Genomic DNA, 70,979 nt, shown 5'->3' with positions numbered 1-70,979 from the left:
TTCAGCCTCATGAGACTTCATTTTCTCTTGTACTATTCTGCCTTGCAACTGTCATGTTCAAGTTAGAAACTTCTTAACTGAAGGATCTGGTGGCAGTGCTGTTTTGCGCTTATGTTATTTGTTTGGACTGGATATTTCCAAGCAGAGTAGGAACTGTTAGCTCCATCATTATATCCTTTTTGTCTATTCCTAAGTATGAAAAGAAACAATAAACAGTGAATTAATTCACAGTTTAATAAAAAAGAATGTTTTACTGTAAATTGCTTTCTAAACTGCTTAATAATTTCACCGTGAAGATAAAATGAAAAGCCCTTGGAAGAAAGCTGAGCACACTATGAGTGCTCTGGCTAATGTATGTGAAGTAAAAATGGAAGCAGAAAAATGAAGTAAACAGTGGGTATGGATGTGAACTATGTCAGAGTTTTGACAACAGATTTCTTCTCCAAAGATAACTTTTGAATTATTGGATTTCAGTCATCAGAGAATATATTACTATTCCTTTGAATACTTTTTTTGAAAAGGAAGTAGAAATTAAAGGAAAATTATCAGATTTACTTTCCAGTTAAACTCCAATAATGAAACACATAAATAGAAAAGGAATTATTTTTCTGTGCATGTCAGGACTAGTCAAAAATTTAACACTATTTCTTTTCTTAGTAAAAATACCTATGCCAAATTAATTATATTTATTCTATAAGGAAATTACAGATTGGGCTGACTTGAATTGAAACAGCTTGAAATGTTTTGATTTCATATATCAAATTAGTCTCAGTCACAAACTCTTCCTCTCTTTAAGTTGACACTACTGCACTATGGCAAATGTGAAAAGCAGCGTCTCTGGGAAGCTCAGCCCATTGAGAAGAATGGGAATACCAGTTACAGGTGAAGCACTAAAGGATAAGTTAATTTCAGACCAAGACAAAATGATGTATTTTTGCATTTCCAAAAAGAAATTTTCTACTTGAAAATATGAATGAATGAATGAATCAATAGTTTTCTTTTTGACTATTCAAGATGAATTTTTAAACAGTATAATTCCCAGGAAGTACAGATTCTGATACTTAATAAATACTACTATAAACTAATGTATTTAGTGAACCTCTTAAACATCCTTTACACGACTAAGAACATCCTCTTATTTGAAAACTTCTGTTCTTCAGGTCACATGGGACATGAGTAATAGTTTTCCAAACTGCTCAGTGTTTGTTTAAGAAGAATTATTTCATATTTCTGAATCTGGGTCTCTGACAAACAGGATGTTATATGAATACTATGGCAATGCAGTGGAAATAGGGCTGGTTTAAGAACTTAGACTGATAAAAGATGCCAGATCACTACTGTGTAAAGCAACAGACTAACATTTTGGTGGTGTGGATTCCAGTTTGGTCTCCCTAGTTTGGCCTACTTGCTGGATTCCTAATCCTTAATTTTATTTGTATGAAGTTAAACTTCATATCCAAGACAGTGAGAGTCAACATGCCTTGTTTGTTGGAATAAGCTATCCATATTCCACGTATAGCTGTTGCCTGACAGTGTTGTGAGTGATGCACTTCACCCATAAGAGAGAAGTCGTAATATGTTTTATTGATGAAAGACAGTGATTTAACGTAGTTCAGTGGCAAGTAAGACGCTGGTTTAAAAAGATTCAATGGCAATGTACACTCAAGGTCCCCTGCATAGAGGGAAGGGGCAGATGAAATTGTCAAGGAGACCCTCCCATTGGTTCACAAGATTCAGAACGGGTGCCCTTGTTTTCCAGACACCCTCTCAGAGCAGCCTGGATGTGGATAGATTCAATCTTAGTTCCATACTTGATCAGTGGTTTATGTCTAAGGGATTATGTGCACAACCAGAGATTCATTATAGGAAAGTTGGCCAAGTTTCAGCATGCCTACCAACATTGCCTGGTCACCTACCAAGCATCTGTTGCTGCCAAGGGATTTCTCAAACTCAAGGAATAAACCTTGTTCACAGACTACTGCTGTGCAAAAGAGCTCAACAGGCTCTGGGCTGTACCCTATTACTGGAATAAGTTGATGGACTCATAGTCATATTTGTGTATTAGCCAAGATTTTCTTGGCACATGCTCTGTTAGCCCTGTGCTATTGTACTGTCTCTCCAGAGTCCAATTCAAGCAGGATGCAGCCAGCAGGACTGTTCTGGGTGGTTATTGCCTGAGTGGGGTTGAGATCCCCAGAGAGATGAGGGATGTAGCCATGGCGTCACGCCTGTCACGGGTGGTTTTCACTCCTGTAGGGCTACAGGCGGAAGGCCTGGTTGGAGGGGAGCTGGAGTAGGAGCACGCTGTCACAGATACGCAAGGAGGCTTTCTCACTACTATAAGCGAATGAATCCTTTCAAAATCATTTTTCTGTTCAGAATATTTTTCATGATAATCCAACCTCTATAGCTTTCTTCATTTTCTCCCGGTTTGACTTCCAGTTTCTGTGGTTTTATGTGCTAATGTAGTCAGAATTCTGTTGCCCTAGAGCATTTCCATTTTGGATTATATATAATGCATTCTTTTGATTGTAGAGAACCAGAATATGGCATGCTATACAAAATAACAAAAGCTTTAACGGATGTGGTTACATTGCTATACCGAAGAATTCTGACTCTAAGGTGTGTCCTTTTCTACAATGAATCACAGTACAAGGTCATACTCAGAGCTGTTGCTGTTAGAGAACACTGGCTGAACTCTTGTTAGTTTATTTTTTTGGTTGTTTGCAGTCAGCATATGAATTCGGGCTCTCTTTTCTAAACATTATCACAGTAATTTTTAAGAATCATCACCTTCCCATCACTGTTTTTCACACAGCCTCCACAAGGTCAAAATCTTGCCTAATGCTAATCAACATTTCTTCTACTGTTTCAGAGAGGATTTTACCAAATTATTTTCCTTTTTGGCCATCAGATGTTGACTTCCTTTCTTTTTGGATTGTGTGTGTTTTTAATAGGACTGCAAGAGTGAAGAGAGATTGACACTTGTCTAGGTTACAAGGAGAAATAAAAGGATAACTGGGGGAGACCAGCCTAGAGGCTGGCTGTGCTACATCTCAGGAAGGTCTTATGGCAGCAAAGTTCTACAGCTTTCCCCAAGTTAGAGGATGGATGAAGAGGCACAGTCTGTTGAAGAAGCAAATGAGAAAGGGCTTAGAGTAGGAGAAACATGTTAAGGCGCTAGGGAAAAAAGAGCAAGGTAGAAGAGGAAAAAAAGAGCACAAAGGAAGAAGAAAAGAAGAGACAAATCTGTGAAGGCAGAGAAAGTGAAACTTTAAGTAGCAGCGGTAATCTCATCTGCAAGCACCTCGGAATAAGAAAATTACTTGGGTTGAAAGTCGAGAGAGAGCAAAGAAACTGGAAGACTGGAGAGGTCACAGAGAAATATCAAGGAGCAACAAGGAACATCAGGAGATGTCATGGAAGGGTAGAGTTGGTGAGAAGGTTGAAGAAGATGGATAAAAATGAGTATAAGTTAGAGTTAGGTAGGCATTGAAGAGGCTGAGAGAAAAGGATTATTCAGGTAAGGATATAAATACTTTCCTTTTAGTGTTCTTCAGAGATCTTAAAACTTTGGGATCATTTTATGAGCAATGAGGCTTGAGATATATCTATCAATATAGAAATTAGCACACACTTCAGTGTGTTGTAGGGAAAAATATTGGTTGATTGGTTTATTTTTATTTTTTATCTTCTCCTTTTTATGTTTGCTAGACTCCAACAGGAAATGCATCCAGGCGTTTTGGGCTTTGTCACATAACCACTTAAAACTTAGTACTGTTTTAGTAGGGCATAATTTGCTATTGTCAGCTTATTCTCTTCAAAAAGCCCACAAAATAAATTCACTCTCTGTGCTCACATACCCCCATACCCATGCTCACATTCACACCTGTAAATGGTTTCATGAATTTAAACAGAACTTCTTAAGAAAAAGAGATAACATAGCACAGGAGGACAAACTCTGTATTTTGGACCTTTCTGAAATTAGTTTTAGTTAGTCACAGGCCTGAGATCCATGTAAAGGGATTTTATTTCACCGAATACCTTAACTAATCCTTTGTTTCTGTTTACATTAATGTACATACATCTTGAACTGGGGACATTTAGCACTGTTGTGACACAGAGAGAAAACAAACAGGTCTCTGGGTTCCTTGGGGAAAAGGCAGAGGAACATTTAGGAGAAGCACAACCTCTCTCCAAGTTTCTGCTGATTTATACATCCAGATTATTTTTGCTGGTGCACATGCTTTGATTTTTTTGCATAGTAGATCTCAAAATACAATTTCTAAGCACTCCGGTCTTCTTCACTTGTGTCCTCTTCATTTTTACCTACTCAGCATTTGAAAATCCTTATAATAGCATGTAAATTTTATGAATTTATGTGTTTCTCTAACCAGTGAAGATTTTCAAGATTAGTTTTAATGTGTTTCAATATGATTACAAAATATTTCTCCTAGAATTTAATGACTAATGGTAAAATTAATGATAAATGACAGTTTAAGTAATGATCAACGGCAGTCATAGAACTGGATAATGAGAGGAGCCTTTGAGTCTTTCTGTTCACATATAATCTTTTTAATCACTGTTCTTTAGAATTTTGGATTTTTTCCTTCAAGCCCTTGAAGGTTGTTTTCCTTGTTCCAGACTCATTAAGGAAGAACAAAGTGAACAGCTACAGTGACAACTACAGGACAGTAACATCAGACAGCAACCTCTTAATCTGGATCATCATCCACTACGAAAACCTGTCTGCTTGTGCCTGATGATGCAGCTTTTTCTCAGCTTTTTTTACCACTGACAGTCTGTAATAATTTGAATTGTTCACACACACACACTTGTTGCCAAAAAAATGCTTGTAATTTACATTGTGTGGTCAGATCGTGTGGTCAATTCTATGAGATCTAAGAGAACAGGAAAAGATGCAAATTTGTATCCTGAAGTCCAGATTCTGGCACAAATTTGAGTAGTCTGAAGGAGTAACATCTATCATATATGGAAAAAAAAAAAAAAAAGGGCTTGTGTCACAGCTGTATAGTTTAGCTGTACTCCTACCTATTCTCTCTACTGCTCTGCATTATACTGTTGCAGTTGCCCTGATGTCAGTAAAGCTCTCTAAATGGCAAATTCTACATGACTTTAAAAAGCTTTCTCCAATTTTAGAGGTAAAGTCCCTCATAAGAACCTCCTATAAATCCCTCAGGAGCTAGTGCTGTTTTTTCCTGAAAATAGAGGTAAGAATGGAATTTAATTTTTTTCATGGCATAAAACAACTTCTACTGCGGATTTTGGCAACCTGCCACAAGGTGTATATAGCAACTGTGGCAATGGCAGAGAGCTGGAGCTGAGAGACCAACAGCTGCAGAATTATTCATTGTCTTTTTTTTTTTTTTCCCCTCAGTATTTGAGAAGAATCTTTCATGATGAAAGCCCACTTCTGAGTGTGGGGTGTGGGATGAGCATTGCCCTTAGGACTCCAGAAGAAGGAAGGAAGAAGACTCCCTGATTTTCTTTTGTGCTGCTAGGAGAGTGGTTCCACAGAGTTGAGGGAGAACAACAGTGACTTTTCTATGTAAAATATGTGCAAGAGACAGTAGTTACACTTGTGGAAGATGCAGGCTGAGTAGTGTTGTGGAAGACCGCCCACTATATTGGAGAAATGACATCCAAGTGCCACTATCCCCATCCTGTGTCTGAAAATGTATGCACTTCTGTGAGATTCTAAAAGAAAGCAGCTAACTCCTTACCTCCACTAACAAATTCTCATCCTTACCCCCCAAGTAAAATGATTTTGTATTTCACATTTGATGGGAATTTTGGGATAAACACAGAATAACAGAAAATGATACTTCTTTTCCTAGGCTTTGTCTTAAAAAAAAAATTAAAAAATCATTTGCACAGGCTGAACTCCACGCTGAAACAGATTGTAGTCACCAGTTTGATCACCTGGTGTTGCTTGGTACAATTCATGCCAGTAATATTTAACAGTTTTCAGATCCTTCTGACAAGCAAATGTTTTTTTTTTAAAAAGATACACTTGAAATTTATAGCTAGTGTTCATCCACGGTGAAAAAAACTGCTCTGGTAGTTGGGTGTACTGACACTTGTAGTCACACCAGTGATACATTGTATCTACAATGTGGACGCACTGTAGTTACAGCAGCCTTCTGAGTTGAGTGCATCAGAATTTGCTCAATTCTTCGACATTTTCCTTAAAACCTACCTCTAGCTGCCTAAGACTAGGCTCACTCAAGATGTATCGACATTAATGATTTAGTTCAGATTTAGTTCAGAAATGTGCTTTTGAAGTCATTCTCCTGATTTTTCCCACTTACTGTGCCATTGTTTCGCAGGGTGTTCTCAGAGTGTATGAACTAGATTCCTTTTGTAGGACACTAAACCAGACAAAGTACTTCAGGAGTGAGTGCTCCCGGTCCTAAATGTTCTTTACTGCTACTGGACATTTAGCCCAGGGGACGAGGCCAGAGCTGAAGCATATCTAATGCCAATGGTGGATCATCACCACCAACTGTTTTCCATCCGGGGATTCATTCTGACCACACCACACAATTTCCTAACGTAGACATAGCCTCAGACACTCAGCAGGCAGAGAATGGGAGAGCCATTTGTTTTCGGAGATCATAGAAAAATGTCTTTAGGGCAATGAAGTTCTATGTTTGGAGATCAAGGATCTAATAATCATGTTCCCTGCGTTTTGAATAATAAATTTTGAAACAAAAGTTTATTATTATTATTAATTATTATTATTATTTGTTCTTTGTTCTTTGATGTTTTGAATAGAGAGGACAGTGTTATTTGCTATAGTTTTGAGTTAGCCGAAGAAAACCAGGTTGTTTGACTTTAATGAAGCTGGATCTAAATTCTGATGTCTGCAGGCCTAAGTTTTCAGACTGGATTTCAAGAACTAATTAAAGAGCTGTAAATCTGAGATTTGATTAAATAAATGGGTCTCACCAGCTGCAGGGAGCGTCTGAACTTCTCCATGTCACCGGGGGTAGCAGAGATAGCACCTGGACTAGGGGGTGAGCAGGTGGATGGACTGCTTAGCCTGGTGACAGCCTAAGGGCCATCAGAGAGCGTGAGAAGGAGGCAGATCGGTGGAGTCACATCGGGACATGCGCCTGGGGACATGGCTCAAGGGCCGTGGTGTTGAGGAGCTTATGGTGGGATCTCAGAGGTCCTTCCCAACCACAACGACTCTATGGGTCAATACGCTAATGAGTCATTAGTAGTGCCTGCCTGTTAATGTGGACAGATGACCCCTGCTTAGTCACTTTTTGTCCAAATAGAAGTCTGTTCTGATAACAAAAGTGATATAACCAGGAACACAAAACCAGAACAATTTCTTCACCCTTGCCGCAAATGTGGCTTAGATTGCCCTGTGTTGATGCAGTAATCCTCACTACATATGTATATATATAAATGTAGGTAAGTATACATATTAATTTAACTACACTTAGTGCCTAAGATTACATAACAGAATTTTTATTCCCTTTTTTTTTCATTTAAATGACTAGGAATAAAAGGTCAACACTACTGTTAGTAATGTAGCTTTACTAAACTGTTATTTTTCACCTTAACATTGATACAAGGTCATTTAAAGACCTTCACAGTTACAAAGGAGAATTGGCTATTGGCTTTTCAACAAGTATTTGGCAGCAGCTACAGATTAAATATTAAGCCATTTTAAGTAGTAAATTGGAACTGCCTTCAAAGCCACTTGAAAATTCATCTTGGAATTGGTGCAAGGAAAGACTGACTTTACTTAGCACAAAGGAACTGTAGAAACTTTGAGCCAGATTACTTTCTTGCACCTGCATACAACTTTGCAAAAGTAAACAGAGTTCTGCCTACTATATATTGTGGTCCGAGAAACTTGGCATAATTTTTTCCCAAGAAGTATTAGTGCTGGCTTGCATTACATTTGCATTCACTTTTCTGGTGGTTTACTTCTCGGCCACTTGGGGCCACTGGGATGAAAGCAAGAACAGAGGGCACCAGTGACAGAAGGAAGGGGGAACAGAGGGAGAAGGGACGCTCGTCTTAGCAGCTTCGAGTTGCCTGGCATCCCATTTGAGGTGACATTCCACAGGAGCAGAGTCTCTGTAGTTCAAACATTTGGACCCCGCCTCCCACCTCGTTTTTTGATTTAAAAAATGAGACTCCTGGTATATTCTTGGATTTGTAACTCCCTGATGATTTAATTGCTTTTCAAGGACTTTGCCAATAGTTAGGATCTATATCTTATTGTGTTTTTGTCTGTGGAATTATGATTATGATTATGATCTTGAAAATGCCTTGAAACAGGTTTAAGTTAATGTAATCAAGTTTAACCTGTGTCCATTTGCTAACAGCCTTAAATAATACTTAAGACTGGGGAGGGCAGGAAAGGGGCAGATGGAAAAGAGGTGCAGGAGAAGAAGTAAAAAATCCTACTCATTTCACACATGAGTTGTGTCCTTCTAGAGTGGTCATTTAGGCATTTTTTTCCCAAGATGATACTGAATTTTGTACCCTAAATTTTGTACCCTAAAATGCCTCATTTTGTTGCACTTTGACACCAGTCGGTTCCCAACCTTTTGCGCAGACAGGACCTGCCTACAGCTCTGTTTTCCTTGCTCAGTTTCCTGTCACGGCTTTCAGCTCTGCCTGATTTATTGTACGTGATGCCTGCGCTGCTACACAGCTAAACCTGTGCCTGAGTGGTGCCCTAATTTACTATCCAGCCCTGGATTTACTCTCCAGCCCTGGACTGAAGTATGCTCTAGGTTAGCTTTCAAGATGAGGAGCTGGGTAAGAGACACGGGCAGCATTTCTGCAGGTGGCCGTGGGTGAGCTCTGTGCGCTCTGCGGACGGAACGAGAAACCCATACCTGAGGGTAAGAGGCAGAAACTGGCAGCCGTGAAGAAATGAGCAAACCTTTTGGAATTCATTGAACATGCGAGCACTCCTAAATCACACCAGTACAAAGTCAAACACAAACTTATTTCAGTGTTAAAGGCATCTTTTCTCTTTTCTTTATTTACAGATGCCAGGAGCCAGAAGCAGTCAGATTTCTAAGTCTTTAAAGTTTTATTGCTAGAACTAATGTGTCTCTTGGCTGGAAGAACAAGCAGGGACCCCGAGGAGGTTTTTGTTACAACCCCTAACTGATTGTAAGTTGTTACATATTCAATATAACCAACCAAATCTATCTAGGACTCTTAGTTCTACCAATCCCTTTGCCATTTTACAGTGCAAGATAAATCTGTGCCGCCGTTATATGATCTATCTTATAATTTTTCATTAGCTGATTTTACACCTGTTGTGGTGCTACCTTTGAACAATGTTTTGTACTGGTGGCCGGATTAAGCTGTCTGCTTTGCAGATCTTCAGTTTTGTATGAAAAGCAGGACTAGGCAAGATGCCATGACCTTGCCTTTTCCGTCTTTTTTTAACACGGTTGCGTTTAACTTTGTCTTGAAAAGTACTGTGAAGCTCTAACAGCCTAGAATGGCCATGGGACCATTCAAGAGGTGAAATAGTGAATGAAAAGAGATGGCTGAGTAAAGATATTGAGTCGAGATTTTCCCGACTGTATCTCAAATGTTAGTTCCTCCTGCCTGCCTGCGTGGTACCTGATTTGGTCAGAACAGCGATGAGTCAGGAAGGACACCAGGCACCATCTATTAAAGCACTGTGATGCAGACATGTTCTAACGTTGCTGCGGACACCATGCAGTGGAGAAATTACTAAGTCACTAATGTAACGTTTTATAAATACTATCTACTATAGCTTGCTCTTGTTCATAGGCACTTGCCTATTAATACAAAATTCCTTTTGAGGTCTTCCTTACACTGCATTTTATATACCTCAGTGCAAGTCTATAATTGCGTCCAATGGAGGAGGATGCATCTCATTTTAAGCAGCAAGAGGTGTCCTCTAACACCAGCCTGCTCCATTAGCCTGGGCTTTGTGTCATGACCACAGCTACACAATTTCTTTCTCTTAAGTAATACTCTAATTTATTTAATAATGCAAATGTAGTCCCAGCTACTAATATCTAACATATGACTAATATCTGTCACAGCAGGAGAATGAGAATGAGTTTCCTCGGGAAACTGTGAGTCTTCTTAATGAATTACTATCCCTAATAACATCTTTTTAATCACGAGTCTTTGTCAGATCAATTCATTTAAATGAGTTTGCACTTTGCAAACATAAGGTTCCAGATCCCTGGCTTGGATAAAACACCACATCTATTTGGAAGTCAGCGCTCAACTACGTGAGTTGACATCCTACTCCTAAGAGTTAACTTCTGTGCATTTGTGTGACAAGAAAACTAATGTAGCTCTATAATGTCCCCAGTACGTACCTAGAATCAGTGATCATCAGTGGTCTCAGTGAGCATGAGGTGGGTTCTTTTTAGGTGGCACTGAACTGCGAGATTATGTCCAGGGATGTCCTTAATGCACTTCAATCACATATGATTATGCAGTCCTTTGGACAATACAAGGGGTGACAAAATATCCCTGAGATGCAGACAGCCCTGATGGTGACTATTCTTGAGGCCCAGCCCTATTAAACTGCACAGCTAACACGGATGGAGCCTGTTAGTGCCCAAGGCAAAGCCTCTTTGGCATAATACAGTCTATTGGGGGTGTTGTGGGAGAGCCACAGCTTAAGGAAAGCTTCAACCAGAGCTCATGCCTTATTGGACACCACGAAGTCTATTCTTCTATCAGAGTCTCTTTTGACTGTTAAACAAAATCAGATACTATTGTGGTTCAAATCGCTATATTAAAGAGACCGAAACCACCTTCTTACGTTCTTCATGTTTTCACTACACATTTTAATGAAATAAGAAAGAGCCCCCTCTTTTTTTACACCAAAGATGCAAGACAGATAAGCAAAATCTGTTAATAACTTCTACCTACTTCTAATATCATTTGTATATTGCACCTCTAGAGTTTTACACCAAAGAGATTCTGTAAACATCTAAGGTTATGAATCTTGTCTCTTCAGTTTTTCCTACACCCTATGTGTATGAGGGAAAACCCACTGCCCACACTTGAGCATTGCCACCGATCGTGCATCTGTGCAGTGTTTGCACAGCTGCTATTGGCCCCGCTTTGGAATGGAAACACTGCAGTGTCGGCATGGAAATCAAGCACAACAAACCTGTATCTTCGGTTGAAAGCAGGCTCTTGTCTTTACAGTCTGGCTAGGCTATCGAGATTCACTTACCTAGTTAACATCGCTGCAGTTATTACAATGGCATGTCTGGATTCTCTGCCTCTGAAATTTCACAGAGAAAGTCATTACTTGGATGGGAAACACAGCATGGTGTGTTAAAGAGTTAATAAAAAGATACTTTAATCTGACAGCACCAAAGTTTTATGAGAAATGTAAAGGGAAATGATGGACTGCCTTCTGGGTTCATTTTTCTACTCCTTGATGGCAAACATAAACCTGAGGACTGTTTAGAAGACAACTTTTCTTTTTTTTTGTTTTTTTTCTTTCCTGAAGTTTTGCCCAAGGCAAACTAGTTTTGCCCAAGTAGTTCCAGAAACCAGTTTTCTTTCCAGTCATGTTATGTGAGATGGTAGAAGAGAAAGAGAGTGGTGTGTCATATGGTATAACATGGTACCAGTGAGTGGCAAGGAGGGTCCACCATAGGGAAATGTAACTCATGAACAGGGTTTTAATTTTTCTATCCAAGTACAACACTATCCATGTAAAAAGGAGAGAAAGAGGGGGAGAAAGACAGAGAGAAATGGAAATTTCCAGTCATCTACTGAAGCTTTCCACCAGACTTGTCTGAGAAATGTTCCAGGAAAAAAAAAGGACTTAAAATTAGTATTTTGTGAAATTAATAATTGACTAGTCAGTCTTAATTTAACAGTCATTCTCAGAAGCTATCTAAATACAATCTGAAAATGTAATAGGATGTTAAGGATATTTCTGACAAAGAGAATACAAGAATTTTTGACACTAAATTATTTGGGATGATACGTAGAATCAGTGTCTAATGTTGTCATTATTTTTATCTTAATGAAGAGAAGGTGTCTCAAACCCCTTCAGGACGCAAAAGAATCAGAATTCCTCAGCTCTGTTGCTCTTTCTGGACACTGCTGACACTGCTTACCGCTATGACCAGCTGATCCCCCCATGGAAGCATATGGAAAGTTGACTTCTCCACTGCTGAAATAGTCTCAGTTTCTTGGCTACTTCACTTTGTTCAAGCATCATCAGAAACGTGAAGGTGACTAGTTAGAACATAAGTGTTCTGGGGAATCACAGGCAATTCTTCCATAGGAGACCCGAAACCCCAGACTTTGCAGGGAAACCTACCATTTGCAATCTGCTAAGTAAAAAACATTTGGGACAAGTATTCATTTGGCAGATATAAATCCAGCTTTGGAAAGCAAAGGGAGCTATTCTGTCCCCTTTGAAGATAACCTAAGTACAGTAGTACTTTTGTTTATAATACAGCAAGTCAAAAAAAAAAAAAAAGACATCTAAAAGCTGTAGAAGGAATTTTGTGTTAGTTTTACTCCATTTACAAGAAAGAATTTATTTGTAGAGGAATTTCAGTAGTAATAACATTGGGTTAAGCTGACATGACCCAAAAGGTACATTTACCATATTTTGTTATTTTACTTTCAATTTCTACTCTTTCGTTTCATTATTTTTCAGATATCTTCGTTTTCTTTACTTGTGCTGTTTCAAGTAATCCTAGATAAAGCAAAAGCAAAAGCAAAAAGAAAGAAAGAAAAAAAAAGTTAGGGAACGAGGACCGGCACTTGCCGGGAAGGCTCACAGAACAAAAACAACCTAAATGTCTAAACTCATTCTGCAACAACCACACAAAGCACCAGAAGCTGATCTCAGCCAGTACTTTGCTCACCGCTGGCAGCAGGATTCTGAGATCTGCTTTTGGGCAACTTGGTTGCTGTCCACCTGGGAGCTCTGCTGTTGCTGTGCTTTCTCCTTTGGGCTAATTCATGGCAGGGCCTAAGTTTTGATAAAGCTTCTTGCCGCTCTCTGAAATAACATGAAAACTATCAGCAAAAAACTGCTTTCTTTAGAAAACAGCACAAGCATGGTCGTTTTGCGTACTGTTTTATAAAATGAAAAGAGACACCTGCTTCATTAGGTCTCTCTAAATATTCTAAATTAGGTTCTCAAAATGCCAAAGACATATAACATGGTAGTTCCATTTTACCGTTTGACTGCTGCTACCTGAACACCTTTTATTACGTGCTTCTTTCCTATGGACACGGCAATGGGAACATTTTAAAACTGCTATTCTCAACAAAATGAACACACTCAATTCTTCACTGTCACCAGATCACAGAAGCGAATGTTCGCTATATGCACTATAGTTCGTGTTTTACATTAAGTGTACCAGTTATGTGGCAGACCTCATAACAACGGGCAATGGCTTTAAACAGGAAATGGTTCTTCCCTTTGAAATATTCCACACCTCGTCCAGCTTTTTCAAATTCTTTTGTAAAAGCAAATAAACACTAGCACTTTAAAATAGCTTTATCACTTTATTGCTGTAGCTCATTCTCATTGTTCCTCTTTACCGGAAATGAATTATGTTCTTCAAATACAAAGCCTTGCTGCTCAGGAAAGGAAACAATTCCCAAATACATATTTTTCACATGACAAATATTAGGGTGACAAGTGATATATGTAAATTGCCTAATCATTTCCACAAACCACACACACAACAACAACAAAGGCTGAGCATTTCCAAAGATTCCCTCCAGTAACTTGTTTATAAACTAAGGAATGCTAATACTTAACTGTAACTCAGGCTGGGTTAACAATAAGGGATAATGATAAGCTTGAATACATGGTAAATGTGCTCTTAGTTTCCAGTTCTCCCCCTGTTGCAGAGGACTGAATGCTCACACTGAAAGTCGTCTTGTCTCTCCTCACAGCTGCACTCAAAATATTCTGCAAAGTTTGGGTTGCTTAGCACTTTGAAAATTCAGTTTATTTTCTATTTTGTGGGCAGTGATTGTGCTACAGGGTTATTAGTTTGCTTTCATCTGCTCCCAAAGCTGTATGTAAGAAGCAGCAGTATTTGATGACAGCACCTGATAAATAATATTACAGGAAAACTGGGAAAGACTTCTGGGTCTCTACAGAATCTCTTAAGCTGCTTTATTTGTCATCTGAGAAAGATTTGATTTTGTTTCATACAAAGACGTAAAAACACAAGTCTAACAAAAGTAACGGGAAATCTATTTCAGATAATATTAAAAAAGGAATAAAAGTATGGGATTTGAAGCTCCTCTGATTTTCCCATATTGACAGTAGCAGATGGTGGAAATCAATTTGCCATTAATTTACTTTCATGTCAAACACTTAATATAATTAAACAAAGTGTCATATAAACACTGATTACTTGCTTTCAAATTAAAATTATGGATAAAGCAGCCTCCTAATTAACATGCTAATATAGTGAAATCTGTTTTCAGTTTCTAAGCTTTGCAGGCTTTTTAGTATCAGACTTCAAAGCTTCCAGACAGGGATTATGGGCAGCAAGGCTAGAATTTAAAGCTAGATTTGTTTAATATTACTCTTTCAGACTTCCAAAGACAGATCGCTTTGGGAGTCTCATCTAAGACTGCATAGTTTTGGTAACGTTTTTGGTTCCTTCTGCAGCCCCATCGAGAGCAGTACGCCATGACTGATGGACAACACTTAACTATCACACAAGAACTATTCCAGTTAGAATGGTCTGTAGAAAAGACGACAACCATCTGCTGAGGAAAATTTCTCCTATTTCCCCTGAAAGTTTATTCAACCAGGTTGTTTCGGTATCTTTTTTAGGATTTCAGGTCTGTTGGGCCACTTTTTGAATGTGACTTACCTGCTTATTAAGATCCTCAGCGACATTAGGAATGTGAATACAGGAGTGATCTGAATTTAACTTCAGACACCCACAGACTCCAGGCTCTTTAGCTAATAAAAGATCTAGAGTGAGGCGGTTTTGAAGCATCCTGGTGTTTGCTTGGACCTGCTTATTCAGTTGTGAAAATCCTTTCTCTGTTGCCTTCGCTAATGTTTCTACCTGCCATGAAAATTATCAAGTAAAAGTTTATTTTTACTTGAACAAGTTTGAGCCTGAACAGGAGGAGGTTTCCGTTGGATTTTAGGATTATTCCTGGTGCAGATTTCATGACACTGTGCAACACTTTTAGCAATGCCACTGATCCCCGGTGCGTAGCTCTTCACTGCTTCAGTCAGAGCCTCTGTTCCCACGGGCACGTTTCACCAGCCCCCTCGCTATGTGTGGAGTCACGACGCCCCGTCCGACCGGGCTTACCCACCATCCACCCGTGGCCTTTTCGCATGTCCATAATCCAGCCAACCTCTTCTCTTTTTCAGGATGCTCGGGGCCTCCATTTTTAAGGTTCTTTCTGGAGCCAGGGCAGCTATGGTTATTGGCACCGCGCCTCTTTTGGGAACTGTTGGCAACGCTCTCCTATTTCCTCTGATCCCATTGGTTTCTCCAGGTTGCTGTGCCTTGCAGTGTGCCTCTGCTGTCTCTCTGCTGACAGCTGCCAGCAGCAGCATAATCTCCCTACAGCACTTTATGTGGAGGTAACCATCCCCTTTCCTTCCGAATTGCCCCAAGTGCAGCCCCAGTCTGGGTTTGACAAGGGACTCTCTCTCAGGTCTGAACGATTGGGGTACACCAGTGCAATAGTTTGCCACGTACACTCCAACAAGGTAATATTAGGCTTCTTACCTTGCCACTGCTCCACTTCTTTTGCCAATACATTACCAAAGAGCAGGGCTATTCTTAAGCCCCAGAGGGAGCACGGTCCAGCACAGCTGCATTTTGCTTCCTGCTGTGGGGCTTTCCCACTGAAAAGCAAACAGCTTCTGACTTTGTTCTTCCCACAGGATACAAAATAAAGTGTCATTTAAACCCAATATTGCAAAGAGATGTTTTACTCAATTAGTGTCGTTAATAGGGGCTAGGTACCACCGGCTATACATCAACTACTATTTCATTGATAGCTCTCAGGTCTCCTACTAAGTGATATTCCTGTAACTGACATTCTCCAATAGCCTACACTTTGTCTCTGATAATTCCTGCAACATATGTATCCGTGCTACCCAAGCATTATTTAGTGGTATATGTGCTTGACCCTTGTTTTGATCAAAAGTTATTTGTGCTCCAAATTTATTTCTCAAGTCCCCTTTATATATGCATTCTGGCATATATAAAAATTCCAGTGTGAAAATCTTATTCCCAGCTTCGCATTTTATTTCTTAAAAAAAGGGCTCTCGCTTTCCTGTGGCATCAATTACTGACATAGAGAATTTAGTCATTGGTCCTTTACAACTATTTAATACCAAATATGTTGCCCCAGTATCTACTAAAAATTTAATTACTTAATTCCCCAGCCTTCTCGATCCACTTTCTGAAGTATTTCCTTATATCTGGTGCTGACTGTCCCCCAAATAATGCAGTAAAAGTTATCTTGTTCGTTTCATCTTCAGGATCCAAGTCTGTTCAATCCTCCTTTTCCCAAGGGACCAACATTTGCACATCCTCATCATCCACTCACAAACAGATTTTCAAACATTTTTCTCAGTACTGCAGGCCAAACAAAACCAAGACACCTCCTTTTTGTTCTCCATCATCATTAACACATTCAAATCAGATACCAAAAATCACATTTCCTTCTAACATCTCTGAATCGGATATGAACAGTTAAGATTTCTTTCTTGTTTCATGATAATTTCTCAAAGGAAAAAAAAAATCTACATAAGGGATTTCATCCCACTGATCCTGCCTCCTGCAAAATAACATGTAACAAAATTGTGTTATATCTCAAAGTTCCACTCTCTGGCCTCTTTTCTTGGTCTTCCAGAGCGTACAGTGGCCGCAAATGACTACAATACACCACAAGTTGTTTCCAAGTAAGGGGATCTCCCCCTACCTTTCCCCAATGTTTTAGATGCCAGAGATCCCTCTTTCTGAGGAAAAAGCATCACCCGTCCTGCTGATATGTTGTGCCTTGCAACAATTACTGAACACAAAGCTCAGACGAGAGTACCCGATACGATACGAGAACACCCGATGCCGTCCCGAGTTTCCACACCACGGTTACCCAGCGGCACTGCTCTGACCTTAACCTTAACCCTCTGGTGGGACTCTAACCCATGGGATCCTGGCCTTAACCTTACCCCTTTTGCCGCTGCTACCCCGAACCCCCTCCCTGTGGATCCCTCGCCTCGCCTGCTGTCGGCACCCTTGGCATGGGGATCTAACCCATCCCCTTAGGTTTGGACCTCAAGCCCAGCCCTGCAAAGCTTTCGCCTCAACCTACGGGCAGGCCTTTTTTTAAGGGTCCTCTTATTAACAAAGGAATGCCTTCACCTAACCAGGGGTCTTGCTCAGGGCCCGCTGGTCTGGAGATAAGCTGGAGGTTTTGCGATCCCACGGATCCGCCGAGATTCAGAAGCAGCACCCATGTGGGGTGCCAGAACCTGCCATCGAGAACCAGGAATGAACCTCTTAACACCGACACAGTGTTGGGAAGCAGGCACTCTCATTTGTACGGTGCTGGGTGCGCAGGGATAGCTCCTCTGAACGTGCATGCCGTAGGTCGCTTTAACCAAAGCTTCGATTTCCCTACTCTCTACATATGCATTAAATCTTCCTGTATGATCATACATATTCATTCCATTTCCTAGAGCTAATTATGACATACCCCACCCCCAGGTGCCCTCCGTCCCTTCCATGGTCCCTGGGGGTCCTTCGAGACCCCTGTGGTCGTCTCTCCGTGTCCTTTGGATGAACCCTGGTACTCACTTCCATACACGGTCCCATTTTGGCTCGGGGAGCCCTGTTTTGTCCCTGTCGCCCAATCCCAGCCAGTTCCTTTGCGATACAGTGGTCCTTATCTTCATGTTCAGGCGATGTTTGCTGTCTTGTCCCTACTCCCTCATGAGGTACCAGCAACAGCAGCGAAAATCAATGTCCTTGGCTGCGTTCTTATCTGGGGCTTCTCGTAACAACTAGGGAAAACATTATGTCATTACCATGCCGTGTGCTCTGCAATTGTGCATATACCTAACTACCCTCCCATAGATGTGAGACATCAGAGGCGACTCGGAAGTTGTTTTCCTCATTACCTGCTTCACTACATTTTTCCGCTACAAGAAAACACCCAAACTCAGTTTCAGTTTTTCAAGCTACTCATTATCCTTTCCTCTCCCTACCCCAACTTGGGGAAAATTCTGTTTAATCTTTTAAAGATTGACCAAGTTTCTTACTAGAACATTTTTCCTGATACTCGCTCAGATTTCTCTTTTCTGTGTGTCATGCAATCCCTCCTATGACTGGTATCGGACTTCAAAGTATGACCTTGGAAAATCAAATGTGGTCCAGATGCTGTAAGCTGGATGTGGGACCGGTCATCAGCAGATACTTGCTCCCACTCGATAAAATGCAAAGTGGAGAAGAAAACTTTTCCTGAGTAATATTTCAAAATAAATAATGTCCCTGCTATCTTCAAAAATAAGGTTACTTCAAATAATAAGAGAAGATGGTAACAAACACCGAGTGGGAGGGAGGGTGACTAATACAAACATTCTTTGTAATCATTTTTTTTTGAAATGGTTTCAAAATACTTTCCTCAACTGAAGAATCGGGAAGAAAATCAGGGAACCAGGGAAAGCCAACAAAGCTATCATACTTCATTAACAGAGACCATACACAGTCCTGCGCTTCGAGAGCAGACTTTGGCCTCCTAAGGGATCTGCTTGGAAGAATCCCATGCAGTATGGTCCTGGAGAGAAGAGGGAACTGAATGGAAGGCCAGATGATTGGGAGAGGTTCCCAAGCAGCAGGAGAAAGCAAATGCCACTCCTGCCTTCAAGAAGGGCAAGAAGGAGGGTGCTTGGAACTACAAGCGGATTGGCCTCGCCATGATCCCTGGGAAGGTGGTGGAGCAAATCCTCCTGGGAAACATTTCCAAACAAATGAAGGACAAAAAGGAGATTGGAAGTCGTCTGCTTGATTTCACCACGGGGAAATCCCACTCCATCAAGAGAGATTCAGTAGATTTCTAAAACCTTTCAACCTAAAGCAGTTAACTAGAATCTCCAATTCATGCATGAACATACAGAACAAAAGAATTAAAATGTTTTCTTTAAATGGGCATTTAGACCGAAATTAAGAAAGTTTCTTCACTTTTTTTTTAGGGGGAAAGGAAGTTATACATAACAGAATGATAGTTTATATACTGTGGACTCGACACAGAGAACTAATACAGTTCTACAATGCATTTCTACATCCTCCTAACTGAAGTCTGTGAAAGCTTCAGATCTGATGACTAAACTGCTGTGTGCAAGGCAGTGACAAAGAGTAAGGAACTGCAGTATTATCATACAGATAAAAAAAAGGCTGTCAGTATTTAATGGATGGCAACCCTGATTCAAAGCCTGTTCACATATCAGGATCCACTGACTACTGAAGGCTTTGGATCCAGCTCATTATGGTCCCTGATTTGTTTGGGCTTTACTGCGTATCATATAACCTGTGCAAAAATCCTACATGATCAAACTCAATATGTACAGAGTGGGTGTGGCTGTATATATGGATGTACAAATAAAATCTCCTATTGATATTAAAATCAACATGATTTTTGAAAAGAGCATGAGGAGATGTCTTAGAAAAAAATAAATTTGAGAATTTATTTTAGTTTACGAAGATGCAGTTCTATAGAGTGCAAGAATATTCTACCCAGTTTGCATAAGAACTGCTGCTAATATAGAATTTGAGTGTAAAACACCGTTTTTACTATTCAAGACTGGATTTCTGAACATCCTGGGGCTTTCTGAATGCATCCTCTGGAATGCATATTTATTATTGTGTCTCACTTTAAAGCTTCTGCTTCAAAAATATAATGCATAATCAGTTTGATTATGTGACAAGCTGTTCAATCCCTTCCTGCAAAAGCAATTTTCTGGGCCACTTTTGCATGAGACTTCCCTTTTTAACAACAACAACAAAACAGATAATTTCTTCACAGATAATTTCTGGGGGAATTCTTTCAGGAAGCAATTATACTCATTGTTTCTTGAAAGCTAATTATGATGTGATATTTCTAAATAATTAGTTTCTTTCTTTTTTTTTTCTTTAGAAAAGCAGAAATCTACTTAGGCACTGGCAATGGAAGCCATTCATAGAATATTTAAAATACAGCCCTTTGGAAAAGAAAATGGAAATAGCTATAATTTTGTCTAGCTGAACCTCTTTCAGAAGTACCATTCAGTTTTCAGTCCTCAATGAGAAGAATGAAGGGACAAAATTGCATCTGCAAATTTATTCTAAACATTTTAACATTCATTCAAGTGATAACATCTTTATTTTTATCTTGTAATGTGTTTGAAAAGGATGCCACAGACTTATATTACATGCTTTACTGTAACAATCTTAATTTTTACTGAAGGTGCAACCAACGATTCCAGAAAACAACAGTGTTTTCCAATTAATGCCAATAAAAAGCTAGTCCCATGAAAATTACATCGGATAATAAATGTAAATGTATCCAGTCATTATCTTTAGGAATGACATTTGCCCTTGATGATCCCCCTTCCTGCTGTAAATCTGGTAGGTTTAGGCTCAAGGGAAAAAAAGTCCCTGTAACAAGCAAAGTAAGTAATCCCAAGAGTTTGTACTTCTTATGCCTAGAAATTCCTACAGGAGCAGACCGTGAACTTGGCAAAAAAATGAAAGACTAGATTTGTACTCGAGACAACTGAATATGACCTAACAGAAAGGAGTTGTCCCTGGCTGTTGCAAAAGTGCCCCCTGTAAAGCTGACACTTCTTTTAAACTCCTCTTTTTGGGGCAGATCACTACTACATATTATTTATTTTCCCAGTGCTACTGCTCTGAGCCCTCAGGTGAAGCCATGGCCTTCTGGCACCTGTCAGAACAGTCCCACACGTGGAATCTGATTTCTAAAAACACTGAGCAGGGACAGGCAAAGTCAACAGCTACTGGGGGTGCTTAGAAACTCTTCTGAGCATCTCTCCATGCCTCTCACAGTAGGTACCTCATCGCCAAAGCACTTAAAACTTGTGAACTCTCTTTCTAGGAAGAAATTATCACTGGAAAAGCAATATGACAATACCCATTTGCCTAGCAGTGATATTATATAGAACAACAGTATTCATATTCCTGAGACACTTGAGCACTGTGACAACGAAAGCCACACAGACAAGCAAAATAAAAAACAGGTACGAGGAAAAGAAATACTTCTGTGCTGCCTAAAAATAACATACAGTAAGTTAGGTCTGGGGCTGCAACAGGACTAACGGGAGAAGCAGAAATACTGAGCAGTTGCCTCATCCGCTAGGCACTGCTCATCAGGTTGCTGTTGGAGGTGAGCACCCCACGGTAAAAACAGCAGGTGACAGTTGTGAGTACAAGGCAACGTCCCTAACGACTGCTTTATGAGGCATCTACACGGGGGAGACAACTGCAGGGAGGTCCAACAGCCACAACAAGGTTGTACAAAAAGGTTGAACAAGGTTCCTAACTGTGGGGCTCTGCTAGTTTAACAATTTTCTACCAGCTCTTTTAAATAGAAGTACATTGTATACAACTAAACTTCAAACCTGAACATATTATATGATTACTACTTTTTTTAAGGCATCATGCAGAATGATCTGTGTTTTTATTAATATGTACTCCTTTACACCAAGCACATTGCACCACACCTGATACAGAACTTTAATGTATCAAACATCAGATTTCTTCTCAATACACATTCAATCAGCAATACAGCTAGTATATGCCCAACTTTCTATTTTCCTTAGAAAATAAGATGAACTACATATGCTGTGTAACAGGTACTGCAACACTGCTATATTTTCACATCACTATTCAGATAAAATTATATAAATACTTATATATATACTATTAAATATAAATACTATAAAATATAAATATAAAATATAAAATATAAATATAAATATAAATATAAATATAAATATAAATACTTATATATAACTATTTCTCAGTTTTGCACTGATATTTCCTTGATCTATTTAAAAACTTCCTGGCATAACTCTGTGAGCACCAAGATATCTATGCCTTGAAAAAGCCTGACTTGTACATGGACTTTACCACTGAAAGTGCTATTTTGCTAGTAAGAACTTACCCCAGCATCTTACTGATGAATAGTTCTAAGAGAAATCTGCTTCCAGAATACGTAGTATCTCCTTCGAGGGAATTTACCAAAACGGCTCCTCCATTGCCAGATCTAAACTTGGACATAACAAAAATGTAAACAAGGCTGTAAAGTAACCTCTTCTGTTTAAGCACCACTCTAACTTTTCCTGATGCTCAATGGCTTGAGTTCTTGTGCTTAAAAAACTACACTGAAGATGGAAGGATTAATTTAACATGTAGTTTTGAAAAGTGAGGCAGTCATTTCCTGGGATGGAAAATGAAACCAGGAAAGACAGATTTTGGAGATACTAGATGTGAAGATGGACAGTTGGTGAGCTATCCCTCACGTCTGGGTGTTAAACGGTCTCTGTCGGTCCCATTTGAGAATTACTGAATATTTTTTCCACTCTCATAACATCACTGACAACAGAACTACTCCTTCAGGATCCATGTGCTCCTAAAAGGTTTATCTGTCCTGCTATAATTTTCTCTTACAGAGATAATACTTGTCTAGGCTTATGTGTCCTAATGCTCTAATATGTTGTGTAGTACCTTCATGTTCGTTGTGTAGTATCTTCAACAACACTTTCAAGTCCATATTCCCCATTTAATTAAGCCATTTAGCTGGCCTCTGCTCTAGGGCATTGCATGTATGCGAAGCAGAGCAGACGGAGGCAGGATGGATGCTTGAAAAGTCCTGTGGCACAAGCTGCACGAGCCGCTGCTACAGAGCTTGTGGAGGAGCAGGTCTTGGTGGCAGCTCTTTGCAGTGACTGGGTTTTTGAGTCTGTGGAACCAAAGAGCTAAAGCAATCTACGGTATAGGCCTAATATGTCCATGTATTGTAATACCCCAGTTATATCATTTTTAGGTACATTACTATGCAAATAAAATTAAAACACCATTGCAGTCTCTTTTTTTTCACCTGTGAAACATAGCTTTGTTTCAATTCCTTGGGGCAGGGGAGGTCAATAAATGTATTAATCAAGAAAGGTACACAATTCTCCAACTTGCTATGATCTCACCTTTTATATTTAAAACCAGATATGCTCAAGCATACTCAGATCAGTCCAAATGTGCCCTTGGCTATTGCTCAGTTGGAAAATCAGCGACTTCTTGAGCTGTTTTTAATGTTCACAGCTGTGCAATGGCTTTTGCTTGCTTAAATACACAGATTAAAACTCCACCTAATAAGCAAAAAAACCCTTTCACTTTTTATATTTTGTGTCTCCCATCTTCAGCTCATTTATGCTTTTGCAGCCCCGATTTCCTGACTCTGAACTCATACAGTTAGTTCCTGTGACCCATGAGCATCACAATCATGACATATTGTTAAGTCCGGTTTTCGAATCGACAGAAAGAGGCAAACACCATCGATATTTTGTGCTTTTAATAATAGGAGAAAGATAATAAGTATTACCAGCTAGCTGGGGTCCAGGCTTTCCCATGCAGGGGTCACACTGCAGACCCCGACTACTTCGGTTGTCCCTTTTATACCATTTTTACCCCAAAAATGTTCCCCCTCCTGTTCTCCTGTTCTGCTTTCATGTCAATGTTATCTATATTTTATTGCCAACTGGGACACCTCTGGATAAGCAACCCCTCCATGCAGACCATCCCGTCTTGCCATATATCAGGAGTCCTTGCAGATAGGCAACCCCTCCATGCAGAGCCACCTGTCCTGCCATTTATCAAGAATTCTTGCACTCTGAGACTAAGTACCGACTAGCTTATTAGTACACGCTACATTAACTATTTAACCCCTACATTCCCTACACTCTACATTAACTATTTAATCCCTACAATATCAAACACCCAGGACGGACGGACCAAACGGAGCCTGATTCTCTACTTAACTACGCAGGCAGAAGAAGCCTTTTCCTGTACAACCCACTGGCGATTCTGATAGGAGGGCACGTTGCTTTTATTAAAAACGAATAAATTTATAAGTTAATAAAAAATACGTATGGGGTTTGTGAGGGGCTGCAATAGCAGCCACTCGCCTGTATTTCGCAATGGCGCCGCACGCGCTTCCCCTCGCGCGGTCGCTTTAATGGCGGCCCCTCCTGTCCCAGTCTCTGCCCGCCTGTCCGCTCCCTTCCCCGCAGCCCTCCAGCTCCTACAGGACGCCCCTAGCACCGCCTTTTCCGGCCTGGGTTTTTATTTTTTTAATTTATTTAATTATTATTTTTTCCTCCTTTTCCTCACGTTTCCTACGTGCGGCGCGCGAGCGCGGTTGCTACGGGGCTTTGCGTGAGGCCTCCGGCCGAAGCTCACGTGGCCGCGGGAAATGGCGGCGCCCGTGGAGGTTTGCCACGCCGCCTGCTGCGCCAACCGGGCGGGTGGCGGGCTCGTGGCGTGGGGCCGGGCGGGCGTCCTCGCCTTCGGCAGCTGCCGCGACGTCCTCCTCTACGAGCCGGCGGTGAGTGGCGGCGGCGGGCGCCGCGGCCGGGGCTGGACGCGGCGCGGGTCTCACGCGTGTCCCTCTCTCGTGCCCGCGCAGGTGCGGCGGGTGCTGGGCGCCCTCCGCGGCCACACGGACCGGGTGAACTGCGTGCGCTGGGCCCGCCGGCGGAGCGGCGGTAAGTGCCGCCGCGGGGAGCCCCGGGCCCGAGCGGGGCGGCGGGCGGTGGTGGCGACGCGCGGGCTCCTCGAGGTGTTGCTGGTCTGAGTCTTGGCCTCGGTTTCCTGGTGGGAATTTTAGTAAACAGCTTCGCGGGAATATAGCCCGTTAAATTTAGCAGAAAAGCGTAACGCATCCTTTAAGTTGGCTGCTCCGGTGGGGCTGGCTGCGCTGGCGCTGAGTAATTTTCATGTTATCCGTCCTTGGTGATGGTGGTGCCTGTGGCTGCAGCGGGCCTGAGGAGCTGCCCTCAGAAGCAGGACTTTATTCAGTGGTCCTCGGGTTGCCTCGTGAGTGCTACCTCATCCAGGCTCCTTGGGACACTTGGGAGCTTTGAGTGTTTCCATCCCGAGGGTGGATGTGTAATTCCTCGTTAATGCCTTCTGGCTTATTAAGCTTGTGAGCTGCGCAAGGGTCATATGCAGGAAGAAATGAGCAAATAATCAAACAAAAAACCTCTGAGATAAAAATGTGAAAAATTGAAAGCCCGATGAAGCTTTTGCCTGATGACAGTTACAACTTTTAAGGTAGCTGGGTGCAGTCCTTTCAAAAGCACTTGTTCTTGCCTTAGGCTTTTAGTGCAGCTCTCTGCTAAAGAAAAACAAAGTATTTATTGGAAAGTTAGTGTAATGTGCTTGTGCCTTGTAATTTTTCTCTGTGTGTGTTTTTCTTCCTCCCCCTTCCCCCCCCCCCCCGCCACCCCTAACTTCGGGGGGGGAGGTGGGGAACTGTAGGAGAAGAGCCCTCCTTAATGACAACTTTCAAATGGTTGCACTAAAATGTTTTCTTCCCTTTCCAACTTTTTTTTTGGTCTTAAAAGATAGTAGAAATTGTTTTCTGGAAACTTGGGAGTTAAATTATTCATGTGAGGTTTAGAACTCTGTTGGATTAGATATATTTCTCTCCATTTTTTTGTTTATTCTTCATATCCTGTAAAAAGACTGCACAAAAGAATAAAGTATTGAATTATCTTCTCAGCTATGTGAAAATCTGTTTGAAAAGGCATATTCTTTATCGTGTTCATATGAAACTCTGAGCTTTCTTGTGATTTTTTTTTTTCCTCATGGTGTTGTCTTAAATTATATTGTTTTCATGTTAAATGATGAAGTAAATGATATAATTTTCATACTATCTCTACTTTGGTGGATACTTTAAAGTTTTTTTTTTTGTTTGTTTGTTTGTTTGTTTTAAGCTGCTGAAACAGAGCTAATTTCTGGTGGATCAGATAAGCAGCTTATTCTTTGGGAGTGGAATGGAATGGGAACATGGAATAATCAGGTAGGCCGAAATAATATCACTTCAGACCTGCTTCTTATTTTTATCTAGTTTCTCAAGTTCCATGAGTAACATCATTTAAGTTGTCAGATTACTTGTTTTATCAGTATTATTTCTTTATTGTTCCTTGACTATTGAACCCCAAAAGTATCTTCTCCAAACGGTGTGTTTTTTAATTCCTGTGCAAACAGAATGTTGATACAGTGTGTGATGATAGTTATTCCTGTTTCTCTTCTACAGCTTTTTCAAATCGGCTTTTCATTAAGAAATTAGCTAACCCTACATCACGTGCATTTGCCTCAAAGATCTTGTATCTCTGTTCTAGTCTTCAGATTTTTTTTTTCATATAATACCTTTTGGTTTTTTACTGCATTGTTCTTTATACTGTGATTTTTTTTCTTTTGAAACTTCTTATGCACTTTTTCATTGTTACTGTATGTCCATTTCTAATGATTTCTGGTCAGTCCATGTAACAATGTTGTTTACACTTCTGATCAGAGTATCTGTGTACTGGTACAAGTTGGAGTATCTCTATTAAGAAAAAAAAAAAGGGGGGGTATGCAATAGTTGAATTTTGTGAAGAGATATAAGGAGATTTTACTAATTTATTATTGATGGTGTAAATATGTAATGGCAGAGATGAAGTATGGCATAATACAAGCCTTCAGAATAAACCAAACCTCGGAAGAAAATTTACTTTAAGAGGAAAAGCAAGCTACTTGGTACTTTGTCTAATTTGCTGTATAACTTCTTAAATCTAACTAGCCGCTGATTTGTGAATAGGAGTATGGTATAGGAAAACCATTTCACAGCCTATCTCAAGGTAGATCAGGCTTCCTGAAAGTTTTTTAAATGTGCACGACTAGTAATGCGCTAGGGGGAAGTGCACCTAGGCTAAAGAATCTTGGGCTTGTTTGACTGGGGAACACACACACGCACACACACGTGAGCCACCTTCCTGGCTGACTTCCACCTGCTGTGAATATTTAAAACAATAAATCAAAATTTATTATTTAAATCTGTCTTTAACCTGTTTTTCCACTAATGTGCTGCCCAGCCTAATGACGATCTTTGGAAAAGAATGAGTAATGTGTACATTTTAACAATGATTCTAAACCAGTGTAAAAGTAAAGTTCTGTTGGTTCAAAGTGATCTGCCAGCTCTTCTTTGAAAGAGATATCAAGAGTATTTGTGCCAAAGCTTGGATAAATGCTAGATTTATTTTTATTTTTTATATTTTTTTACTGCTGTATCCCTCTCCTCTGTTTTTCTTGGAATATGCTGTAGCTTAAGCACATGCTTGGCAGAAGGTCTGCAATCAGAACGTACAATTTATTTTCACTATTTTCACTATTAAATTATTTAAAAACAAGGAAGTTTCTTAAAAATATTCTTGGGTAAGCTATTGGAACTGAATTTTGTTAACTTTGTGTAATTCTTTCTGCCGTACTCAGCTTGTGAGAAGCGTTCCTCTCGAAGGCCACACCGAAGCTGTTTGTGCAGTGGATGCTGTCTACCAGTCAGATGAACCTGACTCACATCTGTTAGTAGCTTCGGCAGCTTCTGACTCTACCGTGAGAATCTGGGCTCGGCGAGGAGGTTCAGAAGGTAAAACTTGTTAATATTAGGGCCAGTATACTACTGGCTTAACATCTAAGTGTAGAAGTGGAGAATGCATATGCACTGGAGCACTTCTGTCTGGCTGAAAACTGACATCTTCTAAAGTGAGGCACTGATTTCTCTTCAGACTTTGGTCCCTCAAGCAGCTGTATGACTGTCTGGAAGCTCTTAAGGTTGTACTAGTTTAATAACTCTGGGTCTAATTAAATTTAATTTTTGATCAATGATTATGTTGTCTGAACTTACTGATGATAGGTTCTTTTAATGTGTTTTCAAAATCCAATAATTTGGACCCTAATTTGCCGCTGGAATATGGGTGCAAAGCTACTCCTCTGTGTGTCTGAAGTGAAATGAATTCATTAAATGATAATGCTGTCCTTAGAAAAATGAGGTTAAATTGGTCATCTGTTTCCTAATGCTGACTTGAGTCCAGTGAAACATGAGATAGTCTTGATCTTCTGTTGAACTGTGCTATTCATGCAGGTGAGTAGCTCTTTGGAATACATAAATAATAACTCGATAATTTAGATCTAGATGCAAAGCGTTAACTTGAGAATTGTTGCCAGCGCAATTCAACTAAAACTAGTTTCCCCATTAGCTGCTGTACGTGAGGATTGTCCCTTGTCCTGCCTACTTTGAAGGAACAGGCTGGACTTGCTGGCCTTCTACAGAATGTTCCCCCGTGCTCTGAAAGGACACCCTCAAGTCCTGGCTTTTCCCTTCTGTCTTGCTGTTGTGTGATAGGACATTTTTAATTCTTCCTCTGTAGGAAGTATATTTTGCTTTCCTGTCTGTTAATCTGATCTTAATGTTTCACCAGTTTAACCACTTATAGAGTCTTAGGGGCATTTGGAGGAAGGGTGACTTTCAGTAGTTCGACATACTAATTGCTTAAAATGAGTTGTACAGTTTCTTTAGTAGCCTTAATACTAGGTTGACAAATAGTGATTTCTAAATCAGCTGGTTTTGAATGGATTTCCATAGGTAGACAAAATGTAACTTTATTATTTTAGGATTATTTTTTCCCTCTAAAAAAACAATATCTCTAAAATAAAATTGAATGGGAGATAAATGCTGTTTGTTCTCATTTTTCAGTTAAATGCATTCAGATATTGCAGTTTGGAAATGGATTTATTATGGATGTTTCCTTATCTTTCTTGCCTGGCAGCAATGGTGAGTATAGCTGCAAACCTTGAATATCAACTTCGGAAAAATAAAACCTACAAAACTCCCAAATCCCCCAAATGTTTTATAAACATTGTAATAGGATTTTCTGTTGACCAACTCCAAAACTTTGGCCTTATGGCCTTTACTTGCTTTTTTTTTCCTCCTGTTTTTAATTCCTAGGGAATCATTGTAAACTACTGCTAATATTTAAATATTTCTGTTGATTGTGTAGCAATTGGAATAATTGCTGATTATAGCAAATGGAGTTTCTCTGTAAGATAGAGGGAATAATAAAAAGAATAATGGAGCTGGAAGTGAATGGGATAGAATGAGGCTACTTGTTTCATGTGCTCAGCTGTGGTACAATTGTTTCGTTCATTTGGATTGAATGGCAATATGACGAGAAAGAATTTGCATGCCTGCATCAAAATTGCAGGCAGAAAAGCAGTGTTCACCTGCTCTTCAATCCTAAATAAATACAAAAAAGTTTGACTGGTGAACAATTTTAGCCTGTATGTTCAGTATGGTTGATATAGTTGTGTATTAATGTCTGTGTTGAGCGTTTTTCCATAGTGAAGCTGCTTTTGAAGCCTGCTACAGATATTTTTCTGTTACAAATATCTAGAAGCTCTTTTTCTTCCTCAACTTAATGTTGTCCTTTCCTATAACCATACTAGCCAGATGCATGCATTTTGTTTGGTTTGTGTTTAAATATTGTTAGTCTTCCATCTATATGAAGGAGTACTGAGCTTGCAATGGAAAAAGTACAGAGGATTCTTGCTGTATTTGGAATTATTCTGTGCACACATTCACTTAAGAACTGTGAAGGGATATGTTCTTTAAGTGTGTGCCTCCAATACAATTATACAGAAGCTTAGTTTCTGTGACTTGTTATAGTTTTTCTATCTCATAAGAACTGTACCAAGGGAACAAAATGCATTGTTTAGAAATAGTAACATCTGCTTTCTGAACATGTGTGGTATCAAAAGTGGTGTTACTTATCAGCAAATACCTTAAACCCTCTCTCTATTCTTCATATACTGGTAGATGGTTGTTGAGATGATGTAGGCAAACTTCTGTTTGAAGTGATATACCTATGCTGCCAGTACAAAAATCAGTATAAAATTCATACTTTGAAGCAGTAGTTTATTTCTTCACTTATGACACTGTACAGAAGAGTTTCTCACTTCAAAACTCCAGAGCACTGCTTCAATTTAACATTGAAATCATGTTGTATGAGAAGTGAATACTCACTTTTTTGCAAATTATCATACTAACCTATAATGCAGATTTTTAAAAACTTCTTAAGACTAGTTGCTTCCAAAACAAACACCTTGAGAAACAACACCCCTTGTTCTGAATACTCAAAACCTCGTGTTGCTTAAACTTGTATTTAAAGCAGTTAATCCTTTGCTTTCCCTTGTTAACTAAAATTATTTATCCAAAATAACACAATGCTCATAGAACTCCAAGAAGAGGTACGTTTGTTTATTTTTTTAGACTAGAATTATTTCAAACCTGATCTAAGAGAAAATGTTTTTATTATACTATTCACTTAGGTTTTGAATACTTATTCCAATATGAGTGACTTGTGCTGTCAGATTGGTAAGAAACAGTTTAGGTTTCAAACCATAACAAACAAACATATATATATATGTGTGTGTGTGTATGTACATAGACACACACACACACATATATATAAAACTTGTATTCTTGAAATACATGTTTATTTTGCATAGTATTAGATGTCTTAAAAGATACAGTATCATGCCATCCAATATATTTGTATCACTATATTTTGTCTCATTTCTGTCATTGTTTGTCACAAATATTAGTTTTTTTTCTTACTTGTTGACATGACCAGGAAGACTCTTTGACTCTATTTTTTTTTCTTTCTTTTTCTTTTTTTTCCCTCCCCCCCTCCTTTCCAGTACCAGTCTTGGCTTGTGGTGGTGATGACTGCAAGATAAATTTGTTTATACAGCAGGATGGTCAGGTAATTAGAGCTTTTGTCTTTTGTTTAGAACAGTGCAAATTTTTTTCTGCTTCCTTTGTGTATTTTTTTTCTTTTTTTATGTGCTACTGATGACGTTTTGAGATTTTTTTCAGTAACTGTTATCTGTCTCTCTAGATAGACATAACTTGAAGAGCATTTGAATTGCTCTTGTTCAAATATTCCACTTGTTTCCTAGATGATGATGATCCTAGTTCATATTGGAGCTGTAAATATAGAAGACTTGCAACTCCAAAGCTAGTTGTCCAAGGCTGTATGTGCTTGGTAATCAAGTATGTTTCTGTGATATAACAGGAACTTTTGTTCAGTTTCAGAGAACATTAACACTCCCTGGCCACGAAGACTGGATAAGAAGTGTTGAGTGGGCAGTGTGTGGTCAGTATGAAAGATCGATAAGGTGGAATAGTGGTTTTAATGACAGTAATGTTTTACTGCTCAAAGGGATTGTTTTGGTGCTCTGTAGCTTCTAAGCAGTTTTGACTGGATTTTTTTATGAGATGGTGATGCAAAGACTATGGTAGTTTCAGTTGAGTAAAGACAAGGTAGTTCCAATTGAAGATGTGCGATTTATTAAAAATAAAGGTGGAACTTTGTGTCTCCTCTTCAAAATATAAGTTATTGAACCTATATGATAATTTTTAGTTCTAGGAATTATGGCTATTTTGAGACTGATGCAAAATACTGTATCTTGTGTTGGCCTACCCCATTTGGTTTTGCCTGGATAAAAACAAGCAGGAAGTTTAGCAGCTTTTTCTTGTGCTGGTGTCTGCAGCCGAATGAAAGACCTGGCTGCTTTAATGAAGCCAGTGGCAGTAGTCTTCTCCCTGATTTTTTAATAAGAATAGTTAACAGATGCTAACTAATGAAATACTGCTTTCAATGGTAAAAAGAAAATTAGAGGAAGGAACCATGGTGATGATACTTAAGAACTCCTTTCCTCTCTTTCTCTCAAGTAACTCATTGTCGATGTCAGAATATGGAGAGTGAGAGCCATAAGTAATAGGGAAGCAAATACAGACATCCTTAATGTTAATATCATGTAAGTGCCTCAAGGGAGGCAGTGAGGAGGATGGCGCTGGCCTCTTTTCACTGATGGCCACTGACAGAACTAGAAGAAACGGCCAGAAACTGAAGCATCAAAAGTTCCACAGGAACTTAAGGAAATATTTCTTATCAGTGAGGGTGCCAGAGCACTGGAACAGGCTGCCCAGAGAGGCTGTGGAGTCTCCTTCTCTGGAGATCTTCAAAACCCGCTTGGACGCAGTCCTGTGCCACGTGCTCTAGGTGACCCTGTGTGTGCAGGGGGGTTGGACTAGATGACCTCTAGAGGTCCCTTCCAACCTTAAGTATTCTGTGATTCCATGATTCTATGATGTGGAAAATCAGGATAGTGTTATAGACAAAAGTTAGAAAGGTGGTAGATTAAACATGGCAATGGGTGACAATGAGGAAAACATGCAAAAGTATGTGTTTCTAACTACTTTTTTTTTTTTTTTTTTTAACCAAACAGGTGAGGAGCTCTTGTTAGTAAGCTGTGCTCAGGATTGTTTGATAAGAATTTGGAAAGTGTGTACAAAATCGAAGCAATTTCCAGAAGATGAAAATTACTCCATAAGACTGAAGGAGAATGTTTTTACCGTTAAAGGTAAGTGGCAGCTGTGAAATACTCTTGTGCAGCTTTTCTAGTGTATTTGTTAATTGTATGAAGACAGTGTGGTTACCATCTAGCTTCTTTTGTTTTTATTGTATTAGAGGAAGCTAAGACCAGCGTGGGTGTATTATTTTTGTGCAGCCATTAAAAAATAGCATCTTTAAAGCAATGCCTATGTGCAGCTAAATGTGAGCTATGAAAAACAGTAAAGCAGAGAGCTTAACATTAATAACAGCATGCATTATTATCCGTATTCCAACTGCAGGTACGCTGTTTGAGGTAAATTTGTCTGTGGGAAGTAAGCTCTTAAACAGTTTTTCTGCAGTTTAACATACCTTGACTTTTCCTTCAAGTTCACTGCTTTAAGAAGTACTAGTAGTGCTTAACCCTTAAAAAGGTGAGAGCATGGATGAGTGTGTGCAGCCTTACTGGGTCAGTTAGCCTCCTGCTTGGGCACTGCAACACCAGAGGCTTGTAGTGTTGGCATAAGGTTAAGTTACTAGGGAGCTTGTGTGGTAAAACATCACACAACTCTTTTTTTTGAATGTGTAAAAAGAGCTCATGGTGATGCTGCAAATCCAGGTTCATTGTTCAAAATATCTTAATGCTTATGGTTACAGTCATTTGGAGGCATAAGTTTGCTTAAGAGTGAGTAGAGGCAATTTGCATGTGTATTTTGAGATTCTTTGAGAAATCTCTAGGAATTCTGTAGTATTTCTCTGAGGCAATAATCTGACATATTACTGCCAATATGGTATGTGAGGCCAGCATCCAAGTAGGTTTTCAGAGCTATACAGTGTTAGCAGGATATTGGTAGGTTATGAAAGCAGCTGATTATATTTTTGAAATATCAGAAATGATCTGTTTTTTTTTTTTTTTCTTTAAGATCAGAATTTTAGAAACAAATGTGTTTTCTCTGTTTTGCGATAGACCCCCTTAAAACATATGCAGTTACCTTGGAGTCTGTGTTGGCTGGTCATGAAAACTGGGTTTATGCAGTTCACTGGCAACCTTCCTTTTTCAAAGGTAAAAAGATACTAAATACCTTAACAGTTGGGGATTGCGTGCATAAAGATTTTGTATCGTGTAGGCATTGTTCACTTGTCCCTGTGGACTATGAAAGGGTTAGAATTCAGCAAATGATGTTTTCTGAGTAAACTGATGTTTTGGCCACATGTACCACAATAGCATGTATTGCTAGCACAGATTCTCTGTGGCTGTGTGATGCTATGTAGTATTCTTGTTTTGTTTTGTGAATGAAAAACTGAGCTACACTGACTTTATTATAACCAATGTGGTGGGATAAAATTCAATTTTGTTCAGTATGTAGTAATAACTCTACTGTTTTGTCTTCATAAATTTGTTTAAAATGTCAGTTCTTTAGAAGGTATGTTTTAACTCAAAAGCCTTGTTTTGCACTAGAAAGGAGCAACATTCAGAAGTTTCATCTTCATTCTTCGATATATTAATTTTATTTTCAATATATTAATTCCTTGAGTATAAGTTTTGGCTAGCTAACGAGTAGTCTTAAAGCACTGATTCAGACTTTTATTGCAAACTTTTTATGTTTTTTAAATTCTGCTTCTTGCCCTAGCCTTCATCTTATTCTTTAAATCCTTAAATACTGGCAGTTCTGTTTGCAGTACTGAATTATGCCTTGGGCAGACGCTCACAAATAAAGGAATTAAAGGAATGAGGCTCTTGATTTGACATGCTCATACTGTGAGAAGGCTTTGTTACATTTGTCTTAGCAAAGCTCCACTTTTTTTTTTTTTTCTTTCTGTTATGTTTTAGTTTTGTGTCAGGTGACTTAACCAGTGCCAGCACAGCTTTGTCAGTGTGTATGCAGTTCTTCAGCAGTATAGTGAAATAAGAATGGCAAAATACCTGTTAAGAAAGGTATGCCACGTGCTTGAGAAGGCTTATTTAATTATTTGTTCTTTTACTTTTTTTTTGAACTTATAAATGCAAGTTTTTGCTCCTTAGACAAAATATAAGTCGGTGTGCAAGCCCTAGAGGGTAACACAGAAAGCCCTGTCCTGTTAGACCGTTAAGCTTTTTCTAAGTGTCTCACATCATGGTTCTGCATACGTGCATTTAGGCAGCTGCTTCTCTCTTTTTAGCTTGCCCAAAGTTGGGTTCCCAGAATAGATACTCCTCTTCAGCAGGCCTAGGCGGATCCGAGAGATGCACTCGGGGCATTGCTTGCTACCTCCAGGGGTGACGATCAGAGACATGGCACTATTAACACAGGTGTTGCTGAGGGGATGCACACCAGCATTCCCATCCTTCTGGGAAGGCTTTTCTGCAGTTCTCCCTGCAATATCTTCGCTGGCTGATGAACCAGCTCCCTCCTCCTGTTCTAGCACTGTGGGACTGTCGCCTGCAGCAGTGCAGCACCACCTCAGAGAGCAGCATCTACTGCGAAGTGCTAGAGCCCGAAGTGCCTTAGAGAGGGTCCAGCATAGGGTCACAAAGATGACTAAGGGACTGGAGCACCTATCGTATGAGGAAAGACTAAGGGAGCTGGGCCTGTTTAGTCTGGAGAAGAGAAGATTGAGAGGGGATCTGATCAATGTGTACAAATACATAAGGGGAGAATGTAGGGAGGATGGGGCCAAACTCTTCTCGGTGGTGGCCAGTGATAGGAAAAGGGGTAATGGGTACAAATTAAAACACAGGAAGCTCCATCTCCATGTGAGGAAGAACTTCTTTACTGTGAGGATGACAGAGCCCTGGAACAGGCTGCCCAGAGAGGCTGTGGAGTCTCCTTCTCTAGAGATCTTCCAAACCCGCCTGGATGCCACCCTGTGCCACGTGCTCTAGGTGTCCCTGCTGGAGCAGGGGTGTTGGACTAGATGATCTCTAGAGGTCCCTTCCAACCTCAACTGTTCTGTGATACCTTGAATCTGACATTTAATTTTGAACAACAGTGAATATTGACATACAGATTATTTTAAACTGTCGACCTGGTGGTAAGTACAGAGATTTTACTGGAGGTAAAGAACTGAACTGTTATGCAGAGCTCTGTGTGAAGCTCTAGCTTTTCCTCCAAGTTACAGCTTTTTTAATATCATTTTGGAGAGAATTAAAGAGTAGAATTTGTTTGTCATCGTGTATATATTTTACCTTTTTCTTTGATATATCATCTTTGGAAAAAAAATACGCCTTCTAATAATAATGCCTGAGTTTTTACAAGACATTTAAAATGTCCAGCACTTAACTGCCACATTTTAAATCTCCAGTGCTCCACAGTTTTGGGGGCATGCCTGGATTTTCAATATCACGGAATTATTTTAGAGAGCGTTGCTGTAGCTTGTGGGGTGATCTTTTCCCTTGTGCTGTAGATGGCAGCATGCAGCAGCCCATGAGAATACTGTCTGCGTCCATGGACAAAACTGTGATCCTGTGGGCACCTGAAGAGGAATCTGGAGTCTGGCTAGAACAGGCAAGTGTCACTGTTTCTCATGAGAGGTGGTGTTTGCATGTTGTTTCCAGCATCATGTGTGTACTAGGGTGAATAGAAGCTTTATAAAGGGCTAGGAAAGAAAGACAAAAATCATTTCTAGCAGAAACTTTCTTTTTGACGCTCTTTTGCGGTTAGAACTATGGCTGTCAAAAAGACGACGTTGTGATGCAGCATAACTGTTATTACTTGTTCCCTTGCTTATCACTGTATCGAGGAGTTGCTTGAGTGTCATTCATGGCTTAGCAGGTCGGGTGCCAGGTAGTAACACTCTGTGCTCTAGTAAGAGCAGGAAGAAATCACGTTAAATTATGTCATTAATATTTATCGGAACGTGTTCTTAAGCCGTTACGACAGAGCAGCTAACACAACGCACAGCCTTGTCGTATTCGTAGTAATTTTGGGAGGGGACTGTAGCATTTTGTTTTTCTTCCATTTGTGCCAAATAGTCCCATTTCACTCTATTTAGAGTAGTGTTACAGATCATCCTAAAAGAAGTAGTACAACCATGTAGTACAGCCATATGTATCTAATGTCTTTTCCTTGACTTGCTTTTCCAAACTGTCCAGAAGTTTCGTGCTATGCCTGTTGTTTGTTGATTTGTGATTTTTTTTCCCTCTCACAAAAAAAAAGGCAGATCCTCTTTTGAGGAAACAGGAAGTAGGATAGTGGGGGGTCTGTGTGTGTGTCTGTGTGTGCTTTTCAACAGAAAAAGGAAACAGTCAGGCTGTCCTACTAGAATTAGTAGATTTTTTTTCCTTAAGGTTGGCACAGAGAGATGCTACTTGATGTACCTGTGCAGTGTTTGGGTGAATTTTCCAAGCCTCAGTTGCGCTGTAAGGCTTTTTGGAGGTTTGTTGCTCCTCCTTTTTACATTCATTTTGTGTTGCTTAGATCTCAGGTGTGTAGCTTACAGTTCACATCAGACATGTCAGCTGCAGTCTTCCTTTTTGCATTGATGGAGACCCATATCAGTAGCCTGCAAGAAAAGAAAGGGAGATAATGCATTCTGTAATGTGTTCTTCATTTATGTTTTAAATCAATATTGTAAGGAAGTAGGCAAGGAGTATGTCCTATTCTCTACCCTTTTCTGTCTTAATGTGTTGAAGAGGAAAACTTCACAGTATCAGTTCACTGCTCAGAGGTGGGGCTAGAATTCTGCTTCTGACATGAAGCAGGTGAATATCATACACACGTGGCACGTTGTCTGGAATTGGTGCTAGCTGACTGGGCATAGCCTCATGCCAAATGGCAACGTGGACTGGTTAACTTCATGTTAATTACAGGTTCGTTTCATTTTGGACTTGAAAGCATTTGTGTAAAACTGAGGGAATTTGGGGAACTTAATGCAAAAGAAATCATGTTCTAGCCTGTCAAACCTTGAAAGAGAAATTTTAACATTTTTTTTAAAATGTAATCAAAACCCTGGAAGAGCATTAAAGGAGCTGTATGGGGATTGTGTGTGAGTGTGTATTTATACATGCGCATGTGCTTAGAGAGACTCAAAGACCAAAATATGACACAAACTATCTGGGATGTGTGGAGTCAGTTGTGTGTGTGTGTTCTTTTTTTTTGTTGTTGTTTTTTCCCCTTCCTTACCCCTGGGTGATTGAGGAAGATCCCTTTCTGAGATGCTTATGAAAGGAAGCCCTGTTAAAGGTACATGTGGCTTTAAGTCCTGTGGTATTTTGGCACTTAAGTCTGCAGTTGTTACATTTCTCCAAGTTCTTGCCTGTAGCTGAACCTTCATTTGGTGACGTTAGGGTAAGTTTGTAAGAGCGGAAGTCATTTTAACGGATATTTCCCTTGTGGTCACTAACTCAGGTGCGGGTAGGAGAAGTCGGCGGCAACACGCTTGGATTTTTTGACTGCCAGTTTAGCCCAGATGGTTCAATGATTGTTGCTCATGCTTTTCACGGAGCGCTGCACCTCTGGAAACAGGCTGCACTGAATAAGGTAAGGTGTTTTTTGGTTTTGTTTCTCTGTTTTTTGTTTCATCCTTCCCACCTTTAACTCTTTTGGGAGGGGTTATAAAATACACTGTATTTTACCACTGTAAAATACCTGTCACTAGAGAAAAGTTCTAAACTTCATAGGAAATACCAAGCATAGCAGGCCAATTTAAAATAAGTGATAGAAATTTACCTTTTCCAAATATAATATTCTGCAGGAGTCTCACCCCCGCCTAGAAGGGAGGCTGTGAAGCCTGTTAGTGGCTTTATGGTTTCAAAGGCAGTCGGCAGAGGAGGCCAGGCTCCCTCCTCCTGCACAGCCCTTCAGAAATGGCAGGTGAGCCAGTAACACAAGTTTCTTGTTTTGAGTAATAAACCATCTTCTACCTGTGACACCACCTGTGTCCATTTGGCCACTCCGGATTCTAGTAACCTACTGTTCTCAAATGTCTACTTGTTTGTTTTTGACTTCCTGATAAAGACATTTGTATTTTGTCACTCGTATTTTGGTAGAATACATCAATCGGTCGATTGAAGTGTGGATTTTTTTATTCTTATTATTATTTGTTTGGTTTTCATTTAAATGTAGAAAGAATGGACTCCAGAAGTTGTGATCTCAGGACATTTTAGCAGTGTAGAGGATGTAAAGTGGGATCCCCAAGGAGAGTTTATCGTCAGTGTTGGTTCTGATCAAACTACTAGAGTCTTCGCTCCCTGGAAGAGAAAGCACGAGGCAGAGGTACGTTGTTCAAAGGCTTTTGTGAGCCTGATGAAGAAACCTTGCCAGTTAGGCCTACTACTCAGGTTTGTTCCAAACTCAGATCTTAAGTTACAGAGAGCTGCTGTATCCTGCTGGTGGAGTGAGGTGAAATGATTTAGGTGGGCAAGGGTAATTTAAAGAATTCTTGTATGTTCAGGATTTGTGCCTCATAGCTAATGCTGCTGTAGAAAAAAAGATCTGAGTTTATTTAGATAATGTAGGCTTTTAATTTTTTTGCAATACTGAGGTTAGCATCTGAAAAATTACAATGTTCTTGCAAGAGAGCGTATCTTGTCTTTTACTATTCTATTTTTTTTTCTTTCTATATTGGAAAATAATGGAGGACTTTAAAAATAAGAGCTTTCATAGTCTCTCTCAAATATCCTGTTCATAGTCTATGGGAAATGTTCATATATAAGATTAATACAATTTTTTAGCAAGCTATTGATAGTTTATAGTCAAGATAACACCTTTCTTTATGTTTGTATAATGTTTACTGCAGCATAAATTCCAACCTCCCTGTAACTTTCTAGGCAGTCTAGTATGGAGATAATCTGATCAAGATTCTGCTCACCATTAACTCAAAAGTGCAGATCACTTTTTTTCCTCCAATTAAAGCATCATGTATAAGTAGTAACAAATGTCAGTTCACTTAATAAATAAACAAATAAATAAGAGTGTTTCTGGACAGCAGACTTTCCTGAAGACATTTGTTCATGCTAGAACAAACTAATTATTAAAAAAGCGGTTTATTTAAATAACTTCATATCTTTGATCATTCTCAGCAAAGAATACTAGCATAGTATGAACGTTCTAATTTCTGGTCAGTTGTTAATTATGATTTTTGCTGGGTATGAACATTTATATTTGAAGTGCAAATATTTATGTTTCAGGAAACTAGAAACAAGGTAGAATATTTGAATGACACCACTTCTGAAAGCACCATGATTTTTCCAGATTCTTTTCCTGTGAGATTTTTTCTGACAGTTTTGGTAAAGTTTCTCTAGAATGATCCTGCTAAAATCTTTGATATAAAGAAGAGAGGAAGGATGAACCTAGCCTGCTGATTATGGTGCTTTTGTACCTGAAAGGCAGCAGGAGAAGGGGAGGTGATAATTGCTACCCTCAGATGTTTTAGAAGGTATTAAGCTGATATATCCTCACCTGCGTCAGCTTTATAAGCATTATTGGATGGTTGCTGTTGCTTGCTGGCTATATGAACATGAAGAATCACTGCTCTTTTTTTTTGCTGCTCAAAAGTTTTGCTGCTTCTCTAGCTCAGAACCACGTTTTGCTCCTTCAGGTAACCTGGCATGAAATCGCGCGGCCCCAGATACACGGTTACGACATGCGCTGCCTGGCCATGGTCGGCCGCTTCCAGTTTGTGTCCGGGGCGGATGAAAAAGTGCTGCGAGTCTTCCGGGCTCCCAGGAATTTTGTAGAGAATTTCAGTAACATCACTGGTATTCCAGTTGGGAAGCTACACTACCGCGTAAGTAATTGAACAGTGCTAAGTGAAGACAGCCAGTAAAAATACTGTCTGATGAAGACATCAGTAAAAATACTCCTTCAGAGAACATCAAATGGATTAAATCCCATAACGATTCTGTAATACTTCTAAAACTTCATATTTTGTTTTCTTTCCCTCCCATTTCTTTTGCTTCTGTGCGTCTTGTTCCATGTGTATTTACACGGTCTTGTCATGTCAAACAGGCCTTCTTTGAAATAAAGCGAAACCTGCCCCCTTGAGATTGCAAAGGATATGGGTAAATTGTAAGAAGTTGTCAGCACGGGTAGAGGGTTGTATGCACCCTAGTGATTTGAAAGCAAACAAAGCTTGAAAATATCCTTCTCAGTTTTAGGGCTGAAGTGGTCTTGTCTAGGTGTAGTTTGTTATTTTTAACTATATGCTTTGAAGTAACAAAGCTGTCAGCATTGTTGTTAGTTTTATGTATAAATATTTATAAACTATACTCGTGCTTTGTTTCCTATTAGCAGTAGAAATTTCCTTGTGAGGCTGTTAGGGCTATATAGCGTACTGAAGATAAGTTGCCTTTCCTACTCTCTGTGTGTGTGTGGTGGTGGTGGTTTTTTTTTTCATTTTATTTAAGATAAAGGCTCTCTTTTTTGCCTACTCTGGGAAAAAAAAAAAAAAAAGATAAGGTTGTAGAACTACTGTCCTTTATTTGCTTCCCCATCTCTTCAGGGTGTAATTCTACTTTTCTTTGCTTTTTACGGGGCAGTCCTTCAGGATAGTTACCTGGGCACAGTGCTTGGCATTTCTGCCCCAAAAGCTGTGTTTCCTGTGCAGCTTCTCAGGCAAGGATTAGCCCTTCCACTTCATCCGTTCATTTTCAATAGCAAGAAGTTACATAAGTGGTTGTTTATTGCCTTAATATCGTGACTCTCTCTAAGCATTTGCATTAATGGCACTGTGCAAATAACATATTTTTGTGCAGGCAGATGTCACTTTTTTTGCTTTTATGTTAAAAAGGCTTCTTAGCTCTTCTGCATGCTATTTTTGATCTGCATCCCAAAGTTTAACAGCGGCTCTGTTTGGAGAGGAAGACTTTATAAGTGCTAAAGATATAACTACTTTTAAGTAGCTTTACTGAAATTGTGAATACCTTTTTTTTTTTTTTTTTAATGTGTGTGAGCTTTCCTTCATTTTTTCTCAATCACCTTCTCAAAAACACTTTAAACTGAAAAGATGATTTTATATTCCAAAAAGAGTGAATAGAATTTTTATTCAGCCCAAATGTATGGGCTTGCATTGTGCCTTGGCTTGTAATGAAGAACTGCTTTTGCCTTAGAGGTCTTAGACTGGTTTGTGTGTGTCGGATGGTTACAAACTTGTGAACAATTAAATAATGCACAATTTAAGCTGTCATCTAAATTATTAATTCCGTAACATAGCCTTTGAACCCTTCAGATACTCTAAGGGTGAGAAGTTACAGCTATTAGATGGTCCTTTTCCATCCCGCACAACTGGCCCCAAGCTCATCTCTTCTGATTTTTGTCTTTTCCCTGGTACCTTTATGGATGTAGGTTTTTGGATTATGTTCTTTCCTCAGTGCTGCTCCAAACACATCCCTGTCACATACTGAAATCATGAGCACAGACTGTCACTTTCCCTTCCCTCTTCAAAACACATCCTCCTTCTCCTCAGCACAGTGCTCTAGGTAATCATCTAATACACACACGTGCGCGCATATATATATATTTATATATACACACACACACACATATATATATCTCCTATAATAAATAAAATGGTGATGAAGGCCTGTGTGTAGGAATGAGGATGCATGCTTTACAGCAGAGAAACTCCTCCTGAATTGAGGAGTTGAGGTCTGGCAAAGGCGGCTTCTGGTTCATGGTGTCTTGTTACTGTTCCCTCCCTGAGGATGTTGTGGACATGGCAGGAGATTTCCAAAGGGCTCCCGCTCACTTCTCTTTCTAGCGAAGTCGCTCTTTATTGTAGAGATTCCATGTGTGCCACCTGCAGGCTAGTTCTATGCAGCAATCTGACCTACCTAACCGCTTTTTCTATTTTATTTTATTTTGATTCTTTCTTTTTTGTATTTTAATTCTTTTTTTTTGTATTTTAATTCTTTTTTTTTAATTATTTTGTATTTTAATTCTTTTATTTTAATTCAGCAAACATCTGACCTTCCAGAAGGTGCAGTTGTGCCAGCTTTGGGCTTGTCCAATAAAGCCATCTTTAAAGGTATGGGTAATGAGAAGTAATTGTGATGATGCTTCATTTAGAAAATTTAAAAATACTAAAAAAAAAAAAAAGCATACGGTAAAACAGTTAGGTCCATCATTGTACCCTTGCATAAAATGCAACTTTAGAAACAAAATTGTGCAAAGTGTTTATGTGGTAGGTAGCACCTAAATACGGTATTTAAAAAAAAAAAGACAAGTGAAAGTGAACATAAATAACCTACTGGTACTAGCAAAGTCGGAACAGTTCTGCAGCTAATGAGGAGCTCCCAGGTGCTGCTTGTGTTTTGCTATGAAGTGTCTGTATCCTCAAACTGCCAAGCCGTTTCCAAGCCCTGCTCACGCTCCCTGCACGCCGGCAGCCCAGCAGAGGCCCGTGGAAGTGGCGCTGCTTCCGAGGGCATCGGTCGCTTGCTCTTTTCCAGCAGGAGCAGCCATAACCTCCTCCAGGCGCGTGACGCTTTGTGAGCATGTTGAGGGAGGAGCAGTAAGGTGCGCAGCAAGCGCTTTGGCTGTGAAGGCTAGGGAGGCGCCTGATGAGTTTCTTGACAAGGTGGTAGGGATCCCACTGTGGGGAGGCCAGGAAGGAGGCATAAACTTTGTGTCTAGAATGACAAACATGTCAGAATTGTATCTGAGGATAGATAATCCTGGAAGTCTCTTATTTATTAAAATCTGTGATAAAATACATTCACAATGGAATCTACAGTTAGGTCGGACCTGCTTTTTTCTGCCTACTTTAATCAGAAGATGTAGCTTCAAACATTCTCTCCAGGATCTTCAATGTCAGTAGAGGAGGTTGTCATACATCCTTTTTTGAGAAAGATGGTTTTTGCCAAAGTATATTTTACAAATTGGTTAAGTACAGCAAAGCTTTCTTTTTTTCTGCTTTTTTGCAAGTCCTTCCACTAGTAGAGGGAACTAAATTCCTGTCTCCTAAAGTATTTTCACACACATAGTTTCTGATTTTGAATGATTTGAGGAGGCGCATTCAGCAGCAGAGTAGAAAAGGTTGGTGTCCAGTTTTCCTTCATCTTCCACCATTCTCCACATTCCATCAGCCTGGATGGCTGCAGGTTGCAGCCCCACAGAACCTGCTCCTGTCTAGAGGGGCCTTCAGGGTCAGTTAGGATTCCAGATAATGTTTGAGAGCAACTTTTACCCACGGCTGTATCTTTTTCTTAAATAATACTTTCAAAACAAAGGGTAGAACTGAATTTTAACTTACAAATTAACGGAGTAATTTCAGTTATTTTAGTATGTTTGTCTAAAGGTAGGGACTGAGCACTTGACAGCTTTGCTGAAATTTGCAAATAGCAGATATGCCTGGGCAAGCCTGACTTTTTATTTGCAGGATATCACTTAAATTTGGAAGATCATTGCTTGTTTGGGAGATTTTTTTTTTTTTATAAAATATAGAAGGGAAGGAAATTTTGAAATTAATAGGTAGTTTTTACTTGTGTAATACTTAATCATGTTTTTCTTCCTGTCAAGTATTTTTTCTCTGGCTAATGAAGTCCTTTAATTTGATTAGAAGATATCGCTCTTCAGCCAGCTGAAGATGAAGAAACGTTTAACACAATTTCCAATCAGTATCCTGAGATTAATTTTCAACCCTTGATCCTTACAGGTATGGGATTTATTTGTGTATTATGAAATAGCAAGTGAGTTTCAGTATGTATTTGGAGCTGAATTTTGCTGATTTTTAAACTAGTTAGCACCACCTGTGAACATGTTGTACAAATATCTTTTAGAACCTCCCCCAGAGGATCACTTGCTGCAGAACACCTTGTGGCCTGAAATTCAAAAGCTGTAAGTTGTGTTTTTTTTGTTTTTTTTTTTTTAAGAAAAAGTTTATATAAATATATATATTTCCAGAAAGCTATTACAGCACGCTACATCCGATCTTGTAAACCTTTTTTTATTGCTTGATCTGTGTACAGTGTATTGCTTGAAAAATAAATATGTAAAAACAGGAAACAATACAGAAAACAGCAGCTGGGGCTGCTTAGTGTTACCAGTCTATCTCACTGATTGCTGCAGGAACAGTGAAGTATGTATTCTTGCCAGGATTCTTCAGCTGAATTTTCTAATGCTCATACTTTCATTGTACCTTCAGGTGCTTCTGTCCTAGAGATCTGTTCAGGGCTCAGATCCCTCACTCTTCCTTGTTCCAAGAGATCAGTAAAGTTTCAAGTCTGCTCTAAGGAATTGCCATGTGCTTTCAGGGCTTTGCTCTGGAATGTAACAGGCCTTTTTTTTTTTTTTTTTTTTGCTGTTGGTTTTTTTGTGGACCAGTGTTGTTAACCCTGTCTTGTTTTCCAAGCTGAAGAAGTCTATCCTGTTTTATTATTCCTTGTGCAGAAATAATAATATAGTCCACGAGTGCAAGGCCGTGAGTAGAAAGGAACAGGTTGCAATATATCAGCACTTAGGGTGGCTGCGAACAGTGTCTATTGCCCTGTCTCGTTGTTCAAGAGTTACAAGAAAAGAAAACAAGAAAAACTAAAAAAGCCAAACTGAGTCGAGCTGAGCTCATCCGAAGTTCATTGAACTTGATTCTTGGAGACTTGCATGTTTCTTAAACATTTCTATACATTTTTAGAAAAGTGAGCTCCATAGTGTAAATCTGACCCTAGAACAGGTTTTCATAGAAAGTTAAATATTTAAAGGTTACAAATAACTTATTTATAATCTGTTTCCCCTCTCACTTCCTCCCCGATGGTGTTTAATTGTTGGGCATCTTTTTCTCTTCGCCCCAGAGCATAAGCACCTCCCTTTTAGCTGGTGTTTGCCCACTGTTTCCAGATTGCATCTCCAGTTTCCTTCTTTATTAATCTGTTTTGTGTAGTAGTTAATTATGTTTGGTGCTTCTGCTTATAGATTGAATCCCAGTCAGAACACGTGAGCTTGAATTCCAGCAGTTTGTGTAAAGACCAGGAGTTACAGGGTCTTCCTCTTCTGACTTGAGTCTTGTCCTCTGGTTCAGAAAAGATTTCTCAGTATTTAACAGAATGGTTTTCTGTGCTGAGTTTCAAATATATGACTCCATGGTTTTGGTGGTGGTGTTGAAACTACCTTACAGAAATTAAGAATATATTAAATAATACTGCTGCTGTGTGCTTTGTGAACTGTTGCTGTGGTTTTGCAGTGCCAGTGCTTTAGGACTCTGAGATGTTGGAGAGGTTGTTTCGTAGACTGTGCCTGCGTGGAAAAATTTATGCAGATGTTTTAAGCAGAATGCAGAACAAACATTATCTGCAGTTATTTAGTGTGTTGTGCAATAACAGTGCTGAAGGAAAATTCCCAGCAGCTTTCTTTCATTTCTACAAAAGGGTTAAAATTAATAATAAGTATCTGCTTTTGTGGTGCTTGATAAGTACCACAAAAATGATTGTGATGTGCTAAATATCTCTTCACGTTTTTTTCAGGTACGGACATGGATATGAAGTTGTTTGTGTTGCCTGCAACAATTCCAATACAGTGATTGCCTCAGCATGTAAGGTAGGAAAAGATGCTAGCACCATCTAGTGAAAAGTGCTCTTGGTTTCCTAGGATGGATAAAGCAGGTGTCAGGGTTTGGTTCAGGCTGAATTCTGGTATATAAGTTAACCAGAAAAAAATTGTCTAAATCACCTTGCAAAGGTGTTTACACAAGGTTTAATATTTCTTAAGGATGTATAATTCACTCAAAGATATTAGGAAGAAAAAATTTATATTTTAAAGTCTAACAAACATTGATACAAAGCATTTTCTTACTATTATATTGTCAATATGAATAAGAAGTTATTAAAATATGTGTGAGATAAACTTGAAACTTGCCAAAGGAAAGCTGACTCACTGCAAGCCAAGCAAACAAACAGGGCCCCTAGTGCCTTGTTGGAATTTCTGGTATTTGTATTTGCTTTCTTTAATTCTCCCTGGAACTTTTGATACTCGTATTTGCTTTCTTTAATTCTAACTGGTGTTACTGCATCAATACAGGCTTCCAAAAAAGAACATGCAGCTATTATTTTGTGGAGCACTGCTTCTTGGAAGAAACTGCAGAGTTTGACATTTCACAACCTGACTGTTACTCAGCTGGCGTTTTCTCCCAATGACAAACTTTTATTAGCTGTTTCTAGAGACAGGAACTGGTCACTGTGGAAGAAACAAGACTCATCAGAGTCAGGTAGGATATGTGAAATGGTTACGCATATTTGAAGCCTTCTAGACTCGCCACAGTACTACTTTTTATTAGAAGTTCAGTACGCTGATGGTCTATAGGGAAGCCACAAAACGACTTAAAAAGTAGAAAAGTCTTTAATAATGTCTGCAGTGCCGTTTAAACGAGGATGACAAGTCTGCCCCTCGCTGAGGCGCTCTTCTGCTCAACGACCGCTTTGCGTTGGCTGCGGTGACGCGCGTGTGGCAGCGCGGTGCCCGCGCTCGGCGCAGCCGCGGCGAGCAGGCGGAAGCGGTGCCGCAGCGCCGTGGCCGCGCAGGGCTGCCGTGCTGCCGCTCGCGCTCCCAGCCTCCCCGCAGGATCGGCCGCCGTCCTCGGTGTGCCTTTCTCGTAATCCTTCGGAGCTGATGGATTTGACTGCGAATGCCTCTGGGTGGAAAAGAGCAGACAGTAAAGATTCAGTTGACTTTCTCATCACAGCTTTCTGCCTTGGAAAATCAGAAAGTGCTTGCTGCTGAGCATGTTAATGCTCATGGGTGGGGTATGTGCACATGTGGTAAAAACTGCACCATACTCTTAAAAGCTTTAATAGAATATTAGCATCCTCTGCTTAGAGTTTGTGTCTTTTGAAACATGTAAAAGAAAAAACTGTTGCCGTAGTTTTAGTGCTGCCCACATTGACTGGTGTGATTTGGAACAAGTGCTAATTATGCTCATAGGGAAGTGGGAAGTGTTGGGGGTGGAGGGGGAAGCTGCTGTGTCTTCCCAACTCGTTTAAAGATAAATCCATTACTGCTGGAGTTTAGTTGCAGGATTTTGAGTACTGTCTTTCTTACACACAGTACTGTGTGTAAATATATGTAAAGGAACTGAAGCAAGGATCTTTCTCTGCATATTATATTTCAGGACCTGTTTTCTGTTTCTGTGCGTCCACAAACAAAAACACAGCTCTTCACAGTCGAATCATTTGGTCTTGTGACTGGACACCGGATAGCAAGTATTTTATTACTGGCAGTAGGGACAAAAAGGTAATTAATAAAGCCTAACATAATTAAGAAATAGTTTAAAATGTATTTTAGGCTAGCAGGTGCTGTGTACTTCTGGAAATAGGATCAGTAAATAAATAAAAACAATATTGTGTGTATTTCCATAGAAATGAATCAGACTTTTCCCTACTCCAAGTAAAGGGGTCTGTCAAGTACACTCCCTTCTTACGATGAGCACGTCACACAACTCTTTAGGCGTCTCTTTAAGTGGGGTTTTTTTTGTTTGTTTGATTTGGATTAATAATGGAGGCTATGCTTGTTGTCAGTATATTTAGTTCCCTGAGCCAGTCTGTTTAAAGAATTGAACTTCTGTAGAGAGAATTTTTTGGCTACTTTAGGGGTCAGCAACTTCATTCTGTGCTTCGGGGGTGTTGTAATTAAGGCGTTCCCGACATTTTCATTAAGTGCAAAAAGATGAAAGTGAACATTTCTCGATGATTCCTTTTCCAACAGGTCATTATCTGGGGCCAGTGCGACTCGCCTGAGACGAGCGAAGTGACGGCGCTGGACGCGGTGCGGCCTCGCTCCACGGCGCTGGACGCCGGCGAGTCGGTCATGGCAGTGAGCGTGGGCCGCGTGCTGGCGCCCGGCGGCAGGTACGGCCGTCTCCTGTAACACAGCTCTGGCTGCGTTAATACAGAGATTAGTGGGTTTTTTCCTCCACTTGAGTCAGTTTTGGTGACTTAATCTACTTTGTCAAAAATTACTTAAAATCTACTTGTCAGATATCTTGGCTCTTCTTTAATTGAATTCACCCGTTTTCTTTCCTGTCTTTCTGTTGCCCCTTACAGTGATGAGGTGGGGGGGGTGAGTGGGCAAGTGCACCTACAGCACATTTGTTTTCCCATCAACATCAGCTGGTCTGATGCGCTAATATCCCTCCTTACGAGCACTTTTTTTTTTTTTTTTATATGCAGATATATTTTGCAGCTTTCTGGTTTGCTTTTTTAGGAAGAAACTTTGTTTAAAATCTCTGTTTCTTGGTAAAAAAGTAAATACTTATGTGAAGCTGCCACACAAAGGTTTAGAGCAGTGGCTCTTTCCAGCTTCCTTTAAGCTGCTTTTTTAACCTATTCAGCTAATGTGTTTGCCCTCTTGACAGATACATCATTGCAATAGGCTTAGAGAGCGGGATGATTAATTTGCACACGTGGAAGCAGAGTGGGCAGGAACCAGCGTCGGAGGATTGGAGCAAGTGTGTCCAAATGGATAACAGGTATTTCGTGGGAAGGGTGCTGAAGCAAGGGAACACCTTCCTAAGACAGTTCTGGAATTCGGGTTTTACAGTATAAAGGGATTACAGGTTGCATTTGTATACTAAGTTTGCCATACTTTTTGGAAAATGTCATCCCTGATCCCTCTAAGCAAAACATGGAACTTAAGGATTCTAAATAATATTTTAAGAAGTAAAACAGAAGATGGGGGCAGGGGTGGGAGGAGGTGTAAAACCATAAGATGCTTCACAATGTGTAAAAAAAATTTTGACAGGTTATTCACTTCTTTGGCTTACAGAGTGTGCGTGTGCACTGGTGGGGAGGGGTTTGTTTTATTTTTAGAAACTTTATTATCCTTAGGCATTAGAAATGATAGAAATCGAAGGGAGAAGGCCTTACTCTCTAAATATATCAGTAAATAAGTGAGGGCTGGCGAGAGCATGTGAGCATTTTGGGCTGCACATCAGAAAATCTTCTGCAGCTGCTTCTAGCAGAAACCAAGAGAATGAGATTTTTCTCATCACATTGTAGCTCTGCTATTTGCACGCTTGATTTCTGCAGGACAGAAGAATAGAGGGAATCACAGAAAAACACTCATTAGAGATTGGTGTCTTATCACCAAGCAATATAGCTGGTGCTCTACTTCTTCCTTTGTCAAAAAAGTGCTCTCTGCTTGCAAGAATTGTCAGCAAAGAGACTTTAAGGCAACATACTAAGCACCTGTGTGGATCTCTGCTCAGCAATAGTGAAAGGAGGGTTGGACTAGATGATTGAACAGGGGGGTTGAACTAGATGATCTCTAGAGGTTCCTTCCAACCTTAACCATTCTGTGATTCTGTGAATGACAAGTTGCACGCACTGGAGATGGAATAAGAGCTAGAGAAACTAGTATCTCTGTGGAGATGCTTCTGGTATTTCTCTTTGAAATATGTTTCATAGACTCTTCTCTTACACACTTGCATTGATAGTACCAGGAATGAAAGATGATGGTAACTTTTGCCTGTATGTGCTTGAACAGATGTCAAATTACAGGAAGTCTCTGGCAAGAAGCCAGTTGTCATACTCGGCAATTGAGATGTCAGACCTGCAACATGAAACCAGTAGCTGTTTAAGTTATTGATGAGCAGAAGATCGTGTTTTTGTTTAAGTTCCTGCTTATTTTAGGAAGTTAATACCTGCTGCTTATCACAAGTCAGGGTGGGTGGGGGTGTGTGTGTGTGTTGATAATGTTGACAGGAAAATGTCCATTACGTAGACGACGGTGTTCATGCCCCCGTGTCCAGCTGTGCTTGGGGCTTGGCAGTTACGTGTGGGTTTCCTTTTACTGCAGCCAAAGCCACGCTCTTGCTGTGAAGCGTCTGTGCTGGAGACCCCGGGAGGGCAGAGCTGGACATGACGACCACGACAGCAGCAAGTGGTTGCAGCTTGCAAGTTGTGGTGCTGATCACTGCGTTAAGATATTCAATGTCAACAGATCTGCTTTTTAAGCAATGGCAGTGACAGGCCTGCCTGAGCAGCATGAGTTCACACCATTGTATTTCAGCTGTTTAACTGTACTGACTTGGTTGTGCAAAGTCAGACACAGTGAGTGAAACGGAACTTGCTAACGTGACTTGTGTGGCAGTTTGAAACGCTTTCCTAATCCTGCAGTTCCAGGAAATTGAAGTATTTTGTATGTTTTGGTTGGTGAACATGCTGGAGCTCAGCAGTGTGTGTGGGGAGGTGCTAAATGTTTCATTGTGTAGGAGGATAATGAGAGAGTTCAGTTCACTGTGACTCTGGGGGTATGTGGGAAAACACCAGTACTTGTGTGGGGGGTTTTTCTATCTGTCTGTCTTCCAACATGGAAGTAAAAGACTATTAATAGTAAGAAGACTAACGGCATTTTTACCAATCATCATCTTAAGACAGAACAAAGAAAGAAGTCCTGAACTTTGGATGAACATTTCAACTCCTGTCTGGCTATCCAGGAATTCAAACAGGATAGAACTGCCTAAAAATTGTAGGAATTTCTTGTGCAAAATGACATTTTCTTTGTTCTTTACCTTGGAAGTATAGTCAATCAAGACAATGTTAGATAACAACTGTACCAGCCAAAGAAATGTAGGTAGGTACCTATGTGGTGGGTGGCATGAAACTAAGTAGCCCAAGACAGCACTTGTTTGTGATGTTATTACGAAAGGGTTGGGGGTTGGCTTCAGTTAAGGCTGAGGATGGGGCATGGTCTTGGGGAGTGGAGGTTCTTTCCTACCCTCTGTTTCTGCCTCTGAAGGCCCTGAAGAGATGCAGCGCTCTTCTAATTTATGTCTAAAACATGTTCTCTAAAGCCCTTTAGAGAGCTGCATGAGCTCTTTGGAGCCCAGAGGGTGATGATCAGCGGTGCCGAGTCTAGTTGGAGGCCTGTAGTTAGTGGTGTCTCCCAGGGGTTAGTCCTCGGTCCAGTCCTGGTCAATTTATTCATCAATGACCTGGATGAAGGCACAGAGTGCTCCCTCAGCAAGTTTGCTGATGATACAAAACTGGAAGGAGTAGCCGATACTCCAGAGGGCTGCGCTGCCATCCAGAGGGACCTGGACAGACTGGACAACTGGGCAGTGAAAAACCTCATGCAATTCAACAAGGCCAAGTGCAAGGTCCTGCACCTGGGGAGGAATAACCCCAGACACCAGTACAGGCTGGGGACCGACCTTCTGGAGAGCAGCTCTGCAGAGAAAGACCTGGGTGTCATGGTGGATGACAAGTTGACCATGAGGCAGCAGTGTGCCCTCGTGGCCAAGAAGGCCAATGGGATCCTTGGGTGCATTAAGAAGAGCATCTCTAGCAGGTCGAGGGAGGTGATCCTGCCCCTCTACTCAGCCCTGGTGAGGCCGCATCTGGAGTACTGTGTCCAGTTCTGGGCTCCACAGTACAAGAGGGATGTGGAGCTGCTGGAGAGAGTCCAGCGCAGGGCTACAAGGATGATCAGGGGCCTGGAACATCTGCCCTATGAGGAGAGGCTGAGGGAGCTGGGCCTGTTCAGCCTGGAGAAGAGAAGGCTGAGAGGGGACCTGATCAGTGTCTATAAGTACCTCAAGGGAGGCAGTGAGGAGAATGGTGCTGGCCTCTTTTCACTGGTGGCCACCGACAGAACTAGAGGTAATGGCCACAAACTGAAGCATCAAAAGTTCCACAGGAACTTAAGGAAAAATTTCTTAAGAGTAGAGTGACAGAGCACTGGAACAGGCTGCCCAGAGAGGTTGTGGAGTCTCCTTCTCTGGAGATGTTCAAAGCCCCTGGATGCAGTCCTGTGCCACGTGCTCTAGGTGACCCTGCGTGTGCAGGGGGGTTGGACTAGATGACCTCTAGAGGTCCCTTCCAGCCTTAATGATTCTATGATAAAGATCTCTGTAAACCATTTTGATCAGCAGTGCCACAGAACAGATAGTATACTGGATATATAACATGAGATTATGGGATTTCAGTTCCAGCTCAAGCAGCCATCTGTTAAAATGACAAACTGCTGTCTGTCACTGTTGAACAAAGTCCAGCAGAGTAGTTGCTTGGCTTATCCCATAACCAGACCCTCATGCAAGTGCCTGAGGATAAGGGAGGCACTGGCTTTTCATGATGACTAACATTGCCCAAACCTACAGGGAAGAGGGGTTGGTTGCCTGTGGGTAGCTGGAATTTTAGTTTGCAAATTTCAGTGTGCCTTACAGTGATAAAGCTGTATGACTGTGGGAGTCTGATCTTCCCTCTCCCTGCACCCAACATTTTGGTTGGAGGTTTCATTGTCATGTCTTTGTAAAGCAGAGTTCTGAAAATTACTCTGTAGTGAAGGCTGTTGAAAGGTCAGTTTCTAAACTGATCTTTGTTCTATGAAAAGGTATAAATTCCCAAAAATTCAATAAAGGGGAAATAAAAAACCATCTATGGCACAGTCTGTGAACTATGCTTTTAGATGCCCAGGATGGGGTTATATCTTGGGCCGAGTCTGACATGGGAAGGCGTTTGACAGAAACATTCTGCAGATGCCGCAGAGCTGGGAGGGGTGACCGATGCTCGGACTGCTCCCCAGCGCCTTGGAGAACGGGACTGAGAGGAACCTCACCGCGCTCACCAAGGGAAGTGCCTGGTGAGGGACAATCCCTGAGCCACCCCAGGCTGCGTGGAAAGCAGCCTTGGAGGGAGCAGCCTGTGGTGGAGCAGGAGCACGAGCTGGCGCCACTTGCTTGCAGCAGGGCAGGCTCCACGAGGAAGGGTGTCTGGGCAAGGTGAGGGGGAGGATCCTTCCCTTGCACTCAGGGCTGGTGGAAAAGCAAGGAAGAACCAGCAGCCACCACACGCGTCTGGCTGGGGGCAGTAACGGGAACCGCGCTCAGCTTCACCGTGTGCTGCCGCATTAGTGCCTTCAACCAGGGAGGAACTTTTTTCAGGATAATCGTAGTGACAAAACGTTTTAAGTGGAGATATGTTTTAGCTCTTTGTTCTCAGTAAAAGATGCAACTCTTAAAATGCGTTGGGGAAGATGCATCGTCATGCCTCAAGGCTGCGTCAGGGCAGCCGAGGGGCTTTCCCTGCCCGTGGCCACGGCAGTCTGTGTTTCCATGGTGGGGCTTGCGGGCTCATGGGGCACATTCCCAGGGCCTGTTGGAGCTGTTGTGTTGGATGCGTCTGCACCAGCGGCTCTGCTGGCCGGGAGTGCAGCTCTGGGAGCCTCGTGTGGCAGCTCCCAAGCCTGGAGCAGGGAGTACAGGGCGGTGCGGCTGGACTCGCCGCCTGGTGTGGCGGCAGCTCCGGCATGGCCAGGGCTGGAAGCCGGTGCCTCCTCATGCCTGAGGAGCCTGCAGCTGCCACAGGGCTCCGCTGCCCTCCAAGCATGGGGTGAGGGGGCCGTGGCTTCTAGGGAAGCAGCCAGGCTAGCAGCCCTTGTGCTGCATGGGAGCATCGTGGGGAGCAGCAGAGGCTGGAGCTACCCCTGGTGCAGGGAGCAGGGGCAGTGGCCGAGCAGGCGCCCTGGGCAGGGGCAGCTGCTTGCTGGGGCCTTGAGCCCAGGGTGCTCCTGCCTGTCCCTCCTCCTGGCCGTTACCTTCCCCGCCCCCCCCCTCCCCCCCACAGTGGCGACCCTTACGGTGCCAGGGACAACTCGGGAGGCACCAAATGGGGCTTCAGGGTAGTGAGCTGGGATCCAGGCACCAAGGGTTGTTGTTTTCCCTTGCTCCTGCCAGCGAGGGGGAAGGAGGGAGAGAGCCGATGGGTAACACCAGTGAGTCACCAAGGGGCTGCCCAGCTGGTGTCAGTGACAGGGGTTTTGTGTCTGTGGTTGTGGGAAGAGCGGCAGCCACAGGGGAGAGGTGGGATCCTCGTCCCACAGCAGGTTTGCTGAGCCCTGCGCCAGGGAAGAGTGACAGGGACCATGCAGCAAAACAGGATATGCATGGAGCTACCCCGAGCTCTGCTGTGCAGGGAGGCAGATGCCACCGAAACGGGAATAGGGGAACCTCCTGCACCCTCCTGGGACGCTGCCGTGCCTGGATGCTCCTCCAAGGGGGCCTGTTCACAGACCTGCAGAGCATCAACAGGAGGAGCTCGAGCTCTGGGCGCACGTGTAGCGACCTCAAGAACCCCCGTAGGACGGGCCAGGGTCCAGCTGTGAGATGGAGGAAACAGCTCTGCTTTCCTATGTGGAGCATCCAGCGAAAGAGGTAATGAACCCGCTCCGAGGGTGGAATTAACAGTAAAACAGAACAAGAACGTCTGTTCTAGGCTGGCCCTAGGGCACGTATGTGCTGCTTATAAGCAACATCCCTGATAAGGAGTGACTGCCCCGACCGAGGAGGCAGGCGTGGTGATGAGGTGGGCGCGAGGGAAGGCGCCCTCAGTGCACCGGGACGCAGCCGCAGACCCACGGCCTTCAGCAACCTGTGCAGTAAGTCAGGCCCTAACTCCCCAAATCGGTGTGAAAGCACAGACATTCCCCCCCAAAAACCCTAAAATACCCGAAATGGGGAGTCCAAAAATGAGAAGTCAAAAAAAGTCCTAAACCACCCCAGCAGCGAGAGCCCCAGAAAGTCCCAAAACACCCTAAAACAGCTTTATTTTGGGACCTGAAAACCCCCCAAAACAGCCCAAAGTTGGTCTCCTCCCCCGCAAAAAAAACCTAACACACCCAAAATAGCTCTTTTTGGATCCAACTCCCCCCGCCTTTAAATACAGAAACATTGTGATACCCAAAAGGGAAGTCCCCCCAAAGCCCTGAAATACCCCAAACTTGGGAGCTCAAGAAGAGAGATTCCCCCAAAACACCCCAAAGTGGGGCTCTTCTACGTCTTTTATAAGCTCCCAAATTTGGGTTCCTCCAAAAAAGGATTCTCCCAAAAAAAAAAAAAAAATCACTCTCAAATACCCCAAGTGGGCAATTCCCAAACAGGAATCTCCACCAAGAGCCCTAAAACATCCCAAATTTGCAATCCTAAACCTAGGAAGCCAACTCCTAAAAAAAATCCCCAATCTAGGAGCCCCCAAACCCCAGAAAATTCCCCCCCAAAGGGGGATTTCCTATAACTCTATAACTCCCCCCCCCCCCGACTTACTATTTAACTTATTAGTTATTCTAGAGGGAACTAAACAGCCTAATTAATTAGGTGGTTCATAGCTTAATTAACTTAAATGACTTAGTGAAGCAAACAGTGTAGAAACGCTGTTAGCGTATACATAACGTATATGTTAACGCACGTACCCAGGCCTGGTACCTGACAGATCAAGCGCGGCCCCCGCCGCAGGGGCCGTTTTAGGTAACGAATTAACGGCCCGGCCCATCGACCCGCCCCGTCCTCATACGTCACCCCCTTCTCTCCCCCCGCCCCGGCCGGGAGCGCCGCTGATTGGCGCCGAGTTAACTAGCCCGCCCCGCCGCGGGCAGGGGGCGGGGCCAAGCGCAGGGCTGCGGGCGCCGCGCTCCGCCCTTTATAGGCCCGTCCCGTCCCGCCCCCTGCGTCGCTGAGACCAATAGGAAACTTTCCCGCCTCAGGCGCGCCTGTCAATCAGGGGCTTCGTTGGCACCGGCCGTCACGCAGCAGGGCGTGTGCGCATGCGCGGCAGAGACGCTCCTCCCTTCCCCCCAGTGACTGGATGGACCAATCACAACGCGCGCTCCGCCCCCCCGTGGGGCCACGCTTCGCTTCTAGCCAATGGAGGGAAGGCGGTCGAAGACAAGGCGGCTGGGAGGGCGGGGCTTCAGGGGGCCACGTGCCTCGGAGTCCGCGGCAGGCAGCCAATGAGGCGCCGCCGCGTTCCCCCCCACTTCACCTCAGCAGGAGGGGGGCGAGAGGGGACGGGAGGTGGGGGAAACACTGGGGGACATGGAGGGACCTAAGGAACACATTGGGGGACGCTGAGGTGGCAGAAAAGCAGGTGTCTGTGGGGACGTGGGGGTGACGGGGTTGAACACAGGGCCATGGAGGATAACAGGAGGGAAGGGAGCTGTGGGACACAGCGGGGGTGATGGGTGTTAGGGGCCCAAGCGGGTGTCGGGGGGCTGATGAGGGGCAGGAGAGGTGACAGGAGAGTGTTGGGTTGTGGAGACACAAGGGCGATGGTGGGGGGGGCTGGGGGATTCTGGAGTGATAGAGGAGACACACGCATGATCCTGGCCCCACAGCTGCCATGGCCAGGGGAGACTTTATTTGGGGGGCCCAGGCCGCACACGTGTCGCTGCCCCACATCCATGGGGAGGCGGGTGAGCAGGGCTGAGGGGGCGCCCTCAGGCACGGGAGGGCGCTGCAGACGGGGCACCCTCCAGGAGCGGCTGGGCGAAGGCCTGCTCCAGCTGCGGGAGGGGGAGACGTGGGTCAGCAAGGCTGCCCCAGAGCTGTCCCCCCATCTTCTGCCCCATAGCACCCTCCTTCTGTCCCCCAGGCCCTTACCTCTTCTGCCCCATAGCCACCCCTCAACCTGCCCCACAGCCCCGTGCCGAACACCCACCTGCAGCACCAAGGTCCCATCCTGGGGCCTTTGGCCAGGCGCCAGGGGCTGCCCCACGGCCAGGGTGACGCGCGGTGGGGGCGCCGGGGCCAGCCCTGCTCGGTGCCGCTCCACCTCTGCGAGGGGATGGGGATGGGGCGCGTGGGTGACCACGCGGCCGCTGTGGCGCAGGGTGGGGGCGGCAGGGGTGGCACCTACCCTGGCGGAAGTGCGCGGCGTCGAACACCTGCACGACGGCCCCGCGCTCCAGGGCGCCGTCGTGGGGCGCGGGGGGGTGGCAGTACACGGGGGCCGCCCCGCGGCGCCGCACGAAGACGCCGCGGGCCGTGCTGGCCACGAGCAGCCCCGGCGCGAGGCCGCCCAGGAGCCGCCCCACGGCGCCCTCGGGCCCCTCGGGGGCGGCGCCCGGCGCGGGCGGCAGCAGCAGGCGGGGCAGCAGCGGCTCCGCCCCCGCGGGGCCCCGCGGCGTCACCGCGTAGGCGCCGGGCGGCAGCCACGCCCCCCACGCCGCCGCCCCGCCCAGCCACACGCGCAGCGCCAGCGCCGCCCCCCCTGCGGGGAAAGGGGCGGAGCCAGTGAGGGGCGGGGCTGGTGGGGGTGAGGCGGGCGAGGGAGGCTGGGGGAGGTACGGGGAGAACTGGGTGCGGGGCCACGTGGTGATGTCACGGGGTGCTGCGGGCGGGGCCACGTGGTGATGTCACGGGGTGCCGGGGGCGGGGCCACGTGGTGAGGCCACGTGGTGTCAGGGGCGGGGCCACGTGGTGATGTAACGGGGTGCCGGGGGCAAGGTCAGGGGACTCTGGGGGCGGGGCCACGTGGTGATGGGGGCGCAATGCAGTGAGGCTGGGGGCGCTGGGGGCGGGGTCATTGGGCAGATTGGGGCGGGGCCAGGCAGTGATGTCAGAGGGGGCGGGGGCGGGGTGCTGGTGGGCGGAGTCAAGGAGTGAGTTGGGGTGGGGCCAAGGAGGGCGGGGCCCGCGCTGGGGGCGGGGCTTACCCTGCGCGGGGGGGAGGGGCTCCGGGCTCTCCATGACGATTTCAAAGCTGGGCGGGGCTGGGGCCGGGGCTGGGGGAGGGCAAGGTCAGGCCCCGCCCCCCCGTATCTGTCCCAGGCCCCATAACTGTCCCCCCAACCCCATCACAGCCCCCTCAGCCATAACTTCTGCCCCTCCCCAGCCCCCACACACCCCTGCTCCAGCCCCATAACTATCCCCAGCCTGATAACTGCCTCCTCCAGATTCCAAACTGTCCTCCCAGACCCATAGCTGCCCCCCTCAGCCCCATAGAAGCCCCACGCATTGCCCCCAGGCCCCATAACTGCCCCCCCATTCTGAGAAGTGTCCCCCAGCCCCATAACTGTCCCCTCCACACTCACAACTGTCCCCTTGACCCCCAAGCTCACTCTGTCCCACAACTGCTCCCTTCCAGACCCCCATCCCCTCCCCTGCATCCGCAAATCCCCAATCACCCTCCCCATCCCCACAAGGGCCCCCCGCCGCCCCAGATCTCACGAGGGGCCGAGGTGTCCAGAGGGGGTGCAGCAGCCTCGACCCCATCGGAGCTGGCAGGAGGTGGTGCCTGGGGCTGTGCAGAGAAAGGCCTTGCCAGGGGGGCCTGCCCCAAAAGTGGCCCCACATGTCCCTCCCCCTCCCCAACCTACCGCTTCCTCTGGGGGTTGCGGCTCTGCGGGCGCCTCTGGGGGGCTGCAGCCTCCGTCCTGCTGGGGGCTGGGCCGGGAGCGCCGGGACTGCTGCCCACCTGCAGGCAGCCGGATGCCCGGGTCTGTCCCCTGCGCGCCAGCGCCGCCCTCCTGCCTGCCCTGGCCCTTCCTTGGGTTCCTGGGTTCCCTCCCGGATGTCTAGACCCTTTCCCAGGACGCATCTCCTGACACCTGAACCCCTTTCCCAGACGCCTGGGACCCTTTCCTGGACTCCTGTGCCCTTTCCCCAGACATCTGTGCCCCTTTCCCAGACTCCTGGATGCTGCGCCCGGACGCCCGTGCCCCTTTCCCAGACCCCTGGGCCGTATTCCAAACAACTCTTCCCCTCTCCCGGCTCCTGGACCCCTTCATGGATGCCAGAGCTGCCCACCCGGACGCCCGGGTCCCTTTCCCGGACGCCTGGGCCGCTGGTCACTCACCGCGGGGCGGGGGGCTGGGCAGCAGCCGATAGACCTTGTAGGGCCGGGGCCCGTCGAGGCGGCTGCGCTCGGGCACCTCCACGAACTCGGAGCTCTTGTTGAGGGCGCAGCGCAGCCGCGTCTTGCAGCTCGCCGCGTCCAGCGGCGCCCCGGGCCGCCGCCTGCCCTTGTACTCTGCCCACGCCTGCCACACGCCAAGCACACGCTAAGGACACGCCAAGGACACGCTAAGGGCGCGCCACGGGACGTGTGTTGCATAAATGCAGGGAACAGGTTGGGATGGAGCTTTCCCTCAATTTCCAGGCTAAGGAAACGCTAAGGAAATGCTGCGGACACGCTGAGGAGGTGCCCTCGGGGACACACACTGCTCAGATGCAGGTAACATGATGGGCGACAGAGATTTTCCTCCATGTTAGGTCATGTTTGGGTACCTAGCATGCTAAGGACATGCTAATGACATTCCACGTCCCCTACGGACACACTAAGGAAGCGCTGCAGGGGACACAGGCTGCGTGGATGCAGGTCACGGGCTCTGGGATGGGGCTTTCCCTTGGCTTGGGGTCCTGTTTATGCACCCAACATGCTAAGGACACGCTAAGCACACCTTACTGTGCTGTTAGCGTGTCTTAGTCCACGTTACCACGTCTTGACATGTTGTTAATGCATCTCAATGTGCCTTAGCATGTCTTGTAATGATGTTGGTGCATCCCAGCGCATGTCAGCACATCTCAGCAGGTTATTAGTATGTCTCAGCACACGCTAGCGTGTCTTAGCCTGTTATTAGTGCATCTTGGCACGTGTTAACCAGTCTGGACACGCTGGCCTCTCAGAGCCCACGGTGGCGTGTCTTAGTGCACTCAGTGCATCTCAGCCCACGCGCGCGTGGCACACTGTGCTGACAGTGCATCTCAGGGCACGCTCACGTGTCTTAGCATGTTGATAGCGTGTCTCCACACGCACTAGCATGCCTTAGCGTTTTGCTGATGTATCTTAGGGCACACCAGTGAGTCTTGGCATACGTTAGCGCGGTGTTAGCGCGTCGCAGCCCGTGTTGGCACGTGTGTGTTGGCATGTGCCAGTGTACTGCTAGCGTGTGCTAGCATGTTATTAGCATGTGCTAGCATGCCGTTAGCGTGTGTCAGCGTGCCACTAGCGCGGGTTAGCGTGTGCTGGCGTGCCGTTAGTGTGTGCTAGCACACTGCCAGCGCGTGGCGGCTCGTCGCACCTGGAAGAAGGCGGCGTCGCGGGGGCCGTGGTCGTGCTTCCCCGCGTGCTTCCAGGGGATGCGCACGGCGCCGCGCGTCCCGTCGTCCCACTCGAGCCCCGCGAAGCGCCCGCTCTCCACCTGCGCCACGAGCCAGGGCCGCAGCCGCCGCCGCCCCGACATGGCCTGCGGGGACACGCGGGGGCACCGGCCGTTGCCGCGGGATAGGGGGACACCGGGACGTGGGGGACGTGCGGCACGGGAAGACGCCAGGACATGGGATATTGGATATGGGTCACGGGGGACATGGGGATGGGCGACACCAGACCTCGGGGGCGCAGCGGGCCTGGCGATGCGGGCTGTGGGGGGCACAGGGCAGCAGGGGGATGGGGGACATGGGGACACATAGGGCCACCCACCCTCCCGCCGCGACGTCACCGCGTCCCCCGTGACGTCAGAGCCCCCTCACCTTCCCCGCGGCCTCTGCCCCGCTAGCGGCCCCGCTGCGCGCCGGATCCGCCGCTTCCCCGAAATCACGTGACGGCCCCGCCCCGCCCCCTCCGGCCACGCCCCCACCCGGTCCCGTCCCGCTCTAGGCCGAGCCCCGCCCCGCGCTCTCCTTTAAGGCCGTTCCCAGCCCCGCCCCCCCGAGCCCCGTTCCGGGCCGCTCCCGAGCCCCGTTCCGGGCCGCCCCCCGCTCCTTCCCAGGCTTCCCGGCTCAGCCGCCGCGGGGCGGGACACGCTCTCCAGCCGCACCACGCGCCTGTGCTCCCCGCCAAGGGTGCCCTGGCTGGCCCCGCCCCCTCCCGGGGAGGCTCCGCCCCCGGGGTCCCCCAACCCGACCGATTGGCCCGAAGCACCCCCTGAGGGACCTTGAAATCCCCCCCAGGGGCCCCAAGTTCCCCGAATCCCCCCCTAGAGACCCCTAAGTTCCTCCAGACTTCCTAATTCCACCCCGGGACGCCCACCAACTCCCCAGGGACACTCAAATATCCCCCATCTCCCCCCAAGACCCTCCAACCCACCTGTCTAGGGAACCCTAAGTTCCTCCAAGACCTCCAAGGGGCCTGAAATGTGCTAAGGACATGCTAAGGATGCTCTAAGAACACATAAGGACACGCTAAGGACGTGTGACCACCTTGTATCCACTCTGATGGGCTGCTGCGGACATGCCAAGAGCCTGTGACACGCTAGGACACACTAAGGACACGTTAAGGATGTGTGTGGCCCTGCCACCTCCTCCCTGCCCGGCCACGCAGCACGAGGCAGTGGGGAAAGGGAAGAGGGCGGTTTTCATTAAGCCCCGCATAAGGTGATCATGCATTATAATAAAATTGGGCTTTTTTACACCCTTTTTCCTGTCCCGGTGACATCAGAGGGGCCAGCGCGGCCCGGGGTGGGATCCAGTGGCACTTCAACTGGGGGCGTGGCCTAACGGGGCTCTGGCCACGCCCCCCCAACTCCCAATGGTGCCCGACCCTGCACCTTGACCCTGGATCTTGTCTGTGGATCCTACCCTGAACCTGGCCCTGGACCTCGGACCCGGGGGACCTGACCCTGCACCAAGACCCCAGATCTTGAACACCAGACCTTGACTCCAGACCCCACCCAGGACTTGACCCTGTATCACACCTGACCCCCTAGACCTTGAACCTGCATCTTGAACCTGCATCAAAAATTGATCCAGAGTCTGACCCAAGACTGTGACTCTGGACCTGAGCCTGGACCTGACCTCAGACCTTCAGCCCGCACCTGGACCTCGACCTTATCCTGATCGTCAACTTGGACCTTTGCTCCGGACCCTACCCCAGACCTTGACCCTGCACCAAGGGCCGTGGGGAGCGTCCCGGGCTGGGAGCAGGACACAGCCCCCGGGGGTCACTCGCGGCAGCCTTGGCCGAGGCCTGGGCTGCAGGAGGCCCTGAACGCGGCACCTGGGGCAGTCACAGCTGGGGCCGCATCGCCTTTGCACGCCCACACCCAGACCCTGCTCCAACACGAGATCCAAACACAAAATGCCCAACAGCAGCCAGCAGCAGTGACAGCCTGAGGCCGCAAAACCAACGCCTTGTGCCGGATGGGCTTCGGATTTGGCAATATAAGGACACAAATGGACTGACACTGATGCCTTTAATTTAAACAACACAGATGCAAGTACAAATGAATACAAATCGCTTAGTACAAGTGAATATGAACTTACTTACTTACTGAATAATACTTGCCAGCAGGATTACGAGACCACACACCTCTCCAAGGTAGCAGACCGGAGGGGCTGGCAGGCTCTCAATCGTAACGGGCGTTCCCGTGGGAGACAACATTGGCCTCGATATCGGGAGTCTCCATTCCCCAAATCTGCCCCTCGTATTTTATCCCCCAAGGCATCCGGTCATGTAGGGCCAGTACGTGCCAGCAGGCCGCCCAGGGGCGGGTAAATCTCCGCCTTCCTATTATACAACCCTTCTAGGACTGTGCCTGAGAAAATTCCAGAAGAGGGGTCTCCTCCCTCAATTTGGTGGTCTCGCTTTTCTTATCCTTCTCGTTCTCACAGTGACTTGGCCTTCAAACTTCCTTAGACAGCAGTTTGTAGTCAGGCTGGGAGCAAACGAGCCTGAACAAGTAGTTCTTGCTTCTCCTGAACTAACTACTTCTTTGTTGCTTTCTGTTCTTCTTCAGAAATCTGGGTGTTACAATCTTCCTTCTTTCGTGGCCTCTGCTGAGCATTATCAAATTCAGTAATCCAGGTCTGGATTTTGTTTCACACAATGTTTATTACTCTATAGATCATAAAAATTTCCATCTCCAACACACACAAGCACAAAAATACCCTGCAAGAGCCAGGGTTGTAACGAAGCAAAACCCCTGCACGTTGGGCAGCCCCAGCGCATTTGCAAGGGCTGGGTGCCCAGGGAGCTTTGGGGAGTGAGCAGCGACGCTCTTTGGTTCCCAGGGAAGTGCTGACAGGAAGAGCACGACATCCTCACCTTGAGTGCGGACACAAGTCCTCGGCCCCTCGGGATTTACCACGTTTTAGCCCTCTTTCAAAAAAGAAAAATCTACATAACACCACAAACAAAACCTTTCTGATTGCCTGAATTTGGAATGGATTCCACCCTCCCCCACACAAACTTTAAAAACCTTCTCAGCAAATATACCAACGGCCTTTCTTTGAAAAAAAAATCAGTTGTTTTCCCCCCTAATTGGGCTCTTCCTAAGAAATAATACTTACCGCTCCAAGGGGGAAGGCCCAAAAAGGCAGAGGCTCCGAGGCGGGGCTCTGGCCGGGTGGTACCCGCTTGTCCCTGGAGAAGAAAGAAAAACCATTTCTGGAGGCGTTTTGGTGAGGCACCAGGGAACTGGAGCTGCATCCTCCAGGTACCACCTACCCCACCACACTGAGACGAGGCCTGAGGAAAGGACTCTCTTGGAGGTATCATGTCCACTCCAAGAAGTGAGGGAACTGAAAGCTCCTCTCTCGATACAGACACAAGAGATGAGAAGGCACCCGCTTACGCTGTCAGCATCCCCTTTCCCCAGGAAAAGCCGTTAAAGGAGCCAAACACAGCACTGGAGGAGATGCCAGCCACACAACCCATCTTGCACCCGCTGTGTGCCAGCAGGGAAAAGGGCCTGGATGGGAGCTTAGAGGGTCTGCTGTGGCGAGGGGAGGGCTGAGGGTGACGGAAGAGGACAAAAAGCTTGGGGAACACTCTGATCTATGCTGTCCCTGCAAATAACCCCGAGAAGCTGGTGGGGAGCAGCGCAAGGACGGTGTTTGCCCACGTGCAGAGGGAGCCTCCTCCGGCTGCCAAGCTGCATCACCTCATGCAGCCGATAGGCAACCAGGGACAGCAGCTGCACGCTGGAATGGACTTGGCAAAACCCTGCTGTGCTCTCCCACTGTCCTGCGAGTCCACCCAAATGTTCCCCTTTCCATTTAAAGGAAAGCTCTCTTGCTTTCCCCGCTTTGCTCCTTCTTCAGCAACAGCCCATGGCTGTATGAGAAAAATGCTGGAAGGACTGTGGAAGGCCTACGCCCTGCAGGGCATGACATCTTAATTACGGGAAAAAGTCCATGAGAGGGCCAAGAACACTCTCAGGAGGTGCTGTCAAGGAGGGCGCAATTAGGGTTGGAAGGGGGCAGGAAAGGCGCACTAAGTAGCACATCACGGCAGCTGCTCAAATCTTGCAGGATTTATTCATTATAGACCGCTGCTTCCAGCAGAGTGCCCCCAGACTCCCTCTTCCTCTTAGGGTTCTTGCCCGTGGACCCTGACTCGGTAGAGGCATGTATATTCTGGGTGGCCCCAGTTGCTCAGGACCTCCAGCTTCACATAGCGCACTGAGTCCCAGCCCTCGTTCTGAAATGAGCAGAGAGGAGCTGTCTTTTTCTATCCCTCCCTCCCCAGGTTCTCCCCTGCCACCGCTATTTCTCCCTCCCCCTCTTACTCTCCAACACTTCTCATGCCTCTTTGTCACAGTACCTGCAGCCAGAAAGTCTGGAAAGGAGGTTCTGCAGGGCTGTATGTGAACTCTCCTAGGAAGAGCCCCTGCTCCTCATTTTCTGCCTTCATCCCCTACCAAAGGACACAGGCGGAGAAAACAAAACAGTGAAGGAGAGAGCAGGAACACTCGGCTTCCCTTGGGGAACTAATGAAGCGGCCACAACCGAGGCCGAGGTGAATGTGCGGGGCAAGAGCAGTCTTTGAGTGTGCAGGGAAGAGAATTGGCGCCGAGGAGCAGAAAGCAAGCTGCAAGGGGCGTGCTGGTGAGCTGTGAGGAGCCGTGGCTGAGCCAGCGTGCCAGCCCCTGCAACCCAGGGCTCATTTACTACTGCCTGGCCCCTCAAATGGGAACCTTTGGTCCAAGCGTAGACCGCAAAGGGAAGGAGTGTAGAAGAAATGGGGTAACTCAAAGGAACTCCCTTTCGTCTCTAGGCTCGGAGGAAGTCACAGGCCTGACAGAATCCTCCTACCACTGTGAGATCTCTATTCACACGCCCATGTCCTCCCTGCAAGGCTTAGAAATGCTCCTCACAACTCCCTGACTCTAGCGAAGGCACTTACATAGACAGCAAAGTCCTTTGGAGCACTGCTGATGTCTCCACGAGGGGACACATGCACTGCAATGTGTTCCAGCGTAACAGCGTGTGGAGAGATTGCTTTGGACAGTTTGATGAAGACGTGACCCTGACTCCCGGAGAAGGACCAGCAGTTTCCTGGTTGATTTTCAGTCTGAAAGAGCAGCAGTGCACAGCGGCCATGTGGCAACGGGAAACTCAAGTGCGCATCTGGTTCCCTCCCACCTTGGTGCTTCTCTGCTCCTTGGCACCCCTACCTCAAGGATAACGTCAGGGCTCTTCATGAAATGAAGTAGGGGGAGTCCAGACCAGAAGAGCATTCCCTTGGTGTTGAGAAAGGAAGCAGAGATCTTTGAATGAATGATGGCAGCCCCTGAAATGTGAATGTCCCCATCAAGCACTGCTTCCCTGGAGGGCTGCCTCTGCTTAGAAGGTTGCCATCTATCTGCAGGAGCTCATGGACCACACACGCTGCAGACCCGTCCTCCGACAAGCAGCACAGGCGCTCCCCTCTGTCAATTATTTCCATTCCTGACCTGGACAAACAGCCCTCTCGTATGTGAACAGTCGCAGCCCTGGAACCTGCTTCCTTTCCCTCCATGGGGACTGCTTTGTGTGTTAACAGCAAGTTTCCCATGCATGGGCCAGGCCAACATGAACCCCAGGCTCCCAAAAGTGCTTCCGGGGACTGGCTTATAAGTTGTCCTGGAGAACTTGTGCCCGCACCAGCAGCACGAGCTTTGCGGGGGGGGGCAGAGACTCTCCTTCCAGCTCCAACCACCGAGGTGCTAGCTAGACTGAGAGCAAGTGGAGCTGAAGACCAGCAAATCTCCCTTCATGGCCCTACAAGCAGAGTGCAGTCACAGCAGAAGGGACTGTAGGAAGCCACGGTACTTGTTGCAGCAGCAGCTCCAGCCCTTTTGTGTGCTAGGGCAGACAACTCTCCTAGGGTACATGACGGTACGAGAAAACAGCCGTGCGGAGAGCTTTCTGCGGTGGTAACAAAATCAACAGCTTTGAATCTGAACAGCTTTTGGAAGGCCTGTGCGCACAAAGATCCAACTGCTTCTGGGGAGAACTGCTTCTGTTCTTAAGACAAGCATTACTGCTTAAGGGAGCACTACTGGAGACAACACATGGCTACAATGCTAGCCGTCACCCTCACCAAACAGGTTCCTGCACACCTACCCACCCACAGGCAGCTTTCTGCACTCCCCACCCCCCGCACGAGCTCAGCTTTTCAACACTTTCCACCCCCTTCCAGAAGCTTCCTGACCAATCTCAGGGCAGGCTCCGAAACCTTTCCTTTTGTGGAAGGCAGGGCACCCACGATACCCCAGCTCACCAGTCCAAGCTGGTTGAAACGTGGTGACTCTGCTTGCTGCTCTCGGGTGGTTCTAAAAATGGTCAGAAAACTCAACAAACACCTGTGAGGGGCCTTGTACGAGAGTGCCTTTTCATTCCCTGAATAGGTGACAAAGCCTCCCCTGCATCATGCTTGCTCTCTGGTTCTTGATGTCCCTACCTCAGGAATAACCTCAGGAAAGTTCATATAACCCAACCATGGGAGGCATGTCAGGAAGTCTTTGTCTGATGTTGTAGAAAGAGTCAGGAGTTTTCAAAGCAGGATAGCAGTCCCTGAAAACTTAGAATGAATATAAGGACTGTCTTCCTCAGAGGAAGACTATATATCTGGATATAAGCATTTCATCTGTCTAGAGGGACTAACGAATGGCATGTATTGTGGGTCAATCAACGTGAGAAGTTACTAAATATTCCTAAAGCTCCAGCCATAATGGTCACCTCTCAAACTTGAAGGAGTACCCTAACGCTTCCCAGGAGAACCCTACCCTGACAATGGCCCTAAACCTAAAACCCTAACCCTTAACCCTAACAGTAACCCTAACACTAACTATAATTCTAAAACCCTAAACTCTAAATCTAAACCTAACCCTTAACCTAAAATTAATCCTACCCTTAGCACTAACCCTTAAACCTAACCCTAACTTTAAACCCTAGATCACAGAATCATAGAATGCTTAAGGTTGGAAGGGACCTCTAGAGGTCATCTAGTCCAACCCCCCTGCACACACAGGGTCACCTAGAGCACGTGGCACAGGACTGCATCCAAGCGGGTTTTGAAGATCTCCAGAGAAGGAGACTCCACAACCTCTCTGGGCAGCCTGTTCCAGTGCTCTGTCACCCTCACTTAAATATTTCCTTAAGTTCCTGTGGAACTCTTGGTATTTCAGTTTCCAGCCATTTCCCCTAGTTCTGCTGGTGGCCACCACTGAAAATAACCCTAAACATAACTCTAAATCTAATACTAATCCTAAACCCTAATTCTAATGCTAACTCTAGTCCTAAAACATAACTATGAACCTAATCGTCACCCTAACACTAACCCTGACCCTAAAGCCTAACCCCAACCCTTACCCTAAACCCTAGCCCTCACTGTTGCTCTAAACCCTAACCTTAGCCCTAAATCTAACCCTAACACTAATACTAACCCTCAACCTTAACCCTAAATCTAAACCTAACCCTAAACCAAAGCAAGTTCAGCAAGTTTTAGTCTCTTCTATTGTCTAACTTGAGTGACTAAATTAAAATCATCAAAATCACTGAAGATTTACGTGATCTTTAAAAGACAGAGGAATATTTCGTAAAGTAATGGGTTCCTTCATCTCACAATCCATTTCACCTCAAAGATACACTGCAGCGTGCCTTCTATTAATTACCGATTCCTAGGCGGTAGGAGTGAAGCATGCTAGACTTCAAACACTCTTCAAAGCCTTCTCCTCTAATTTCAAACTAAGAAGATACTGCATTTGCCTGTCATACTGTCTCAGACGTACACTGACTTAAATTTGAAATTATATTTGTTTTATAGGTTTATTTTTTTCCAGAAAACTACTGCGGAGCTTAATTATTTGAATGTATAAAAGCTAATTTTTATGAAATTTCCCAAAATGTCATATGAAATTTGGGTAAAAAACTTTGTCAACCTTAAAAGTTACAAAGTTTTTTTTTGTTTTGTTTTTTTTTTTTTACTTTTAGAAAGATTATTTACTAAATAGTGTAACTTTGTATAGTGTAATTACTTATATTTCTAGTGTTTCTTATCGCTGTGATACAATAGCAATGTAAATAATATGACAATAATATTATCAGCTGGGAACAAGAAAGGCCTTTTGTTTTTTGAAAGAATATGCTTGAGTTTTCTTGTTCTGACATCTTGTTATTACTGCTTGGAGCTCTGCCCTGTTTGTGCAACTTTTCTGATTTACCACAAGCCAGAAATGATCCCTGTGTTTTTCATTCAAGTGTCCTTTGAGATTTGAGCCCAAATGCTACTGATCTGAATTCATATTTTCCATATTTTATAATATTTTATATATAATTTATATTATGTATCTTATGATATTTCAGAAATATCAGGCCAAGGCCTGATGTCATAAAAAAGAAGAAAGGCAGTAATGCCTTTCTGTCTGCAATGCCTGCTGCCAACTTCCTGCTCAGAAAACATCCTTTCTTCTGTCTCTTCATTACCTGTCCCTCCCTCTTTTCCCTAAATCTTTTTTCTTTTTTTTTTTTTTAAAAAGAAACTTTTTGAACCCTTGTTCTCCACTTCTACCTCATTTCTTTGCCCGCCTTTTGCGTGCACCATTCCTCAAGGCTGACCATAACCAGTATATTATGCTGGAAGCTGATCCCTGAGAAAATGTGTAAAGAAAGCCCTTTTTATTGGTGTCCTCATTAATCTCACTGAGTCCTCATTAATCATTCTGTCTGGGCAACCATCATTTAGCAATTTTATAACCAGTTTATTGTGAATAATGATTTCTGTAGTCACTTTTATTTAAGATGCTATTCATTACCAAATAAAAATATTTCAGATGCAAAGCTTGTTTTTATAGCTATGTCTAGCACTAGTATTAATAAAAATACAATGACATACAATGCAAAATGAAATTGGACTCCATTAATGTGTTGTGGTGATAACATAAGGGAATTTCTCAATGTCTGGTTTGTCATGAAGTCATCAGTCCTTGAAATCAGCTTTGTTGATCCCAGAGGGACTGTGAACAGTGTATAGAATTTGTGACCATAGGACTTTATCCTTTTAAATAAAGTCTCCACTCAATTCTTTTGGATTGCATAGTTGCATGTGTAGCAGAAATATATGTTGAAATACAGTATTGTCCATAATAAAGATGAAGATGATCCCTTTTAGTAACAAATCTTTATAATGATGTCAGGTCCTGATGCAAAGGTGACTCATTTCGATTTATTCTCAATAAAATCGAACTAACAATTCAGTAAACTAACCAGTGCTTGAAACAGTGATGATGCTGGCAAAAGGGATCCCATTCTTCTTTACTGCCTTAGGTCCTCCATTAAATTCAGGTTCAAAATAATCCAGCATTGAAGACTCTGCATTGTGCTGTATTCCATACGTGTGTGTCCTTAGCCTTATTATGTAGTGGAAAATGAAGGCTTTTAGATGCACAAGAAGCAGGTGTGCCCTCCAAAGAGCTTCAGTGCCTAATAGTTTTTTCCAGATATTTGAGTTGATCTAGTAAGGGGTGATGCTTACTGATCTTGCCATGCTGCTGTCTTAAGACATCAGGCTTACTAGAACAAGAATATTGGTTTGTGCTGAGACATGGCTTTACAGGCATGATGTCTGTAAGGAAAAGTAGGTTGTATAGCCAGGCTTTGTCTTTCAGAAACTGGCTGTCTCAAAAGCACCTTCTTCTTTTTCTGATTTTTCAGAGCTTTACTTCTCTTTGAAAGCCAGTGAGCCTTAGAGGGAGCTGTCTTGCTCCTTGCTCTTCATTTTCATTAAGTAAACTAAAAGTCTTTAAGGTTTGATACCAAAGATGTTAGGGCAGATAACACAGATTGAAACATACAATAAGAAACAGTATTTGGACTGAAGAGCCTCCTGATGGGTAAATACAATGTAGTCTCCTCACAAGTTTTCAGAAAAGCAGCAGAATCACTGTGTCCGTTAGGTGCAGTGTGTGCCTTCTCTGTTTGAGGACCCAGTCTGCATTAATGACATTTAATATTTTTAACTGTCATATTTCTTTCAGCCTGAGCCATAATTGCTGAATTAAGAGGCAAAAAGAGCATTCCCTCTCTTAACTCAAACTTTTCATTCACCAAACCCATGTTTTTTTTCTTTCATCTGCCTTTCTATGTTTTTCATCTTTCATATTTTTTTAATCTTTTGTATTTTTACATCTGTTTTGCCGCCTTCACTAGTTGCAGGTGAGAAATATTTGTGTGTAGTACTTGTAAATTCAGTCTTGAAGCATCCCTGGACATCTCAGTGCTTGTCATTTCAGGAAGATCAAATTCAGGGAACAGTCATTCTGTGTCTCTGGACTGAATGAGCAAAAGCATCAGGAAAAACTGATCGCAACAGAAGTTTTTCTGTACCTAATGACTACTGCTTCAGATATCTAACTACAACAGTGCCACTTTTCTTATTCCTCTATAACTACAGGTCTTAAAGCATGTTTGTGGTAGGCACACACTTGCCTGATCTTGAGGGCATAATATTTTAAACCCTGATTTTAGGGGCAATGCTGTCATTTCTAAATCCTGGTTTGGGTCAGAGTGCCCGGTGTAGAAATAGAATAGAGATAAACTTAGGAGGTAAAAGGTTTGACTTTTATGA

At 44.0% G+C, this 70,979-nt stretch overlaps 2 protein-coding genes across 2 annotated transcripts; one reads left to right on the top strand and one right to left on the bottom strand.

Annotated features, from left to right (window-relative positions):
- Window positions 1-24,516: 24,516 nt before the first annotated feature.
- On the top strand, window positions 24,517-50,646 carry ELP2 (elongator acetyltransferase complex subunit 2). Its single transcript, XM_088531358.1, has 22 exons — window positions 24,517-24,648; window positions 24,730-24,808; window positions 26,042-26,127; window positions 27,579-27,732; window positions 28,840-28,917; window positions 30,843-30,907; window positions 31,234-31,300; window positions 32,436-32,570; window positions 33,507-33,602; window positions 35,924-36,024; window positions 37,867-37,998; window positions 38,584-38,733; window positions 40,058-40,246; window positions 42,415-42,484; window positions 44,018-44,113; window positions 44,238-44,295; window positions 45,915-45,987; window positions 46,468-46,654; window positions 47,555-47,676; window positions 48,148-48,290; window positions 48,797-48,910; window positions 50,239-50,646. The coding sequence occupies exons 1-22, from the start codon at window positions 24,517-24,519 to the stop codon at window positions 50,393-50,395; spliced, it is 2,484 nt and encodes an 827-aa protein (XP_088387484.1). The 3' UTR covers window positions 50,396-50,646.
- Window positions 50,647-56,258: 5,612 nt separating this feature from the next.
- LOC148593357 (interferon regulatory factor 9-like) lies at window positions 56,259-60,403 on the bottom strand. The gene is made up of 7 exons (XM_088531352.1): window positions 60,235-60,403; window positions 59,010-59,193; window positions 58,531-58,628; window positions 58,339-58,454; window positions 57,868-57,941; window positions 57,069-57,422; window positions 56,259-56,986 (listed from the first exon to the last, which is right to left on the bottom strand). The coding sequence occupies exons 1-7, from the start codon at window positions 60,394-60,396 to the stop codon at window positions 56,259-56,261; spliced, it is 1,716 nt and encodes a 571-aa protein (XP_088387478.1). The 5' UTR covers window positions 60,397-60,403.
- Between the last annotated feature and the right edge of the window lie 10,576 nt (window positions 60,404-70,979).

The sequence above is a fragment of the Tinamus guttatus genome, unplaced genomic scaffold (assembly GCF_059628265.1).
Source record: "Tinamus guttatus ecotype Peru unplaced genomic scaffold, ASM5962826v1 Tinamus_guttatus_pri_ptg000409l, whole genome shotgun sequence".
In the NCBI taxonomy this organism is placed as follows: domain Eukaryota; kingdom Metazoa; phylum Chordata; class Aves; order Tinamiformes; family Tinamidae; genus Tinamus; species Tinamus guttatus.
Note: the sequence above shows the minus strand (reverse complement) of the source record. Positions and strands in the feature narration are given on the sequence as shown.

What these genes read in the sequence shown, in the direction of transcription:
- LOC148593357 (XM_088531352.1), bottom strand. Translation starts at nt 60,396, where the DNA reads ATGTCGGGGCGGCGGCGGCTGCGGCCCTGGCTCGTGGCGCAGGTGGAG. An exon ending in GCCCAGCCCCCCGCCCCGCG is followed by an intron (nt 58,629 to 59,009) that starts GTGAGTGACCAG and finishes GGCTGCCTGCAG; the next exon opens with GTGGGCAGCAGTCCCGGCGC. An exon ending in CGCAACCCCCAGAGGAAGCG is followed by an intron (nt 58,455 to 58,530) that starts GTAGGTTGGGGA and finishes TTCTCTGCACAG; the next exon opens with CCCCAGGCACCACCTCCTGC.
- ELP2 (XM_088531358.1), top strand. Translation starts at nt 24,517, where the DNA reads ATGGCGGCGCCCGTGGAGGTTTGCCACGCCGCCTGCTGCGCCAACCGG. An exon ending in TCCTCCTCTACGAGCCGGCG is followed by an intron (nt 24,649 to 24,729) that starts GTGAGTGGCGGC and finishes GTGCCCGCGCAG; the next exon opens with GTGCGGCGGGTGCTGGGCGC. An exon ending in TGGGAACATGGAATAATCAG is followed by an intron (nt 26,128 to 27,578) that starts GTAGGCCGAAAT and finishes TGCCGTACTCAG; the next exon opens with CTTGTGAGAAGCGTTCCTCT.